The sequence below is a fragment of the Ascaphus truei genome, chromosome 14 (assembly GCF_040206685.1).
Source record: "Ascaphus truei isolate aAscTru1 chromosome 14, aAscTru1.hap1, whole genome shotgun sequence".
Classification (NCBI taxonomy): domain Eukaryota; kingdom Metazoa; phylum Chordata; class Amphibia; order Anura; family Ascaphidae; genus Ascaphus; species Ascaphus truei.
In genome coordinates this window covers 58553523-58625611 of record NC_134496.1, presented here as the reverse complement: position 1 = coordinate 58625611, position 72089 = coordinate 58553523, and the positions used below count along the sequence as shown (strand labels likewise).

The 72089-nt window shown below is 45.6% G+C and overlaps 1 protein-coding gene across 1 annotated transcript; it reads right to left on the bottom strand.

Moving 5' to 3' along the window:
* Positions 1-27705: 27705 nt before the first annotated feature.
* Positions 27706-68607, bottom strand: AHSG (alpha 2-HS glycoprotein). Its single transcript, XM_075571169.1, has 7 exons — positions 68330-68607; positions 67846-67956; positions 55325-55409; positions 49711-49874; positions 44214-44327; positions 31074-31160; positions 27706-29514 (listed from the first exon to the last, which is right to left on the bottom strand). Exons 1-7 carry the CDS (start codon positions 68543-68545, stop codon positions 29269-29271), a joined length of 1023 nt encoding a protein of 340 aa, XP_075427284.1. The 5' UTR covers positions 68546-68607; the 3' UTR covers positions 27706-29268.
* Between the last annotated feature and the right edge of the window lie 3482 nt (positions 68608-72089).

Here is a 72089-nt window from a genome sequence, read left to right as displayed (position 1 = left end):
GTCACAAACCACAGAGTATGGACACATGACACGTGACACACGTACGCAGTAAACAATACACTCTATAATAGGTTGGCCCGACTCCATGTTAGACCAGAGAGAGAGAGAGAACCGAACTTACGTGTGAAGTCACACAGATGAGACTGGGACTGGCTGACCTATCATAATATCTTTTGGTTTGTGAGTATTGACAATGCATATCTAGTTATAATCTCTGCATAGTTAGGAATGGATTGGTAACATACTGTAACTGCTAGCCATTAGCTTATAAGAAGCTTGTTCTGATATTTTTGATATTTCTGATATTTCTGAATATTGTTGTGATACAATAAATGATAAACCTTTTCTTATACAAACTCTGAGTACCCTTTCTTTATAAATAATAATCTCACGATACCCTCCATATCTTAATATGTGAGAGTGTGGCCGAGACTTTTTCAAGTGCAACATTTTGGTTTGTGTTCTCTGCTTAGTGCAGGATATAACTCACCATAAGGCAACACTTGATAAAGGAAGGTAGGATTGAACCCAGATTATGGCGCTCCAACGTGGTTAATTACTCATGAGTTGTATAATAAATCTTACGTTACCCATTTAATCTTGAAAGTACACGTGTATGCTATATTTCCTCTTTATAAAAGAGAAGGTACAATTTTCATTATATATATATATATAGTATATCATGGCTGTTACGGATTTTGCACGAGTTGCAGATCTGAATGTTTTAATGAGGAATCAGTATCAGAGAAATCTGATTGATGGTGAAACTCTGGCATTTGAAATTCAATTTGGCCCGTGGGGACCTGGGGCAAGATACTGCTATCTAACAATAGACACCACAACTGATCCAAACACATATCAGTACGTACAACAGGCATATGATCCGTTAATACACACGATCATTAATTTGACACATAATGCAGCGACTGTCATTTTGGGACAACAGCCTGTGATTGCTACAGGCGTGGACAGACATGGTCCTATTAATTCTGGTGCGAAATATGGGGAGAATCGCACACACTTATTTACACCAGTTACATTACCTGAGTTAACACCAGCAGCACGCGACGTTCTGACAGAGCGCGGAAATGCAACTGCAGAAATCACGCTGTTAAGAGAAATTGTTAATGCCCTCTTCGCAATAAGAGGAGCTGCTCCAGCGTTAATTGACGTACCAGCTCGGGTACAAGTTTGTATTCCCATGGCGAACATTAAGGCTACTATTGGAAAGTTGCCAACTAATCCAAAAGACATTGCATTGTGGCTTAATGAGAGAACGCATTGTTTAGATGGGGTGTATCCTACACCGACTGCAAATCAGAAACTTGCTTTGGTAAATTCCATGCTACCAGCGGGTTTGTCAATCACATTAGCTGAAGCACGAGACTGGGATTCAGTCATCAGCAATGTGTATGAGAAAACCCATGGAAAAGTTACTATCTCATCACTGGCAGATACGCTGGGACAGGTTAATAAGACTAGTGGGATTGTAGCAGCTTATATTCTGGGGTTACGCTTTACACAAGGCAACCATGAGATTGTGTGGGGTTGTCTGAAGGCTTTGATTAAGGGACAGGGTTTGCTGTTAGACCTTGAAAGACAAATTCAAGGTGTACCAGTGGAACAAAAACCAATTATGGTTCCTGAGATTCTGAAAAATACTTACACTCTTGTTGGCAAATCGCTCACTGGGGATCCGATTGGTTTAACTAAGCCACAAGCCAGTGACAGGAAGCCTGAGCGATCGAACGCAGACAAGAGGGGAAATTTTCTTGTCCAAGAGAGAAAGTGGAGACCTCCGTTCACCCAGTATCAGACTCCAGTTTATCCTAGAGACGAGCAGTGGGACAGAAGAGGTAATTTTCAAAGAGATAATAGAAGTTTTCAGACTCCTACACAGAGACAAAACACTCCTACACCACAGACTACACAACAAAATACACGCTTTGAACAGCAAGCTCGTAATGAGGGTGCAGTGTCCAGATATAATCTGAGACAATACATTAAAACTCCTGACAGATATGGGCAAGGCAAGGCTAGCGAAATTAAATTTCGTGACAAGCGTACAGGTTTTGCTACGCAGACTTCAGGACTAACGAACAGCCAACGTGAGGTGAAGCAGGCAGCAGCAGCGACACCGGCGAGCACAGAGAAATTTGTTGGGAAGATAACTCACTTCCCTGCAGACCTCCTCTTTGAAGAATGACAAACTTAACGTTACACATTCACTACAAGGGAAAAGATTATACTGGCCTATTAGATACACAAGCCGACATATCCCTTGTAAGAACTGATATTTTAATAGATGAAAATTATGTACACGACATCACGATACAAACAATTGAAGGAAATGGCACTTATCCTTCATATTATTTAGACTTAAAAATTAATGACAGAAAAGTTTCTATTGAATTAGTTGAACATGACAGATTAGGTTGTGACTTTCTTATAGCATACAAAGATGTGGCTTCCTTCTTTACAATAAAAGAGGAAGTTACAGAAAACCGCAAGCAGATGGAATTGACTGTGAAATTTGACTTGGAAAAAATTATCACAGATCAATGCAATGAAAGTGCTTTTAATGATAAAACAAAATTGTATAATTGGTTAATGACACACAAATATATTTTTCAGCAATGGGAAAATCAGGTCGGATTTAGAAAACAAATTGTACACAATATTAATACATGTTCTACACTTCCAAAGAAACAGGCACAATATAAAATTAATCATGCCGCCTTACCAAGCATACAAATTGTAATCAATGATTTGCTTAAACAAGGAGTACTGCTTGAACAGTATAGCCAAATGAATACTGCAGTATATCCAGTGCCTAAAAAAGATGGTTCATGGCGAATGCTGTTAGATTATAGGGAAGTGAACAGAGTCACACCTTCAGTGACAGCACAGAACACACATTCACCTTCAATCTTAAACGGATTACAGCGTAAACGCTTTAAAACTACGTTTGATTTAAGCAACGGGTATTTTTCCCATCCAATCACGCCTGAGAGTTATTGGCTAACTGCATTTACCTGGCAAGGTAAACAATTGGTTTTTACACGCTTACCACAAGGTTTTGTAAATAGTCCAGCTTTATTCACAGCAGACGTAGTCTCACTATTATCTAAATTTGACAATACAGAAACTTATGTTGATGACGTGTATCTATCACATGACACAGAAGAAGAGCATTTTAAAGCTATGACAGAAGTGTTAATTACATTGACAGAAGCAGGTTATCTTGTTTCCCTAAAGAAATCTCAGCTTGCAAGAGAAACTGTGACATTTTTAGGCTTTGAAATAGCTGAAAATGGCAGAGGCCTCTCTACTAATTAGAGAGAAAAAGTTTCCAACATCAGTGTTCCTAAATCACTTAAACAGTTAAGAAGCATTATTGGGTTACTGAATTTTTCAATGACGTTTATCCCAGATTTAATGTACTGATTGAACCATTACATCACGCAACATCACGCGAGATTAAGTCAGAGCAGACTAGACCGAAAACACCTTTTAAATGGTTAACAGTTGAGGATGAGGCATTGCGAAAGTTATTAGCAGCAGTTAATGATGCTTCCTACTTAGCGCAGCGCGACCCGACAAAACCATTGTCAGCTTATGTCAACATTTCACCTCTAGCTGCATACATTAGAATTTACAATGCTATGGAAACAGTACCAATTACATTGTTATCTTATGTATTTACAAACACAGAGAAGAGATATTTGCCGCTTGAAAAACTATTATCAGCGATTACACTCACAGTGCTGAAATCACGTGATTTGGCACAGGGACAGGATATCTATATATACACTTCAGTAGCTTCACTAGCAACATTGCAGAAACAGACCATTCCGGACAGGAAAGCGTTAAGAAGCCGCTGGTTAAAGTGGTATACCATCATAGAAGATCCGCAAATACACTTTGTGCATGATAAAACTTTAACTACATTAGATGACCTCCCATCCCCGTTTGAAGGAGTGACATGGGAAAATCAAACACACCCAAATGACTTTTATACATGCATTTTCTACACAGATGGTTCAGCTGTAGACTCCAGCAGAGAAGGAGTGAATAAATCTGCAGGTTCAGGAATTGCGAAATATGATGCACATATGAATTTAGTGCATAGTTGGCAATTACCTATAGGAGATCACTCTGCACAGTTTGCAGAGATTCATGCATTAGCTTTTGCTATGAAAGAAGCACTTACAGTTAAGGGACATGTACTTATAGTTACAGATTCCGCTTATTTAGCACGTTCAGCACTGCAGGACCTACCAATTTGGAGATCAAATGGATTTTTGAATGCCAAAAGGAAACCACTAACGCATATAGCTAAGTGGAAGGCCATTGCGGCCTATCTTGATCAAAAGCCTGATATTGAAATTGTACACGAGCCAGCGCACAGAACGCTTGGTTCATCGGTTCATACTATGGGTAACCAGTTTGCAGATAGTCTCGCGCAAACTGTAAGTCAGAAGTTTGCCGTTAACAAAGTGTTAACAAGGGCACAGTCAAAGTCAGCCAGTCTCGATGCAGAGTTGTATGCTTGTCTGGATGCCACCAGGCCTAATCCACCTGGGTATCCTAAGAAATACTCATTTAAACAAGTCAACAATAATTGCATGGTTGTAATTGATGCTAATGAATTCATTGTTCCCCCTGTAGCAAGCAGGATGCAGATCGCTACGCAAGCACACGACAGTGTGGGACACCCTCACCTAGGGAGAGAAAATGTTTTGTTGACACTGAAACACAAATACTGGTGGCCGAACATGAGGAAAACAGTTAAGACAGTTCTAAGCAACTGTAAACCATGTCGGTTGGTAAACAGTCCTAATCATCAGACCCCACCATTTATTATTAATGCAATACCGAACAAACCGTTTGATTTAATATATTTAGATCATATTGGACCTTTGCCAGCATCACATTCCTACAAACATGTTTTGGTTTGTGTTGATGCTTGTACAAGGTTTACGTGGTTATACCCCGTTCGTAGTACGACATCTAGCTCTACGCTTAAATGTCTCAACACCTTAGTAAGTGTGGCTAAGCCCAAGGCCTTTCATTCCGATGGTGGACCTGCTTTCACAGCAGCAGAAACCAAGGAGTGGGCCGCAACATTAGGTGTTGATTGGGCCTTCAGCTCACCGTGGCACCCGGAAAGCGCTGGGATCGCTGAACGTAGAAATTACGAGGTAAAACGACTTTTAACCAAAATGCTATCTAATCGTCCTACACAGTGGTATCCACTCTTAGTTACGGTTCAAATTGGCCTAAATAATATTCCTAACACAGTAACTGGTAAAACACCACATGAACTGTTATATGGTACTCCTATGAATACACAGTTTACTAATGATTCTATTTCTGTCCCAGGGAGACTTGAACAAATATTAATTTTACAGGAATTGAGGGATTCTTTTTCCCATACAGCCCACACACCACGTAATCCTGCAGCTTGGACGCCGCAGATTGGACATTCAGTCCAGGAGAGGGTTGCTAAAGTAAAGCCGTTGCGGCCTAAGTGGAAGAAACCTACCACGATACTGAAAAAGATAAATGAAAGAACCTTTATCATCCAAGATACTAAAGGAAAAGAAAGAAAAGTGAGTATCGATAATCTTAAGCCTACAGCACATTGCAGTAACGTCACTGTTCAAGATGGAGGAGACACCGTATCTGCGACAGACTTCGATGGAGCTGCAGCCTCTCGAAGCACAGATTGCAAGACAACAGGATGTGGAAAATAATCATGCAGGTGAGGTCCTACAAGCTGAAGCTGACTTCCCTGACAGTGACCAAAGACATATATATGTGTTACCTGCCATACCGGATCAACGCAATATTTACCGGAAGGCCTATCAAACAATGGCTAAGGTGATCACAAAGAAAAGACTGTTAAAGACTATTTTGTGTCTCTCAATCTGTTTTGCTTTTCTAGCAATATCGGCCAGTGTTATTTTCAGGTTACAATGGCATTTTGTGACTCAGCAAGAAGGAGAGATCATCGACTGGAAACGTACAGCAGCACACGGTATTACCACACCAGACTCCGGAATCGTGAAACGAGGACTACATTACGATTTGAAACCGGTGGACATACAGTCGGTGGGTATACCTCAAGGTGTGTATTGGAAGCCGTTTCCTAAACCTATCATCCAGAAACGAAAGACTTTGGGGATTTCACAGGTTGTGCTGTTTGATTCTACTGTGCTAGCTAAAGAAGCTGGTATAACTACGCCAGAAGGAAGGAAGCTGGTGACACAACATCTGAATGCACAGATGCAACAGCTGCAATCTACAAGCCTGAAATATGATTTACCCCTTCATGACCATTGGAAGCAGCAAAGCTACCGTGAACAACGTTGTCATGCTGAATTTGGACATTGCTATTTCATTGACTTTCAAGGAACACGTAAATGGCCAACGAAGGAGCTGAAAGCTGATCATTGCCCTCGGCCTGGTGTGACCATGGACAATATAAGGTATAAGCAATACCCTATTTTCTATCTGAATACAGGTCAAATCACACAGAATGGATTCGTTCCCAATGGACAGACTGATCCAAGAGTGGCATTCTGGGAAGGTGCTGAAGAAGAAGAGTACAGAATACCTGGAGGGGTAAGACCTTATACGTCTGCTGTTTTTTGTACTGACAGTATTTACTCAGAATGGTGGAACTCATCAATAACCGCTGAGGACCTGTTACACAAACTTCAAGATGTGATGGAAGATGCTAAAACTGGACAGCTAAAGACAGCAGCACTTCCGAAAAAATGGAATACAAAAGGTGATGGTATGGTGTTTCGTGAACCTACAGCATGGGACACTTGCACTCAACCACGCTTTGCTACATTTACCAATACTACATACTACAGCCATTCATGTAAAGGTTTCAAGAATGCGTGTGGTATCACATTGGAGAAATTGATTAATGAAGGAATCTGTGATAAGGACACTACAGTATTCAAATACGGTTGTAAACCGTGTTCCTTTTATTACAATCTCACGCAAGGCTATTTTAACTGGCAACCGAAAATGATTGATCAAGGATTTTTACATTTTTCTGGGTTACGAGGTTTTTGGTGTGTGGAGCGAATAGTGATTATGAAACCTAATTACAAAGTCTACTCCCTGTTCCAGAAATGTCTCAATGATAGTTTGCATAGGAATGTTGACACGGTAATCAAGGCGATGAGCGATTTGATGAATGTTCAAATAGCTCCAGATGATAAACCCTGTGATTATGACACGTGCACCACACGTAATATTGTTAACATGCCCTACTCAGAGGCAATGTGGGGTACGAATGCAACGATTAATGCCATAGTGTATTATGAAAATGACACAGAGTTCATGAATGAATGTAAAGTTTCAAGTAAAACATCTACAAGAAAATTGCTTACTAACGATGATGTTCTTATAACCACAGGACACCTGCTGAGTGATTCTGTTTCTGTTATAAGTCAAATCTCTGACTCAAATGATGAAGAATTAAGGAGAGGTATTTTGGTGTTAAGAGATCACATGATAAAATTTGCTTCCTACACAATTTCAGATATAACAGTGTTATCTGAAGAAATTAAAGCTTTGGTTATTCTTAATCACATTACTTCTATCAGGTTAACATTGCAAAGTAAAAAGGTTGACATATCACTTTTAAATCTCACTTTGATCACACAGACTCTCAATTTAAGTCCGAAAGAATCTGAAATCCTGGCATATGTTTCACAAACCACAGTTTATGACATACGAGAAAGAAACCACAGACGGGTTCATAACCCTGATGACTCATTATGGGAAGTTTTTATATACTATGAATTATTTATTCCAGGAGACGTGTATACAACAAATTGGGAACTGCTTAATTTTGGACACATACTGCACCGACACACTTTATTCGAGCAAATACCCGGTATGTACCTGGCAGATACCTGGAATGCGCCGCTCCTCACCTCTGACAAGCCCCGTTGCATTTGCCTTCCCAGCCTGGGTTCATGCCTGGCTGACGGGCGGCTGATCTGTTAAATGATAATGATTAGGATTTAATAGGCTGCAATGCTTCGCGTGTCTACCAGATGGCATAAATTCATGAATTGTAATGCAGTATATATATATGTACTGTGCAGTATTGCAGCCAGCGGGAATAAAATGCTTCAATCCCTGCCGGAAAATAACTCAATGCACTCGGGCAGAAAACAGTCACAAACCTCAATACACCCGGGTATACCCGAATTCGTGGGACTAGCCGAGCTCGAATAAAGTGTGTCGCCAGTGTAACACACACGGGTTCTTATTTCGCAAGGATGCAGGTTGCGCAACCATTTCAATACATGTCTGTGAAATGTGATCGTAAATTTTTCATCAGCACTATAAGATGTGTTGATAGAGGTTATTTGATTTGTGATGACATTATACAGCACATGCCTTGCAATGATCGAATGCAAGGTAGCAACTGCCCGATAACTGTAATGCCTATTCAAACCGCTTTTACATTAATTCACAGCCTAGATAATGGGAGTTACATAGTGTTATCTACAGAAAAGGATTGCGATATTCCTCCTTTTCAGGCATCACTTGTCATGGTTAATGGGAGTATACAGTGTTATGGTACTACACTTATTCCACCTCTGTTACATCAGAAATTCACATCTGGAGTACATTTCCAGGTACCAGCTATCACACTGATCCTTCCTCACATGACGGCCTATGTGGCACATTTAAAGAAAATGAAGGTTACTATAGGGTTCACACATGATATAGTACATACCCTTTTACAGAGAGTTCACAGTGAATTACTACGTGTTGATTTGCACCCAGGTGATTTTCCCCAGTGGTTAACTACACTAGGTGAATCATTGAAAACTTTTTGGCCAATGACAGGTAATTTTTTGACAAAGATAGGCACTAGCCTACAATTTACTGGTAAAAGTATTTTTAGTGGACTGGGAAATACGTTTGGAATCCTAGGTTATTTAAAACCACTATTGTTTTTTATTTTAGGGATAATAATCCTTGTTATTTTGTTTCGTATTTTCTCATTTCTTCCGAAGATGAAGATGAAGAGGCGTTCAGCTTAATCACATTTTGCTTTATAGCATATATTCTTATATTTTTACCTAGATACTAATATACTGTTTTAAGCACACAGGTCAAATCTAACCTGCTGCAGTATGCTTTGTTGCAAGGACACAGACGAAAAGAAAGATACTTCACAAATCTTGCGTCTACCACGTTCCTATCAAACCTCCATGAGGATGTACTTAGATGAACTGGTTTTGCCACATCGGAAACCCCGCAAAGTGCATGCAGTTCACGATACGATGAGAGACTTTATGTATCAGGACTCTCTTGCTTCCTCTGGACCGTTTTCTGTTTTGACACCTAATGGGACATTGCTACCGCGTAGCTTGCTAATGTTATGTAATTTTTGGCAAGTGAAATCTTTGCTATCTCTTGGTGATCAACCCAACTTCAAGTGTAGAGACATTCACCGTCAAATATTTCAAATGTCTTTTTATACAATTGAAGAAGGTCATATCAGCATTGTTAGCCACGGGTCATTTAATTGTACCACTTTGTTTGCATGTTCAGGTAATAAACATCAACATTGTTTTGGTGCCCGTTGGAATACTACGCTCTTGAGTATGTATGAAAGTCAACATCAACCCGCTTTACAATTGGGCGATTTTTACAAATTGTTACCTTCCCATCGTGGAATAACTTGTGCACATATGCGCAGTTGCGGGTGTTTTGGCGATCAATCACATACTCCTGTGAGTTCAAGCTCATCAACATCAGAGAGCTGTGACACTGTCTTCCAATAGTACACATAATGAATATTTTCTGCTTTGATGTTTTTCCTGCATTTGCAAAAATATGATAATTATGTGTAGGAGAGGGTGTTATGGATTACAGGTATTTTCTGGCATATAACGCATAATGAATACAGGTCACAGGTACATATATATACATAGTATCATTGTAAGGCCTAGTATAGCTTAGAGTATACTGTTAAATTCCTGGTTTTCTTGTCTTAGAAATAATAGCTTGTTTTGCTCAGAAGTGGCAGGATATTGGGACAGGTTACAAAGACATAGAAGGGGAACTTACGCCGGTAAACACGCCGTGGTTTGAACAGTAACTTATGAAACATCCTAGGTTACTAACTGTAAGTCTTTTGACTTGTAAACATCATACGTCACAAACCACAGAGTATGGACACATGACACGTGATACACGTACGCAGTAAACAATACACTCTATAATAGGTTGGCCCGACTCCATGTTAGACCAGAGAGAGAGAGAGAACCGAACTTACGTGTGAAGTCACACAGATGAGACTGGGACTGGCTGACCTGACGTAATATCTTTTGGTTTGTGAGTATTGACAATGCATATCTAGTTATAATCTCTGCATAGTTAGGAATGGATTGGTAACATACTGTAACTGTTAGCCATTAGCTTATAAGAAGCTTGTTCTGATATTTTTGATATTTCTGATATTTCTGAATATTGTTGTGATACAATAAATGATAAACCTTTTCTTATACAAACTCTGAGTACCCTTTCTTTATAAATAATAATCTCACGATACCCTCCATATCTTAATATGTGAGAGTGTGGCCGAGAATTTTTCAAGTGCAACATTTTGGTTTGTGTTCTCTGCTTAGTGCAGGATATAACTCACCATAAGGCGACACTTGATAAAGGAAGGTAGGATTGAACCCAGATTAGGTTGGTTAGCAAATGCGCTGATTTTTGCCAGTACTTGAGATTCACTAAGCCGCGCTGAGTGGATCATGCTTTAAAAATTCACCTGACAAAGCTAAAGGCAGGCGCAAAAGGAGCAGGACTTGTATTGTATTGTATTGTATGTCTTTATTTATATAGAGCCATTAGTGTACATAGCGCTTCACAGTAGTAATACATGTGGTAATCAAATAAATAACAGATAATATAAATAACAGATCATGGGAATAAGTGCTTTAGACATAAAAGTAACATTTCGGAAGAGGAGTCCCTGCCCCGAGGAGCTTACAGTCTAATTGGTAGGTAGGGAGAATGTACAGAGACAGTAGGAGGGAGTTCTGGTAAGTGCGTCTGCAGGGGGCCAAGCATTATGTATCGTGTTTAGAATATCCACAGTGCTATTCATATGCTTCTTTAAGCAAGTGTGTCTTAAGGTGGGTCTTAAAGGTGGATAGAGAGGGTGCTAGTCGGGTACTGAGGGGAAGGGCATTCCAGAGGTGTGGGGCAGTCAGTGAAAAAGGTTTAAGGCGGGAGAGGGCTTTAGATACAAAAGGGGTAGAAAGAAGACATCCTTGAGAAGAACGCAAGAGTCTGGATGGTGCATACCGAGAAATTAGGGATGAGATGTAAGGAGGGGCAGAAGAATGTAAAGCTTTAAAAGTGAGGAGAAGAATGGAGTGTGAGATGCGGGATTTGATCGGAAGCCAGGAGAGGGATTTCATGAGGGGAGATGCTGAGACAGATCTAGGAAAGAGTAGAGTGATTCTGGCAGCAGCATTTTGGATAGATTGTAGGGGAGACAGGTGAGAGGCAGGAAGGCCGGACAGCAGGAGGTTACAGTAATCAAGACGGGAGAGAATGAGGGCCTGAGTCAGAGTTTTAGCAGTCGAACAACAGAGGAAAGGGCGTATCTTAGTTATATTGCGGAGGAAAAAGCGACAAGTTTTAGAAATGTTTTGAATGTGAGGGGCGAATGTGAGAGAGGAGTCGAACGTGACCCCTAGGCAGCGTGCTTGGGCTACTGGGTGAATGATTGTAGTTCCAACAGTAATGTGGAAGGAGGTAGTAGGGCCAGGTTTGGGAGGAAGTATGAGGAGCTCTGTTTTAGCCATGTTGAGTTTAAGGCGTCGGAGGGCCATCCAGGATGATATAGCAGAGAGACATTCAGAAACTTTGGTTTGTACAGCAGGTGTAAGGTCAGGTGTTGAAAAGTATATTTGTGTGTCGTCAGCATAGAGGTGATATTTAAACCCAAAAGATGTTATTAGGTCACCTAGAGACAGTGTGTACAGAGAAAAGAGAAGAGGTCCCAGGACAGAGCCCTGGGGTACCCCCACAGAGAGATCAATAGAGGAGGAGGTGTTAGCAGAAGAGACACTAAAAGTACGATGGGAGAGGTAGGATGAGATCCAGGATAGAGCTTTGTTCCGAATACCTAGAGTATGGAGAATGTGGAGGAGAAGAGGGTGGTCCACGGTGTCAAATGCTGCAGAGAGGTCGAGTAATATGAGCAGAGTGTAATGACCTCTGTCTTTGGCAGCATGGAGGTCGTCAGTTATTTTGGTGAGGGCTGTTTCGGTGGAGTGAGCAGTGCGGAAGCCAGATTGTAGAGGGTCTAGGAGAGAATAGGTGTTGAGAAAATGGAGCAAGCGAGAGAATACAAGACGTTCAAGTAGTTTAGAGGCAAAAGGCAGGAGGGAGACAGGTCGATAGTTAGAAAGACAGGTAGGGTCAAGCTTGCTGTTTTTGAGTAATGGTATGACTGTTGCATGTTTGAAGGAGGATGGAAAGGTTCCAGAGCAGAGGGAGGAGTTAAAAATGTGTGTAAGCGTAGGGATTATAGTAGGAGCAAGAGGTTTTAGGAGATGGGAGGGAATGGGGTCAAGAGGGCAAGTGGTAGAGGGAGAAGAGGAGATCAACAGCGACACATCCTCCTCTGAGACAGTGGAAAAAGACTCAAGGAAGGCAGGAGGAGAGTTAGGAAGAGGTGTAGGATGGGGGGAAGAAACAGAGGGGATGTTCTGCCGTATGGATTCCACCTTTTCCTTAAAATAGTCAGAAAAGTCCTGAGCGGAGATGGAGGAAGGAGAGGCAGCTGAGGGTGGTTTGAGTAGAGTATCAAAGACAGAGAACAGTCGGCGTGGGTTAGACTTGTGCATGTTGATTAGTGCAGAAAAGTAGGCTTGTTTAGCTTGCGAGAGGGCAGAGTTGAAACAGGATAGCATAAATTTGTAGTGAAGGAAGTCTGCGAGAGTTTGAGACTTCCTCCAGAGGCGTTCAGAGGAATGAGTGGAGGAACGCAGCTTGCGCGTGTGGGAATTTAGCCAGGGTCTAGGGTTAGAAGGGCGAGGGCGGCAGAGAGAAAGCGGGGCATGTAGATCAAGAGACGAGGACAAGACAGAGTTGTACTTTCTGACCAGGTTGTCAGGGTCTGTAGCAGAGCTGAGAGAGGAGAGGGAGGAGTGTAAAGTGGACTCAAAGTCAGGTAAGTGAATAGAGCACAGGTTTCTGCAGAACCGGGGTGTAGATGGAGGTGGAGAAGGGGAGAAGCGAGATAAAGAGAATGAGATGAGATGATGGTCAGAAAGAGGAAAAGGGGAAATGGAGAAATCAGAGAGAGAGAAGTTTTTAGTGAAAACCAGGTCTAAGTAGTGGCCATCCTTGTGGGTGCTGGCTGCAGTCCACTGTTGAAGGCCAAAAGAAGAGGTAAGAGAAAGAAAGCGGGAAGCCCAAGAGAGAGAGGGGTCATCAATGTGGCAATTGAAGTCCCCAAGGAGAAGAACAGGGGAGTCTGAGGAGAGAAAGAAAGAGAGCCAGGATTCAAAGTGAGAGAGAAAGGCAGAAGGGGGATGAGTAGAGGTAGGTGGGCGATAGATGACCGCCACATGAACATGGAGAGGAGAGAAAATCTGGACAGTGTGAGCCTCAAAGGAGGGAAAAGCAAGAGAGGGGGGAATAGGAAGGGTTCGGTAACGGCAGACAGAGGAGAGCAGGAGCCCCACGCCTCCACCACTGCCATCAGGGCGCAGAGTGTGGGAGAAGGAAAGGCCACGATAGGAGAGGGCAGCTTCCAGAGCAGAGTCAGACTGAGTGAGCCAGGTCTCAGTTATAGCAAAGAGAAGCAGGGAGTGAGAGAGAAAGAAGTCATGTACAGAGAAGAACTTGTTAGAGAGGGAGCGAGCATTCCAAAGGGCACAGGAGAAAGGGAGAGAGGAGGGAGGGTGGCAGGGGATGGGTATGAGGTTGGAGGGGTTGACACCAGAAGGAGTAGAAGTTGCATGTGGGAGGCGAGGACGAGAGCAAGTTGAAATAAGACAGGGACCAGGATTGGGAGAGAGATCCCCAGAAGCAAGGAGGAGAAGCATGGAAAGAAAGAGGATGTGTGAGGAGGATTTGTAGGAGTGTTTTTTAGTGCAGGGGATATAGCTGTGTGGTGTCAGAGGACGCAGGTAAGAAAGGAGTTCATGTGAACTGAGAAGTGGTGAAGGAAGGAGAGATGGAGATATATGAATAGAGTTTGAGACATACTGAGGCTGGTAAAAAGAAGTGCATAATTTGAGAAGAAGTGAAGTCACAGCAAATATAAATGGTAAAGGCAGCATCACAGCAGTAATGATGCAGTCTGGTATTGATGATATCCTCCTTTCCAGCGTAGTTCAAATGCAGGAATCAGGGCCAGATGGGGTGTCCACTTCTTCCTCACTTCTTTTGAACTTCCTTTTAAACTTCAGTTGTTCAATAGTCATGCCACTTATAATGGGCTACTTTTAAACTTCAGTTGTTCAATAGTCATGCCACTTATAATGGGCTACTTTTAAACTTCAGTTGTTCAATAGTCATGCCACTTATAATGGGCTACTTGGATATAGGCTGCAAGCAGACTAGCTGTTCTGACTGGGTTTATATAGGCCTAAAAAGTCACCTGACAATGTTGTTCTGTCTGCTTAATTAGCACATCTGAGGCACATTCAAACAAATGGTTTTCTACACAGGGTGTTCCCTGCCTAGGTGGCAACACTTAATTTGATTAGGGGTAGACAGAAAACAGCATTCAAATATTGATTTTACCTAGCATTGGATCACTTGCATATACTATATAATACACACAGCAGAGGATTTAGAGATGGATTTTACCTAGCATTGGATCACTTGCATATACTATATAATACACACAGCAGAGGATTTAGAGATGGATTTTACCTAGCATTGGATCACTTGCATATACTATATAATACACACAGCAGAGGATTTAGAGATGGATTTTACCTAGCATTGGATCACTTGCATATACTATATAATACACACAGCAGAGGATTTAGAGATGGATTTTACCTAGCATTGGATCACTTGCATATACTATATAATACACACAGCAGAGGATTTAGAGATGGATTTTACCTGAGGAGAGAAGAAGGATAAGATCCATTAGGGTAAGAGTTCCTTCCTTTTAAACTTCAGTTGTTCAATAGTCATGCCACTTATAATGGGCTACTTGGATATGGGCTTAGAAATGGACATAGAAATGTTTTCTTTGTTTACATTTTTGCTGGCACTACATCCACACAACAGGCCCGCGGGTGTCTCCGGCTGACCCCGTGGGGTTCCCCGGGTGATCCCTGCGGGACTACGGGTGTCCCCCCGAGTGTCCGGGTGTCCCCATGGGCCTGCTGTACCAATGGTGCCCCACCAAAAAACAATTATTTAAAATAAATACACCCCATTCCCCCCTAAGATATACAGTGCAGTAATTGTCAAAATTACTATTATACACATATAGATAATAGTGCTGTAAGAGACGTGTTCAGAGGTACACAATGGAGACTGTTTTAAGGTGAAATTAAAATAAGGCTTTATTGCGCCTGTTGCTTTAAACACAGCAAACATGTAAATCAGCAAACAAAATCCGCTCCACTCTGGAGTTTATATACACTTGTGGTCCAGTTCTCTTTAACTGCGTGGTTAGCCCAGCGATTCACCAGCCCAAATCATAGAGACATTCATATATAGATAAACATAGATAATAGTCTTATTAGAAAAGTCTTATCTGTTATCTGGGTTGCAGTAGGGGAAGCTTCTCTGCTCTCTTGGATCCACACCCTTGTGTGCTTAGGCAATGTCTGGCTCCAACTTTAGAATCTTGTCCCCTTTGTCTTGTTGTCAGCTTGCCGCTCAAGACATCTGTCCTTCCTTGGTTCAGCCCAGTTGTGGACTAAGGAATCTCTCTTCCTGTCTCGAAGGCAGGCTTTTTCTAACACCTGTAATCAGCCAGGTGGTGTTAGTTCATTGCCTACCAGCAGTTAGCCACCACACTGCTGGATTAGAGTCACATTTGTGAACAGGGATAAGTCCTCTGTTACAAGTGCATTTGCACATTTTCAATACAACTATAAGCAACTTAAAAAAACTTTTGCAATCTTGCACTCACCCTTGCTAGGTTGCCACGATGAAGGCCCTCCTCATCCTTATCATCGTCCAAGTCCTCTGTTGTTCCAAACAATACATAAGAATAACAAAATACATTCTAATGTCCCATAACCTCTTAATCACATTATCGGTTAATAACTGCTATAGTACTTAATGGGTTAATCAACCCTCCCCCATTACCCACCTCCTCGGCCCAAAATTAAAACTTTCCTATTTTAATTTTAACAATACACAACCCACACAACCCCTGTGCCCCCACATAAATCAAATATGTATTTTTGTACACACAGGATTTTTATCACATGCTGACCGGGGGGGCACTGTGGTAACTACAGGTGTTCGCAGGCTTCACAGTGCATCCCGGGGGGTGCCCACAGGTGTCTGGAGGTCACAGGGTGTTGCTGTGAATATTTCAGCCTCCCCGGGGTACATGGAGATCATTCACATGAATTGAATCAAAGGAGAACCCGTTATTGAATCAAAAGGGATTATAATTGTACTGTATGACATCTATCTTCCTAACTTCAATGTGTAACCTTAAACGTTAGGAGAGGGTTAATTGTAAGGGCAATACTCAGTGATCACAAAACAACCTGACTTTGTAATCTTGTCTCGCATCATCGCTTTCATTCTTGAATAATTAATGGTGTTTATTTTAGGATGACATCATTTGTGACAATGTGATCAACATATCTTATTATAAATATAATGACTGCATGTATTATTAAAAAAAACCATGCTCTACATACTATACAACACGTATTCTCGTTAACACTAATGTGGTTGTTGATTGTGCCTATTTAAAGGATACATGTGAATCACTTCCCTTCGAGGGTGAAATGGAGGTCATTGGCAATTTGGTGGTGCTGGAGTTTGTAGTGACGAGGAGGCGCGAGATTCTGTTACAATGGAGGGCAAGGAGAGAGAGGAGGACAAGGAGGGAGATGGGGGAGAGGCAAATTTCAGTAAGGCGGACATTGGCGCAACGCAACTTCTGCACAAGATGCTCCCTGGAGGGGTTAAGTGAGGAGGATGTCATCCGTCACTATCGATTAAGCTCAGCGGCTATCTTGGAACTGTATGAAGTGTTTAGAGAAGATTTAGAGACAACAACAGACAGGAGTCATGCAGTGCCTGGCCTTGTTAAATTGCTGAGCTCATTACATTTTCTTGCTTCTGCGTCTTTTCAGACAACAGTGGGCAGAGCAGGCGGGGTCTCGCAACCAACATTCTCGCGGGTCCTTAGCCAGTTTCTATGTGCACTGACTAGACGTGCTAGGGATTATATACATTTTCCTAGTGAGCAGACAGAGTGGCAGGCACTGAAGACTGCATTTTATAATGTAGCAGGGCTACCCAATGTGATGGGTGCTATAGATTGCACACATGTTGCGTTTACCCCGCTACGTGAAGGTGAGAGGAGTTTCCGTAACAGGAAACATTACCACTCGCTGAATGTGCAAATTGTATGTGACGCAAACATGAAAATTATGAGTGTGGTAGCCCTATTCCCAGGTGCCTGCCACGATTCCCATATCCTGCAGAATTCTTTAGTGTTCCGTGCATTTGAAGCGGGGGAATTCGAGGACGGTTGGCTATTGGGTCAGTCAATGTAATACTATACTAATTGCACTAATATGTAAAGTTCATGGGCAGGTTCATATTTCAGTCTGTTTTGTAAATATGTAATGTAACAAGAAATCATTGTAAAAATGTTAAGTTCAATTTTGAATACACAAAATATAATCCATGCAACGCACTTTAACATTTTGTTCAATGCTTCATCACACAATAGTGAAGTTGTGTTAAAAACAGTAATTGCTTACATATTGCAGTCTTAATACTATAGCCACAAAGGTGTAATGTTTATAATGTTAAACGGATGTCCTATTGACAATGTCAAAGCATTTAGATTATGAATATTGGTTATGCTTGTTGCCCCTCTATCTTTTTTGGTCATATTTGGGGACCTGTGTACCCTTTCTCTCCTCAGCATTATCCCCTTTTGCTTACCTATCAGTTTAATAGTATAGTTAAGTTATGAATATAACTGTAAGCCTTTTGGTCATGTGTATTATTATATATATTGTCCATATAGTCCAAAATGTCTGTTTGGTATCCATTTCTATTTGAGAGCTATCGGCAATTGGCCAATTGATGAACAGCTGTGGTACGCCACACATTTATTACAACGTATTCAAAAGTATTAAGAGATGTACAATAATACTCACCTAATAACTAATTTTCTTTGATAGGACATAGAATTTATAAATTCACAATATTTATAGTATTGATAATAATCTATCTTGATCATGATGGATAATTATTGGTCTAATAATTTATGTAATTGGAATGACTTTATAAGCTTATATTCAACTTGAATAGGACACAAAATTAAAGCTTATCACTAATGTTAAAATATAAGCTTTAGTAATTATACAGCATCTAAGTAGTATAACTACATTACAATTGATGAATTTTGAATGATACTATTCCTCATGGATATATTCATGAGTTACACTAATCATGTACTATGTTATATGCATTGTGAAGTATTGAATGTTTACATTAATAGGTTCTTAACAATAACACTATCATTTATATATGTTATGCTATTGAATGCATTTTGGAAAGCAGATTAGATGTGTTAATGTATGTTCATTGTTTTGTTTTCTATGATCATGAAAGTAATTAATTATTACACCATCTAATGTTTAGATAGTTACATTATTGGAGATGAGTCCAACTAAAACTCGTAAATCATGGAACGATTGAACATATATTGACACAATTAAGTGTATAGTAAACTGCACAATTAGGGTAGAAATCACAATGTTTTCTATGTGGTTTAAATTCACAGGAATATCAAGGGTTAATTATAGGTACTTTAGAAGTTCAGCAAGTATAGGTGTTTTTAGATGAGCATTTATTAATTTTCAAGTGATATCACATGTTAAGCTTCTATGTGATTACTGATGGGACTATTTAAGCTTGAGCCGGATCTAACTCCCATTCAACATACCCCTGAAGAAGCGGAAGGATCCATGAAACGCGTAGGGTGGAGTTTGCCCCACACCCACGCGTGCGCAAACTGAGCAGCATTAACGTGCACTCTGTTCCATACGATCATCTGGGACCTCCCGAGACATGACGTCACATCCGGCTTGTGTCTGCGATTCCGTCGCTTCTCGCGAGAGAAGCAACCGGACATCCAGGATACTGGGAGACCCCAAACAAGCAGAAGGGAAACGAGCCATCGGATCGCCCAGCTAATGACACCGGAAGATCAACACGCCCTAGCGGGTCTGGAGAGCGTATTGTTGGGACTCTGGGAATAGTTGCTGTCAGCGATAAGCACTTGTTCCTGCAACATAATGACATTGTACTGTGCATGTCCTACTTGGGTCTAGTAAGTAGGATTCTATTTTTTGTTTGCCACCATGAGGAGAGGAGCTGATTTTAACTGTTTTTATTTTATTAAATGTACTTTTGTTCATCTCACTTTCTTGCTGAATTTCATTCTTTAGGGTACTTACCATTCCCTAACCCTTTGCCGCATTAGTGAATTAATCAAACAGTATTACACTATGTATTTTTGTTTTCCTTTCTCTTTTATGTGCTTAGTTCCATGAATTCATCTTCCACTGGATCTAAAGAATATTGGACATTGGGATTCATTTGTCATGGACACTTAATCAAGGACTTTTGAGTTTGGTACCAATTTGTATTTCACATTGATTGTTCACTTGTTTTTTAATTGTATGCACATGTATGGTCATTCACTTTGGCACCATTAGGTAACATTTTCTTGTGTTTCTGTATCTGGCTAGGGTAGTCAGAGTTACCTTAATTATATTAGCAGCCTCTTTATCTTGCACTTCACCAATTACTTTAGTAGTGAATTTCACACCAATCATAGTTAACAGTTATTTTGAATAGCGCAGCACTTCACTCTTTTTCTTTGTACATGAAATATGATATGCTACTTTTTCGCTAATGCGTTGCTTATACTAATAGGAGCTTTGAGAGGTAGTGGTTTTCAGGGATAGGTCATGGATTATTTTACCTGATCCCTTTGTTTATACCAATTTTAATACTTAATAAAAGGTTTTTATTCACCGTAATCATTTAATACAACAACACAGCGAGACCATTCAGTAGGGTACTTGTTCTCTTTTATTGTATCCGTTGTTTGCCCTACATTGCACCTCAGTGTATTTTTATTTACTTTCTTCTCTTAGGCAGATGCAGACTTTTTCCCACTTCCCCTATCCCTTAATTAAATTTGCTTTATATGCTCAGCCAGCCCTCTGGCAAACTGGCTGAGCATAAATCCTGTTTGCGTATGGTGTGCTTGTTATTTTATTTTAATTATAACTAGCTGAGAGACCCGGCGTTGCCCGTGAGTTAAATTTCCCGCTAGGGGAGGGGGGAAGGGGGGGGGGCAGTGGACAGAAGGAGGGGAGGGGGGGGACAGTGGACAGGAGGGGGGAACAGTGGACAGGAGGGTGAGGGGGCAATGGACAGGAGGGGGGGAGAAAGTGGACAGGAGGGGACGGGACAGTGGACAGGAGGGGACAGTGGACAGGAGGGGACGGGACAGTGGACAGGAGGGGACAGTGGACAGGAGGGGACGGGACAGTGGACAGGAGGGGACGGGACAGTGGACAGGAGGGGACGGGGACAGTGGACAGGAGGGGACAGTGGACAGGAGGGGACGGGGACAGGGGACAGTGGACAGGAGGGGACGGGGACAGGGGACAGGAGGGGACGGGGACAGGGGACAGGAGGGGGTGGGGACAGTGGACAGGAGGGGACGGGACAGTGGACAGGAGGGGACAGGACAGTGGACAGGAGGGGACGGGACAGTGGACAGGAGGGGGACGGGACAGTGGACAGGTGGGGGACGGGACAGTGGACAGGTGGGGGACGGGACAGTGGACTGGAGGGGGACGGGACAGTGGACAGGAGGGGGACGGGACAGTGGATAGGAGGGGGGACAGGGGACAGTGGATAGGAGGGGGGGACAGTGGACAGGAGGGGACGGGACAGTGGACGGGACGACAGTGGACAGGAGTGGATAGTGGACAGGAGGGGATGGGACGACAGTGGACAGGAGGGGAGGGGACGACACTGGACAGGAGGGGACGGGACGACAGTGGACAGGAGGGGAGGGGACGACACTGGACAGGGGGGGATGGGACGACAGTGGACAGGAGGGGAGGGGACGACACTGGACAGGAGGGGACGGGACGACAGTGGACAGGAGGGGACGGGACAAAACTGCACAGGAGGGGACAGAATGACAGTGGACAGGAGGGGACGGGACGACAGTGGACAGGAGGGGACGGGACGACAGTGGACAGAAGGGGGACGGGACAGTGGACAAGAGGGGGACAGTGGATAGGAGGGGGGGACAGTGGACAGGAAGAGGGGACAGGGGAAAGGAGGGGGGGCAGTGGACAGGAGGGGGGGTGACAGTGGACAGGAGGGGGGGGTGACAGTGGACAGGAGGGGGGGACAGTGGACAGGAGGGGGGGACAGTGGACAGGAGGGGGAGGGGACAGTGGACAGGAGGGGGGGTGAAAGTGGACAGGAGTGGATAGTGGACAGGAGGGGACTGGATGACAGTAGACAGGAGGGGAGGGGACGACACTGGACAGGAGGGGATGGAACGACACTGGACAGGAGGGGACGGAACGACAGTGGACAGGAGGGGACGGGACGACAGTGGACAGGAGGGGACAGGACGACAGTGGACAGGAGGGGACGGGACGACAGTGGACAGGAGGGGACGGGACGACAGTGGACAGGAGGGGACGGGACGACACTGGACAGGAGGGGACAGAATGACAGTGGACAGGAGGGGACGGGACGACAGTGGACAGGAGGGGACGGGACAACAGTGGACAGGAGGGGGACGGGACAGTGGACAGGAGGGGGACAGTGGATAGGAGGGGGGGACAGGGGACAGTGGACAGGAAGAGGGGACAGGGGACAGGAGGGGGGGCAGTGGACAGGAGGGGGGGTGACAGTGGACAGGAGGGGGGGTGACAGTGGACAGGAGGGGGGGACAGTGGACAGGAGGGGGAGTGGACAGTGGACAGGAGGGGGAGGTGACAGTGGACAGGAGGGGGGGTGAAAGTGGACAGGAGTGGATAGTGGACAGGAGGGGACTGGATGACAGTGGACAGGAGATGACGGAACGACAGTGGACAGGAGGGGACGGAACGACAGTGGACAGGAGGGGACGGAACAACAGTGGACAGGAGGGGACGGGACGACAGTGGACAGGAGGGGATGGAACGACAGTGGACAGGAGGGGACGGGACGACAGTGGACAGGAGGGGACGGGACAACAGTGGACAGGAGGGGGTGGTGACAGTGGACAGGGGGGGGGACAGTGGACAGGAGGGGGGGACAGGGGACAGTGGACAGGAAGGGGGGACAGGGGACAGGAGGGGGGCAGTGGACAGGAGGGGGGGTGACAGTGGACAGGAGGGGGGGTGACAGTGGACAGGAGGGGGGGACAGTGGACAGGAGGGGGAGTGGACAGTGGACAGGAGGGGGAGGGGACAGTGGACAGGAGGGGGGGTGACAGTGGACAGGAGGGGGGTGACAGTGGACAGGAGGGGGGGGACAGTGGACAGGAGGGAGGTACAGTCGACAGTAGGGGGAGCAGTGGACAGGAGGGGGGGTGGGTTGCTTAAAATTTCTGGGTCCCTCCTCTCCACTCCCCCTGTATGTTTCTCGGCTCCCCCCTCTCTCTACGCTCCTGACCCCCCCCGTAGCTCCGGTCCCCACCCTACAGTGCCTGACACACACACAGTGTCCCACACACACAGTGTCCCACACACACAGTGTCCCACACACACAGTGTCACACACACGCACAGTGTCACAAAACATACACACACACACACACACACACACACACACACACACACACACACACACACACACACACACACACACACACACACACACACACACACACACACTGTGTCCCACACACACACAGTGTCACAACACACACAGTGTCCCACACACACACAGTGTCACACACACACACATACACACACACAGTGTCACAGTGCCTGTTCCACCGCCGGGGAGGGGGGGAGGTGAGTGGAGCATCGGGGGGGAGGTGAGTGGAGCATTGGGGGAGGAGGTGAGTGGAGCATCGGGGGAGGTGAGTGGAGCATTGGGGGGGAGGTGAGTGGAGCATCGGGGGGGGAGGTGAGTGGAGCATCAGGGGGGAGGTGAGTGGAGCATCGGGGGGAGGTGAGTGGAGCATCGGGGGGAGGTGAGTGGAGCATCGGGGGGAGGTGAGTGGAGCATCGGGGGGGAGGTGAGTGGAGCATCGAGGGGAGGTGAGTGGAGCATCGGGGGGTGAGTAGAGCATCGGGGGGAAGTGAGTGGAGCATCGGGGGGAAGTGAGTGGAGCATCGGGGGGAAGTGAGTGGAGCATCGGGGGGAAGTGAGTGGAGCATCGGGGGGAGGTGAGTGGAGCATCGGGGGGTGAGTGGAGCATCGGGGGGGAGGTGAGTGAAGCATCGGGGGGAGGTGAGTGGAGCATCGGGGGTGAGTGGAGCATCGGGGGGAGGTGAGTGGAGCATTGGGGGGATGTGAGTGGAGCATCAGGGGGGAGGTGAGTGGAGCATCGGGGGGAGATGAGTGGAGCATCGGGGGGAGGTGAGTGGAGCATCGGGGGGAGGTGAGTGGAGCATCGGGGGAGGTGAGTGGAGCATCGGGGGGGAGGTGAGTGAAGCATCGGGGGGGAGGTGAGGTGAGTGGAGCATCAGGGAGGGAGGGGGGAAGGTGAGTGGAGCATCGGGGGGGGAGCTGAGTGGAGCATCGGGGGGGAGAGGTGGGTGGAGCATCGGGGGGGGTGAGTGGAGCATCGGTGGGGTTTGAGGTGAGTGGAGCATCGGGGAGGGAGGGGGGGGAAGGTGAGTGGAGCATCGGGGAGGGAGGGGGGGAAGTTGAGTTTAGCATCAGGGAGGGAGGGGGGGAAGGTTAGTGGAGCATCGGGGAGGGAGGGGGGGGAAGGTGAGTGGAGCATCGGGGAGGGGGGGAAGGTGAGTGGAGCATCGGGGAGGGAGGGGGGAAGGTGAGTGGAGCATCGGGGAGGGGGGGAAGGTGAGTGGAGCATCGGGGAGGGAGGGGGGAAGGTGAGTGGAGCATCGGGGAGGGAGGGGGGGAAGGTGAGTGGAGCATCGGGGAGGGGGGAAGGGTAGTGGAGCATCGGGGAGGGAGGGGGGGAAGGTGAGTGGAGCATCGGGGAGGGGGGAGGTGAGTGGAGCATGGGGGGGAGGTGAGTGGAGCATCGGGGAGGGAGGGGGGGGAAGGTGAGTGGAGCATCGGGGAGGGAGGGGGGGAATGTGAGTGGAGCATCAGGGAGGGGGGGGGAAGGTGAGTGGAGCATCGGGGAGGGAGGGGGGAGGTGAGTGGAGCATTGGGGAGGGGGGGAGGTGAGTGGAGCATGGGGGGAGGTGAGTGGAGCATCGGGGAGGGAGGGGGGGAAGGTGAGTGGAGCATCGGGGAGGGAGGGTGGGAGGTGAGTGGAGCATCGGGGAGGGAGGGGGGGGAAGGTGAGTGAAGCATCGGAGAGGGAGGGGGGAGGTGAGTGGAGCATCGGGGGGAGGTGAGTGGAGCATGGGGGGGAGGTGAGTGGAGCATCGGGGAGGGGGGGGAGGTGAGTGGAGCATCGGGGAGGGAGGGAGGGTGGAGGTGAGTGAGCATCGGGGAGGGAGGGGGGAGGTGAGTGGAGCATCAGGGAGGGGGAAGGTGAGTGGAGCATCGGGGAGGGGGGAGGTGAGTGGAGCATCGGGGAGGGAGGGGGGGAGGTGAGTGGAGCACCTATCCTTAACTCCGCCTCAGGCCAATGAGAGGTGTGCGGGGGCGGGCGGCCCAAAGGAGCAATCTCATTGGCCTGGCCCAAGGTCCAATGGGATTGCTGCTAGGGACACAGGGAGGGACACAGGGAGACACATACAGACAGGGACACATAGGACACTTTCAGAAATATATAGTAGATGTATAATTTATAAATTATTATTTTATTTATGTTATAATATTCTTAATAACCTCACTTAGTAGCTGAGCCCTATTCCTAATAACCTCACTTAGTATTTCAGCCCTATTCCTAATAACCTCACTTAGTATTCCAGCCCTATTCCTAATAATCTCACTTAGTATCTGAGCCCTATTCCTAATAACTAATAACTGAGCCCTATTCCTAATAACCTCACTTAGTATTCCAGTCATTTCCTAATAACCTCACTTAGTATTCCAGCCCTATTCCTAATAACCTCACTAAGAATTCCAGCCCTATTCCTAATAACCTCACTTAGTATCTGAGCCCTATTCCTATTAACCTAATATCTGAGCCCTATTCCTAATAACTTCACTTAGTATCTGAACCCTATCCCTAATAACCTCTCATATAATTTATAAATTATTATTTTATAATACATATAAAATAATAATTTGTAAATTATACCATATACTACAGGAATAGAACCCAGGATCTTTCATTTGCTAGACCAATTCTCTACCTCCAAGCCACAGGGTTGGTGTGATGCAGTCCACTGCCTTGTGCTGCAGAGGTTAAATATATTTATAGGGTCTGTTGCTGTGGTGTAGCAAGTAAGGAATTGGTCGAGCAAACAAAAGGTCCTGAGTTCGATTCCTGTATATGTATTATATAAAATATATTCATGTTCAACTCCCACATGGTGTGGGAGTGTGTGTGTGTATGTGTCCGTTAGCAATAAAATATCGAATGTTTAAAAAAAAAATGGAGATGTTTTTAAATTGAGCCAAGTTTAGACCGCATTATAAGCGGATCTGTGTTGTAGCAGATGGCCAGGTTTGAGCTGAATTTGCTATTACTTCCACATTGTTTGATATTACCAAATCCAGTATTGCCCCTCCACTGGTTGGTTCCTCAATAATTTGGGTCATATAACTGTCTTTAAGTACCCCGAAAAACCTGTTTCCTTTTGTTGTAACGCTAATCTCATTGCCCCAGTCTGTCTGGATAATTAAAATCACCCATTATGCAAACATGACCTAATTTTGATGCCTTCTCCATTTGCAAAAGTTTTTTGGCTACCTCAATCTCACAGATATTTGGTGGTTTATAGCATATCCCTACAAACATTTTCTTTATACCTATAAGGAAACCATGTTGAATGGTTTTGAAGCAAAAGGTGGCACTGTGTGCTCATTTGCATGTCATTTCCCAGAATCCCTTGCTCCAGTGGAAGTGCTGTGTGCTGGGTGATAATGGTGATAGGCGGGGTTGCAGACCTGTCTAAGACATGCAAATGAGCATACAGTAATATTTCCATTTGAGATATATATATATATATATATATATATATATATATATATATTTAAAAAAATAATATATATATTTGAATTGATCAGAACTTTTCTGGAGCAATGCTGAGAGATAGCGAAAGCATATCTATCATAAGCCTTAGGAATTTAATATTCCTTGTTGGGTTTAATATAGATTTTTCATGGTTTATAGTAAACCCCAAATTTCTAACGTAGATATGATGTCATTTCGTTGTTCTATCATTGTATCTAGATCCTGATGTACTTATAAGCATATTGTTTAGATAAATGAGACAAAGAAACATTTTCTGGCGAAGGTGAATCATTACGTATTACATGATCCTGGTAAAAGTGTAAGGTGCATTCGACAGGCCAAAAACCATCACTGTATTTTGATAAAGACACCCCTTCCACTTGAACCTAACGACTATCCTGTGGTTTTGGTACAGTAACCTAGCACAGCATCAAATGTGCCCTTTAAGTCTATTTTTATGGAAACTGACTTGGTTTGTACAATTGTAGCTATGTCAAATAGTCTCTCCATTCTGAATCTTTTCTATTTGAGAAATGTGTTTACATTTTTTACATTTAACAGTACTGAACCATCTGGCTTTGTAATTTGTTCCACTTACACTTTTTATTAATGTTTGCTGTGAAGAAAGAGGGATTCCTTGGTGAAAACATCAAAGAATCCGTTGCAGTAAATGAAGCTGTGATCTCCAACATTTGTGCGCACCCCCTGGTCACCTGATCGGCAAAATTTGCTGAGCAGATTATTCTTTGGGAGGCTAACCATCTCACCAACTCTTGCTACTGTATGTAGGTTGCATTCTCCTGAAGAACAAATACTAACAAATAATTCAAGGGTTTCTTGATCTGCCTTTATTGAATAATTATCATCTCTGTTCTACACTATGTATTGAGTGGACAATCACTTTACCCTTTATTTTCATCATGCTATTGAGTGTGATTTAAGAAGAGCCCTTTCTCTTGTATGTTCTTGTTAACTATTTACTCTTCTCTGTACCCTTCCAACATAAATTAAGCTGAATCTAGGGTTTTCTGTTTTTGTTTTTCCTCTGTGGCTTATGAATTTAAGTTTTCCAACTGCTGATCATATATATCATATACATCATATATGAAAGTCAATCAGTAACAAAGCAAAAACAAGTATATCAATACCATCTTTAATTAGAGGCAGCATTCCATTAAAGGCTTATCACTGTACCTATATAGTATTTTTTTTTTTCAAAATGCAAATACAAAGCAACACTCCTTAATCATTGCTTCTAGCACCACCATGGCAGCATCCCCTAATGGATCTCTTTTACTACTCAAATCTATTTAAGCAAACACTGTGACAAATATTTTTGGGGAAAAAAAGTTTTAAGAAATTAAGACTTTTGCACTTTTTTTAATCGGTTAGGATGAGTTGAACTTGGCCAAGATGCAAGATGGATCTGGTTATTAAATAATAAGGCTGCTACCCTCACTGTGACATTTCAGAGTTCAAGGCTAATTCTTAGTCAGTATATTTGGGCAGAAGCATAATGCAATTTATGTGAAGCTGAAAATGCAGTACCCACTCCTAGTTGTTTTTTAAACCCTCTCCTCCCACATTTTGTTTGACATAGATCAGAAGCAGGGCCCCTGGAGCTGAACCGCATTCATTTCAGCTGCTGTAACTTCCTGGTTTCCAAGATACTAACTGGGAAAGGCACCGCCAGTAGCATTCCCTTCAGGTGAAACAAAATTTAATTTTAAATCTCCCACATTACGGAGGTCAATAGAAAGTTGCAATGTCATCCATCATGGCTTCCTATTTGCCCGCATGAACTGGAGGCGGGGGGAGGTGAAAAGTACCCGTGGCACCTCTCCAGGTAGGTATCTCAGGAATCAGGGTTATTACTGGTTAAAAACAATTGTGAATTGTGAGCTTAGGAGGGAACTCTGTGGAGACTTTAAAACAACTGTCATACACTACAACCATGTAGCAATTTATTTGCTATATTCACTAACGACCTTTCCTAGTGTGAGTGCAATTCGGGTAAACTTTGATTGCTTGCACAAAGTGCTTGTGCCAGTTTGTGAAATAAAATGTATGTGTCCATCCAAACCATCATTGTTTAACCCTTATTATTTTAAGTGATATAAAAACGTTATTGTAGCCACCGCAGATGTCTAATCTGTCCCTCTTCTGGCAACAAAATAGGAAGGAGAGATATTAAGTCCACTCTGCAGGCTTCCTACAGATTTCTTGAGGCTATATTTATGATCCCTTAGGGGGCTAGAAAGCAAAGGTATAATGCCAAAGGGCACCATAGTGTTAGGTACTGCTTAATGAGTCAGGTCATATTGCATCTCCTTTTGTAAATATACTGTATTTGAGTGTTTGCTTAAGCTTTGCAGCAGTGAGTGATTTGAAGAGAGAATATAAGAGCAGTTTAGGAATGATTTCTCTGCGCTATATGATAAAGGGATGTAAATATGTATCTGCAGCTCTTTATTCTTTGCATCACTAAAATGTGCCAGGTGACTGCCAATATCAATAAACTTTGCGCCCAAGAGATCAGCCTCAGATGTAAACAAGTTTCATACATCTGGACCCAGTGCAAAACCTGATGCAATTTCCATTTCTTGCACTTAAAAAGCAAATTGCACCAAGGTAATGATAAGGCAGGACGATCTAAACTTTGCTGACTAAAGGGGCACTGATTTTTCAAAGAAAGGAAGTTTAGAAAAATATTTTTTTCCCAGGACAAGACTGTCTCTTTGTCACACTGGGCGCGACGGGTTCTCCAGTTATTGATCTCTTGACTGCGTGGTTTACGTGAGTCGCAGAGAGATGCTCTTCAGCTGAGCTGGATTCAGATGAGTGGTGGCCCAGGCTGGAATGGCGAAGGTTGTGGTGGAAATGTGCATGAGGCACTATAAATCCCAAAGAATCGTTGTGTGTCACAGGATGATAATCTTGTCCAGGCTAAAAAAAATGTTACCAATATTCACTTGATTCTTTCAACAGTGTCACAAAAAAAAGAAAGATACATAAAGATCCTAAGGGAGACTGCAACATCGATCACACCAAAATAAAACTTTATCAATTACATTGCAAGACAAGTGTGCTGGAGCCTGGCTCGATGTTCACTATATACAGATTTCTCCTGTGCACCAGATAGGCAAATTATTCATCAACATTTGCTGTGACTGGTGTATTCACATCCATGGATATTCATGACTTGGTTGTAAAAAGAGAGAGAGAGACCTCCCTTCAAACAACATGTAGAGAGACCTGTACACAAAAAGGAGCACACCTGAGATACCTGGGAAATATGCAAACTATATTTAAATGACTCCATGTAGCATATTTCCCAGGAAATCTCAGGTGTGGTCCTTTTTTTCCCCCTTTTTGCACAGGTGTCTCATCATGTGTTGTTTGAAGGGAGGTTTCAGGTAAAGGATATGTAGTACTTGGGATTCTACTAAAACAGGCCTGTCTCGAATATCTAGACATAAATGGGTGGATGTTATCATATTCACAACAGAAAGAGAGGGTGAAGCAAATATGGTGATGATTTTAGGAGCATTTGCCCACATTTTTATTGTCAAATCCACATGGGAAAATTCGGTCGCAAATACAATATGGCTGCAGACTACACTAAAAATTTGCAAGTTCAATTTTGACACATTTATCCATTTTTACTCTGGACCTCTCATTCAACCAACTTTTGAGTGCCGACCTACGGGTGTGTGTGTGTGTGTGTGTGTGTGTGTGTGTGTGCGTGCGTGCGTGCGTGCGTGCGTGCGTGTGTGTGTGTGTGTGTGTGTGTGTGTGCTGAAGTTATGGTGGGTAAAAAAGTGACAAAAAACCTCTAAGCAAAGCATATAGCAAATGGAAATATTACTGCTTGCTCATTTGCATGTCAGACAGGTCTGCAACCCCGCCATTCACCATTATCACCCAGCACACAGCACTTCCACTGCAGCAAGGGATTCTGGGAAATGACATGGTGAAAGGCGGGGTTACAGACCTGTCTAAGACATGCAAATGAGCATACAGTAATATTTGCATTTGAAATATATATATATATATATATATATATATATATATATATATATATATATTCAAAAACAAAGCTTGTACAAATGAAAGCATTTTGTTAGCCACAGAATGGTATCGACTATTTGTTTTAATTATTAAGCTTGTCTAACATGGTACAGCATGCATGCATACATACACCCACATATAAATATAAATGTATATGCTCATTATTTAATTGTAAAAAAAATTAAGTAATTGCGGTTAAATAATGGGTTTCCCTAAAAAGTTATGAAACATCACTACTTTCTATGTTATCCTCTGGGCTTTAAAAAAAATATTCTCAAAAGCCACTTTAGCCATGGAATAAGTTGCATGTGATACATTATTTAGCTAGTATATGGCAGCATTCTTTTACAATTTTTTTTTTTGTGGAAGCACTGTAGGACTACACTTTTAATAGATTATACTGGTCGAGTATAGACCTGTAATGAGTCTAATACCTGTGGTTCGTAGACTGTACATTGGACGGTGATTTCATCACGTTCGTCTTGGTGTTTAAAAAGTGTCCCAGCACAGGCACCATAATGCTGCGAAAACATTTAAAAAAATACATGTTTTACTCTTCGGGAACCCAAACTTCCCACCAGGGTGCTCCCCAAGACAATTTGACCAATTTCAGGGTCATAACATTAAGCTGGTTGCTGATCTGCTGCAGAAAGGGGAGATCTTGACTTATCAAGAGCTTAAAAACAAATACCAATTCCATGACCTCCACTTATTCAAGTTCCTGCCACTTCCTACAAGCACTATCCCCAGCAGCAATATTCCCCCCACTCACCAGGTTTGAATCTATATAATGAATTTTTTTATGCCATTCAGAAACCCACCCAGCCGCGCCCGGAAGTGACGCGACGGGACAAAGCGGAAGTGACGCACCGGCGGTGAAAGAGGCGGATCATCCACCCGAGAGGCAGCTCCAGGCGCAGTGCTGATGTGCAGCAACTGAGGGGGGAGTCTGATAGCCCACGGGAGGATACAGCCTGGGACGCACGGTCCACCTCCGGAGACGCAGAGTCGCAGAGAGAGGCTGATTGCACCGGGTCACATCGGAAGAGGCGGGTGAGCCTGGAGTACACACACTCTTCTCTCCCTGATCACAAAGATTGTGAAAAATGCTTAATATAATCTTTTTTATTGTAAGTGTTCAATTTTAAATATATAAAGTTTAGTTTTAACAGTGTATTGGTCTGCACTATGGTATCATTTCTCTTCACATACACCTGGTTGCTGAGCTGACAATTGGAGACCGCTTCATAGAGTGGAGAACAACATCCTTAGCAGAGACCATTGTGTGTCTAAATCGCTTGAATACAACTTACATCTTGTAAGTAGCCACAACATACGAGCCAAGACAAGATATTTAACTTTACATTTTAAAAAACTGTCTACACTTAGATTGTTTTTTTGTATTTTTTGTTCTATTTCCCTCCATGCTCCCCCTGGAATACAACGAAAGTGACGATTTGCGGGACTAGCGAAACCAGTCCCTACCAGCTGGGTTTGAGCAGGGGGTTTGAACCTTTTTTTTTTATTATTTGCTCGTTATTTGAGCACATCTTTATTATTGGAAAATCAATTGATTTTGTTAAAATCACTCACTGTATAGTTTTAAGTGAACACTAATAGAGTTAGCGCCATTCTTTCACCTTCACATAGCAGTTTTAAATGTACAGGCAGGGAAAACTTTTTCTGTCAGCCCCGGAATTAATTCTTTGATGTAGCCATCTGCTACAAATGCATGAACTGAGGGTATTTTCCTCACTGTACTTCAAAGAGCCCCTGCTAAGTGGGAGCCTCTGAGTCTAGTGAAGTCCAGAGTTGAAAAGCCTCAGAGATCCAAAGTGTGAAAGTGGCCGGGATGTTGCTGAGTGCCAGATACCAGTACTCAGCATAGGCCATTCACACTTTGTGACCATATCCCAGACTGAGCGTCGCCAGGTAAGGGGTGGACAACAGTATGGTAAACTGCCTAGGTGTCAGGCTGACACATGCGCTTTGCAAACCGGAAAGCCCTTTTGGCCAGTTCTGCAAACTCCGGGAAAGTCGGGGGTAGGTGGGTTAAATGTTCCCATGGAGGTGATTGGGCACGCATGTTAGGGATGGGACTGTAAACCCTATAAACCTGCCTGCCGAGCTATCCCCAGTATGATTCATGATTTATCCAAGCGTTGTTCAAGATTTAGTCTTTAGGATTTAGTGCAGCGGCAGCGGATCCGGAACGCAAGGGGTTAAAATATCATAACCAAGGATTTACCCCTACTTCAGGTGTTCGTTAGCGCTGGGGATCCCCGAACAAATCCCAACAAACCAGAATAAACTCTCTCCCTTTGGCTGAAATACCGGGCAGTCAAGTTGCGCCCTAGCCAAAAGGATTGTAAGCCAGAGACTCCCTTTCTTCATCTTTTGTTCTATGGACAATTTATTTTGTTTCCACATCCCAGTAAGTGATTATTAAGTGTATTATGAAGTTGTCATGTATTTGTCTGAAAATAAATAAATGACAATTTATTTTGCCCACCTTGTCGTGCTCAATCGAGAATCCCAAAAATATAAAATTGTTCATACGTACTAATCAAGCGTGACAGTGAGTTTGTCGGAGAAAGTCTTTACAGAATGTGGCTATGTTTTGGGGTTCCGAAGTTATGGGATACCCCAAAAGTGTATCCAGGAATTGAGTGAGATTCTCTGATACAGCCAAGCACATTACTGCGCCAAACTCTGACTCTGAAAACGTTCTCATGACTCACCACCAGGATTCCTGCTGCAGCATCATCCAGGCAAGGTAAATGGGTATGAAGGGGTTAAACGATACCTGCAGCTATACACGTCCCTAGAGTAACAGAGGTTCCCCAGTGTAGGAGAGGTACCCAGGTACATACCCAGGTACCCTGAACCTGTTATAAGGGGTTCAGGGGGTACTCCAGCTAGGTGATAAAGCTGAGCATGATTGCAGTGTCTAAAAGTTTTTAAAGTTATTTTTCTAAAGTGTGCCAAGAATGAGGCTAGTTACTGTAGGTGAATTATGCACTCACTCCATCCCTGACACCAGAATAGGAACTTACATCTTTTAGCACACAGAAGACAGGACACAGTATATTTAATTAAATGGTTATATTTAATAGGTATATATATTGATAACCTGTAAATGAACTGTGGGATTTCCAAGTAATGGAATCCGAGAAGACTAGATGGCTACCCAGCTTGGTGCCTCTGAGTTTGTGCGGAGTCCGTACTTGAAAGCCTCAGGAATGCCAAGGTGTTAGAACAGGAGGGGTAGTGCAGTTCTGCGTGAGTACCCACATCCTGGGCTAACGCAAGGCTATCCAGCAACCATTTGCCAGAACCCAGACTCTGTGGAGCCTGGGCAGTGGGTGGGCTCGGTATGCAAAGAGGCAGAGGTGCCAGGTTGGCACATGCCACTTTACAGTCAGAAAAAAGGTGCCCACCCGGCTTTACAACCCGGCAAATCGGTGATTGGCTGGCCGGGAAATTCCCACGCTCTGATAGGTTGGTGAATGAGAACCTGAAACCATTAAGAGGGCTTGCAGCCAATCAGGAGCACAGATTGCAAGTGCCAAACTATCAGCGGGAAATTCAAAGATGCTGAATAGACGCGAGCCGGCTTCAAGGATTTTGAACTCAGAAAAGTTTCTAAGTCCTGCTTTTGAGAAAGTAGCGGTCGCGGTTGCCATTGCGCCGAAATCAGTTCCATGACTTTTGTGAGTACCTCCCAGTCAAGGAAAAGGGCTCCTACAGAGGTCATTTTTGTGAATTTAATTTTAAGGATAGATTTATTCATTAGCCCCGTACCCAGTAAGTGTGTTAACCCTGTAAATTATGTTACATTGTGTGTATGTCTTTTCCTGAAATAAATTACAATTTATTTTACCTCCTTGCTTTGCACAATCAATGATCCTGGTATAAAAAAATGTGTTGATAAACCTGGTCTCCAATGACATACACTATGTTTTGTTTCTCTCTCTACCATGTGCTTTAGGTTTGTTCTTTTCATGAATGGGCACCCTTTTATGGATCTGGGCCAGGGGGCAGATTAAGGTAGAGATAGTAGAGACTGTAGGAGGAATGTCCTCCAAACCACATCATCATATCAAAGTGTGAGATCTGATAGTCATAAGTGAATAGGCAAGCTTAAGCGGACCCTGGGATAGGGAAGTAAGCACAAACAACTAGGAGGGTCTTGATTGCAGAGCTCATTAATAGGTTACCTGCTGCCAATGGTATAACAAAAATCTAATCTGAACTAACCGGTGTATATGAACATCAGTGTGAACAGCAGGTCTCTATCTGGCAGCAACATTAGAGCAAGATGTAAATATCCAGTGATATAATTATGTAGTTCTTACTCACATGGGTGTTGTTTGTATGCCGTCCCAGAGGCGTGCATCCAGCTGGTATACAATGCAGACAGGAATCCTTGTGGAAAAAGTGAAGCACAGCCAGTCCAAGAAGAAAACAATCCGGGGCTAAGTGAATGAATTAAAAATATTCTTTATTGGGGGTGCACAGCATGGTGGCGCAGGGGATATGCCTCTGACATGTTTCGCGCTGAGATAGCGCTTCCTCAAAGAGTAGCCTATCAAAGGTAATGGTGTTATGCTTTAAATACCTTGCAACAACCGGATACATAATTGTGTAGATGGCATTGTGCTCTATGGTACAAACAAAGCCTTCCAGTCAGTAGTGAACCCTAGTGGATGCCAAAAATGTGTATATACATGTAAACAAATAAACTGCAAAAAAACATTGTTTAGACAAACATAATAGTTACATAGTTACATAGTAGATGAGGTTGAAAAAAGACATAGGTCCATCAAGTTCAACCTATGCTAAATTTAGACAACATATACTTTATCCTATATCAATACTTATTGATCCAGAGGAAGGCAAACAAAAAACCCCATTAAGGGGAAAAATTAATTCCTTCCTGACTCCAAGAATTGGCAATCGGATTTATCCCTGGATCAACATCCTTCCCATGTATACTTATTTGGTATATCCCTGTATACCTTTCCCATCTAAAAAGATGTCCAACCTTTTTATGAACAAATCTATTGTATCTGCCATCACAGTCTCCATGGGTAATGAATTCCACATTTTAACTGCCCTTACTATAAAGAACCATTTCCTTTGTTGCTGGTGAACTTTCCTTTACTCCAACCTTAAGGGATGGCCCGAGTCCTTTGTACTGCCCATGGGATGAATAGTTTTTTTGAAAGCTCCTTGTATTGTCCCTGAATATATTTGTATATAGTTATCATATCCCCTCTTAGACGCCTCTTTTCTAATGTAAATACATCTAATTTAGCTAGCCTCTCCTCATAAGTTAGAATGTCCATTCCCTTTATTAATTTGGTGGCTCTTCTCTGCACTCTCTCTAGTTCCATAATGTCTTTTCTTAGGATTGGTGCCCAAAATTGTACTCCATATTCAAGGTGTGGTCTCACTAATGCTTTGTAAAGGGGCATAATTATGTTTACTTCCCTTCCATCCATTGCCCGTTTGATGCAAGATAAGATCTTGTTTGCCTTTGCAGCTACTGCATGACATTGGGCCCTATTGCTAAGCCTGCTATCTACAAGCACTCCTAAATCCTTCTCCATCAAGGATTCCCCCAATATATCTCCATTTAATTTGTTAGTCGCCTTTTTATTCTTGTATCCCAAATGCATAACCTTACATTTATCTGTATTAAACCTCATCTGCCATTTATCTGCCCAAGTTTCCAGTCTCTCCAAGTCCTTCTGAAGAGAAATTACATCCTGCTCTGATTCTATTACCTTACACAATTTAGTATCATCAGCAAAGATGGAGACTTTGCTCTCGATCCCAACCTCAAGGTCATTAATAAACAAGTTAAAAAGCAGGGGTCCCAGTACCGATCCCTGAGGTACTCCACTCACGACTTTAGCCCAACCTGAAAAAAATCCATTTATGACAACCCTCTGTTGTCTGTCCTTTAACCAGTTTTCAATCCAGGTGCATATATTATTACTGAGTCCAACTTTCTTTATTTTGTACACCAACCTCTTGTGTGAAACTGTATCAAAAGCCTTTGAAAATTCTAAGTAGACCACATCAACTGCATTACCCTGGTCTAAATTCCTACTTACCTCCTCATAGAAACAAATAAGGTTAGTTTGGCAAGATCTATCCTTCATAAATCCATGCTGACTATCTTAATATATAAATTCGAAAGGTAAGTGCTAGATGCGGTGAATCTGATTGGTCCTCTGTCTCTGGCCAATCAGATTGGTGGTTTTATGATGTCGCCCAACTGCCACTCTCTTCCCCCTCGGCCACACACACACACACACAAACACACACACACACACACACACAAACACACACACACACACACACACACACACACACACACACACACACACACACACACTCTCTCTCTCTCTCTCTCTCTCTCTCTAACTCTCTCTCTCCTCTCCTCTCCCCCCCCATCACCCCCCCAATCACACTGACCCTCACGTGCGCTGCCCGGCTCCCGGACGGAGGGGAAGCGCGGCGCGGCCCTCCTGCCCAAGCCGCCAACGCTCACTTCTCTCCCTCTCCGGCGCTCACTTCTCTCCCTCCTCGGCGTTCACTTCCCTCCCCGGCGCTCACTTCCCTCCCTCCCCGGCGCTCACTTCCCTCTCTCCCTGGCGCTCACTTCCCTCCCTCCCCGCCGCTCACTTCCCTCCCTCCCCGCCACTCACTTCTCTCCCTCCCCGCCGCTCACTTCCCTCCCTCCGCGCCGCTCACTTCCCTCCCTCCGCGTCGCTCACTTCCCTCCCTCTGTGCCGCTCACTTCTCTCCCTCCCCAGCGGGGGGACAGGCAGTGGGCAGGCAGCCTCCAGAAGGACCCCCTTCCTCCTGCAGCTGCCTCCGGTAAGATGGCGGCGCCGAGTGGTTAAGATGGCGGCGCACAGCGGACAGGCGGGGGGTGGTAGTATTCAGTCAGGAGAGAGGGGGGGAGTCAGTCAGGAGAGGGGGGGGTCAGTCAGGAGAGAGGGGGGGAGTCAGTCAGGAGAGAGGGGGCGGAGAGAGGGAGTCAGGAGAGAGGGGGGGAGAGAGGGAGTCAGGAGAGAGGGGGGAGGGAGTCAGCAGAGAGGGGGGAGAGAGGGAGTCAGGAGAGTGGGGGGGAGAGAGGGAGTCAGGAGAGGGGGGGAGAGAGGTAGTCGGGAGAGAGGGAGTCAGGAGAGAGGGGGGGAGGGAGTCAGGAGAGAGGGGGGAGGAGGGAGTCAGGAGAGAGGGGGGAGAGGGAGCCAGGAGAGAAGGGGGGAAGCCTGAACAGCTGTGAAGAGGGGGGGAAGGGAGTTGAGAGAGAGGATGGGGGAGCCAGAACATTACATCACGGGCAACGCCGGGTATATCAGCTATATCAATAATTTGGGTCATATAATTGTCTTTAAGCACCCCCAAAAACCTGTTTCCTTTTGTTGAAATGCTAATCTCATTGCCCCAGTCTATGTCTGGAAAATTAAAATCCCCCATTATGCAAACATGACCCAGTTTTGATGCCTTCTCCATTTGCAAAAGTATTTTAGCTTCCTCAATCTCACAGATATTTGGTGGTTTATAGCATATTCCCACAAACATTTTCTTTATACTTTTACCTCCACTGCTAATTTCTATCCACAAAGTCTCTACATTTTCATCATTCCCTTCATAGACATCATCCCTTATAATAGGTTTTAGATCCTGTTTAACATATAAACATACACCACCTACCTTCTATTTGTTCGATCCTTCCGAAAAAGAGAATAACCCTGGTAAAAGCCCCCCCCCCCTAGCACCAATCCAAGAAAATGTCTTACCTGATCCAGCTAAGTATATGCAATGCATATCTCTCCTGCCCCAAAGGACTCAGTATACCTGGGCGTCCCTAGACTTGCTGACCAATTGAATTGGGACATAGGAGCTTTCGGTCAAACCTACATATGCTGCTGTTAATGCTGTCTGCTCCCCCTTAACCCCCCCTCCCCCCGTAAAGGCAATGTGGCCCACTCAGGATCCTGCGGGTTTGTAAGAACACGCTTCAGGAGCACTGATTAAGACACTATATAAGCCCATGACACTGCCCTCTAGCCCTGTTCCCCCCTCCTCCCCCCCCCTCTCCAACAGTGAAGCTAAGAAAAGGTTTAATTGGTCTATGTATATCCATGCAATGCCGTCCGCTCAGGACCTAGAACACCCAGAATGCCTATGTAACACTGGACCAGCTGGTCAGTTGAACTATGCTTTAGGAGTGATGTTTGGACACTGTATATGCCTTTGACCTTGCCTTTTGACATGGTACCCTCCCCCTTCCCTTCTTCTCCCTCCCTCCCCCTCCTACCCCCCTCCCCCCCTCCGCAAGGTTCCAAGGAAAAGGTTTACCTGATCTATGCATACCCATGCAATGGTGTCAACTCAGGACCAAGAGCTCCCAGAATTCTTTGGTGTCCCCAGACCTGCTGGTCAGTTGAAATATGATATTAGAGCACTGTTTAGACACTGTATATGCCTGTGACTTATCCTCTGCCACGGTATCCCCTCCTCCCTCCCTCCCCCCCCCCCCACAATGTTCCAAGGAAAAGGCTTATCTGAGCTAGGTGTATCCATGTAATGATGTCCACTCAGGAGCAAGAGCTGCCAGAACGCCTATGTGTCCCTTGACCTGCTGATCAGTTGAAATATGCGGTAAGAGCACTGCATAGACACTGTACTTGCCTGTGACTCAGTCTGCTGCCATAATATCCCCCCCTCCCTCCCCCCACTCTCTCCCCCCACCCTCCCCCCACCCTTCCTCTCCTTCCCTCCCCCCCCCCTCACTGAGCCTAAGGAAGGAAAAGGTCTACCTGACTCATGCCGGTACAGGCAAAGTTTATCTCCCGTGACTTAAAATGTCCAAAACGCATATATACCAAAAGACCTGCTGGCTAATTTGGAAAATGCTTTAGGAGCCCCGCATAACCCTATATCTGCCTTGGACATAGCCGTCCGCTCCCATTAATCCCCCCCCCCCCGTCTCAAACGACAAGGGTGTTCGACCTCTTCCCTGGTCTCGCCCCATCTTTGGCGACCCGGAAAGTTCTCCAGGGGTCTTTGCCCCCTTCCCTTGTCACCACGGTGTCAAACGGAAACTCTTTTGGGCTCCCGGACAGCCCACTTTCTTTCTCGCCCCCATGTGTCCACCTCCCCCCCTCTCCCCCCCATTCCCTCACCCTGACCACTGTCAGAGGCCCCTCCAGGGACAGCACGATGGTCCCCCGTCCCCTTGCTCTAAGGACCCATCCAACCCCGACATGGGAATCACTCGGGGCCCGGGGTTTGTCCCCAGGAACCATTGCCTTATCTAATGGCGTCAATTAAAATCATCTCTCTAAATGTTAAGGGCCTCAACTCTGTTAGAAAACGCAAACTGGCTCTCCAAGAGCTAAAAAAAACCAAAGGCGATATAATTTATATCCAGGAAACCCACTTCAATACCCCAGATCCACAACATATTCAAACACACTTTCCCCCAAGGATACTTTGCATCATCCCCAAGCAAGAAACAAGGTGTAGCCATACTGATCAAGAATAGCATTCCCTTCACCCCAACAAAGGTAACCAAAGACCCTGAGGGTCGCTATCTGCTACTCCAAGGTACACTGTCTAGGTCCCCCATTTCCATACTGAACATATATGCCCCTAATGACAATCAAATCCAATTCCTTCAGAACCTACTTGGTTCATTGGACCAATCGGTACTCTCCTCGCTACTGCTAGTTGGAGATGCCAACATGGTCCTTTGCCCAGACCAAGACAAATCCACCCTGCCCATGACACCACACACTGCCCAGACACAGAAAAAGGCCAAAAAGTTCAGTGAAATTCTGAGAAACTACTCATTGTCAGATATTGCCCAGCACGTAGGCCAGAGGGACTACACGTTCTTCTCAGCTCCTCATCAGTCTTACTCGCGGATTGACTACTTTCTGGGTACCAATAATGTTCTCCAGGCATCCTCCCACTCCAACATAGGCCCAATTACCTGGTCAGACCACGCCCCTGTCGAACTCACCCTCTCTCTGCCTTTCATCAAAAGCTCTGCGTACAAGTGGAAACTGAATGACTCACTCCTTAACGACCCCCAGGTGATCAAAACAATCAAACAAAAACTAAACACTTTTTTCCAAATAAATAGTGGCTCGGTCTCAGCAGCAGCAATGCTCTGGGAAGCGCACAAAGCTACCATCAGGGGAGACCTTATTTCATTAGCCTCTCATAAGAAGAAAATAAAACTCAAAGAGCAAAAAGAGGTCACTGAGAGGATCCTGGCACTAGAACTCTAACATAAGCAGACCCCATCAAAAAAAGTGTTCAGAACCCTAGATAAAGCAAGAACAGAACTGTAAGGGACAGATGAGACGACTACAGACCCATTGCATGCTGAGATCCATCCGAGGGTGTCGCACAGTGTCATCTCCTGGTGTGGTAAACCTATATACCAACTGCTTGTTTATTCTCACTTGATGTACGCAGAACTATTTACTTTTAACCATAAAGTCACATTTTATACTTTAATACACTATGTGCGTTGTGCGCCTTGTTCTTTTGTTTTTCCTTCAGTAATATGTATTTTTTTATTTATTACTAGCTGATATACCCTGCGTTGCCCGTGATGTAATGTTCTGGCTCCCCCATCCTTCCTCTCAACTCCCTTCCCCCCCTCTTCACAGCTGTTCAGGCTTCCCCCCCTTCTCTCCTGACTCCCTCCCCCCCTCTCCTGACTGCCCCCCCTCTCCTGACTCCCTCCCCCCCTCTCTCCTGACTCCCTCCCCCCCACCTCTCTCCTGACTCCCTCTCTCCCCCCCTCTCTCCAGACTCTCCCCCACCCTCTCTCCTGACTCCCTCCCCCCCTCTCTCCTGACTCCCTACCCCCCTCTCTCCTGACTGACTCCCCCCCTCTCTCCTGACTGACTCCCCCCCCTCTTTCCTGACTGAATACCACCCCCCGCCTGTCCGCTGTGCACCGCCATCTTACCCACTCGGCGCCGCCATCTTATCGGAGGCAGCTGCAGGAAGAAGGGGGTCCTTCCGGAGGCTGCCTTCCCACTGCCTGTCCCCCCGCCAGGTAGGGAGGGAAGTGAGCTGCGCGGAGGGAGGGAAGTGAGCGCCGGGGAGGGAGAGAAGTGAGCGGCGGGGAGGGAGGGAAGTGAGCGGCGGGGAGGGAGGGAAGTGAGTGGCGGGGAGGGAAGTGAGCAGCGGGGAGGGAGGGAAGTGAGCGGTGTGGAGGGAGGGAAGTGAGCGCCGGGGAGGGAGGGAAGTGAGCGGCGGGGAGGGAGGGAAGTGAGTGCCGGAGAGGGAGAGAAGTGAACGCTGGCGGCTGGGGCAGGAGGGCCGCTCCGCGCTTCCCCTCCGTCCGGGAGCCAGGCGACGCACGTGAGGGTGAGTGTGTTGGGGGGGGGAGAGGAGAGAGAGAGAGAGAGTGTGTGGGTGTGTGTGTGGCCGAGGGGGAAGAGAGTGGCAGTTGGGTGACGTCATAGAGCCACCAATCTGATTGGCCAGAGGCTGAAGACCAATCAGATTCACCGCATCTAGCACTAACCTTTCGAATTTATATATTAAAGATGTTTGTCTAAACAATGTTTTTTGCAGTTTATTTGTTTACATGTATATGCACATTTTTGACCATCCACTAGGGGTCACTACTGACTCTACCTCCTTTGTGGAGGACTGGAAGGCTTTGTTTGTACCATAGAGCACAATGCCATCTACACAATTATGTGTAGCCCCCTGTAAACAGCCCAGGCTATACCTATCTTCCTTCTACTGAGGTAAGTCCTGTTAAGATCAGGCACCAGTAATCATCATGGGTTTTCCCCCCTTGATAGCCCTGCCCTGAGTGGTAGATGCAGGCCTGGACTTTGCTGCAGGCGTGAGCAAGAGGGGAGGTTCTGCTGACATCACGAGAGGTGGGGCTAGCCCTATATTTAGCAGCCAGCTCCTGTAAGTGAAGGTTCTGTTCCGGTCCGAGGAGTTGGAGGAGGCAGTGTCTGGCGGTTGGAGGCGACCGTGGTCCCACCTGCGTAGCCGGGCAGGAGCGGAGAGAGGAGTGGAGAGACTCAGCCACTTTGAGTAGAGCTGATAGCATTATAGACCTGGTGGACCAATGCCCCTCCCCCCCATGCCTGGGGTGATGGGAAGAATCCAAGCCCCACCGCGAGGATAACCTCGGGGGTGGGCCACGGGGTATTGAAGCCCCAGCCCGGACCATCCTGTCGGAGGAGAGACTTGGAGGGAAGAAGAGGAGGAAATATCTGTGGGGGAGGAGAACGGAGTAACTAGCAAGGCTTCGCTGTTGTTGTTGCGGCTGCTGTACACCACTACATTTGGGAGTCGCTGATCTGCCAATAAAGAGACTATCCTTTGTACCAAAGACTGTGTGTGAGTTGGAAGTTATCACCCTGGGACCGAAGGGGTTCTTCTATACAGGTCCTGTCCCATATTCCTGGGAGTATAGAAGATGGAGGCGCTGCAACATTAAGAGATCATGGAGGCTACCACCCCAGAAGCCGAGCCCTGGCTCCCCAATAACATCGCGGGAAGCTCAGGCCCTCCTGTTCCTCACAGGTACGCACCACCACAACGCATGTAATCTGCCCTCATGCACCCTAGACACCACCGTAGAGTCTGGGGGGGGGGGAAGCAGGGTTACATATGTATCCGGTTGTTGCAAGGTATTTAAAGCATAACACCATTACCTTTGATAGGATACTCTTTGAGGAAGCGCTATCTCAGCGCGAAATATGTCAGAGGCATATCCCCTGCGCCACCATGCTGTGCACCCCCAATAAAGAATATTTTAAATTCATTTGCTTAGCCCCGGATTGTTTTCTTCTTGAACCGGCTGTGCTTCACTTTTTCCACAAGGATTCCTGTCTAAGGTAGAGATAGAGAGGAAGTGGGAGAGAGAAAGATAAATGGCCCATGTACTTATATACCTCATAACAGAGTCATACAGCCTAAACAGCCTAATGGAGCTTTGTGAATTCAAGCTTTAATGCTTGGTGAATTTTGATCCAGCAGCCAGATGGGCACATTGCACCTGGTTCACAAAGTACAGAGCACTCCCTAACTGTAATCCACTTCCTTAGAAAAATTACATACCTTATTTGCTGTCTGTGTAAAAAAATGCTAAGTTTATTTTCTCTTGTTCTTTTTAATTCATTATGTGGTAATTATTGTTCATTTTCCTTAATGTCTTAGTTAGTTAGGGTAGCATATTTAGTTTCAAATTAATAACACAGGGAAATTAATCCGCTTACATAGTACGCTAAAAAAAAGATTATGGAAATATTTTTATTTTTTTTCAAACTCCAAATCATTTGGTTGATACACTAACATTAAAGGTTACACATATGTTTACTTCCATGATTATATTTAAAGAGAATTTCAATCACCTATAATAAAGCCATTCGACACAACACTGCCTCTAGCTCATTTTGGCCTTAAGAGACACTGGCCCTTTAACTTACTGTAAAAACATTTATTGGCAGTTTAATTACAAATTCTGATTGATCAATAAACAGTTTACTTACAGCATTATCCCCGGAAAGGGTGTCACAGGCTCTCAGACCAAGATGCGCATCTGCTAGGGAGCAATTTGTTGCAGCAACAACAAATTCAACATTTACCTTATTGCTGGGCACAGACTGCAAACAAAAGAGGATAAAAGTAAATATGACAGAACAAAAATACTATAAACAGCACTCACAAAGCAATAGTAGTTAGTATATATGCAGTGCAGGGTGTCAAGGATAGAAGAGGACCCAATTTCTCTAATAATATACAATAATCCAAGCTATCCAGCATTCACTGTCTATAGAAATCATAGGTCAAAGATGGAATGATACCAAAAAACATATAAGTTAATGTATACACAAGAGAACTGAAAAACCAAAACCACATACAGTACCACAGCCACTGAAAAATAAATAAATAAATAAACATAGGCAAACTGCCTATGTTTACTTATTTATTTTTTAGTGGCTGTGGTATGTGGTTTTGGTTTTTCAGTTCTCTTGTGTATACATTAACTTATATGTTTTTTGGTATCATTCCATCTTTGACCTATGATTTCTATAGACAGTGAGTAGGGGCTGACCACCTCTGCCCACTGAGTAGGGGCTGACCACCTCACAGCACACTGAGAAGGGCTGACCACCTCACACCCCAGTGAGTAGAGGCTAACCACCTCACAGCACAGTGAGTAGGGGCTTACCACCTCACACCCCAGTGAGTTGGGGCAAACAACCTCACAGCACATTGAGTAGGAGCAGACCACCTAACACCCCAATGAGTAGGGGCTAACCACCTCACAGCGCACTGAGTAGGGGCTGGCCACCTCACAGCGCACTGAGTAGGGGCTGACCACCTCATAGCGCACTGAGTAGGGGCTGACCACCTCACAGCACAGTGAGTGGGGGCTTACCACCTCACAGCGCACTGAGTACGGGCTGACCACCTCACAGCACAGTGAGTAGGGGATGACCACCTCACAGCACAGTGAGTGGGGGCTGACCACCTCACAGCCCAATGAGTAGGGACTAACCACCTCACAGCACAGTGAGTAGGGGCTGACCACCTCACAGCGCACTGAGTAGGGGCTAACCACCTCATAGCGCACTGAGTAGGGGCTGACCACCTCACAGCACACTGAGTAGGGGCTGATCACCTCACAGCACAGTGAGTGGGGGCTGACCACCTCACAGCCCAATGAGTAGGGGCTAACCACCTCACAGCACAGTGAGTAGGGGCTGACCACCTCACACCCCAGTGAGTAGGGCAACCTCACAGCACATTGAGTAGGAGCTGACCACCTCACAGCGCACTGAGTAGCGGCTGACCACCTCACAGCACAGTGAGTGGGGGCTTACCACCTCACAGCGCACTGAGTAGGGGCTAACCACCTCATAGCGCACTGAGTAGGGGCTGACCACCTCACAGCACACTGAGTAGGGGCTGACCACCTCACAGCACAGTGAGTGGGGGCTGACCACCTCACAGCGCACTGAGTAGGGGCTGACCACCTCATAGCGCACTGAGTAGGGGCTGACCACCTCATAGCGCACTGAGTAGGTGCTGACCACCTCACAGCGCACTGAGTAGGGGCTAACCACCTCATAGCGCACTGAGTAGGGACTGACCACCTCACAGCACACTGAGTAGGGGCTTACCACCTTACAGCACAGTGAGTTGGCGCTGACCACCTCACAGCCCAATGAGTAGGGGCTAACTACCTCACAGCGCACTGAGTAGGGGCTGACCACCTTACAGCGCACTGAGTAGGGGCTGACCACCTCACAGCACAGTGAGTGGGGGCTTACCACCTCACAGCGCACTGAGTAGGGGCTAACCACCTCATAGCGCACTGAGTAGGGGCTGACCACCTCACAGCGCACTGAGTAGGGGCTGACCACCTCACAGCACAGTGAGTAGGGGCTGACCACCTCACAGCACACTGAGTAGGGGCTGACCACCTCACAGCACAGTGAGTGGGGGCTGACCACCTCACAGTGCACTGAGTAGGGGCTAACCACCTCATAGCGCACTGAGTAGGGGCTGACCACCTCACAGCACACTGAGTAGGGGCTTACCACCTTACAGCACAGTGAGTTGGCGCTGACCACCTCACAGCCCAATGAGTAGGGGCTAACCACCTCACAGCACAGTGAGTAGGGGCTGACCACCTCACAGCGCACTGAGTAGGGGCTGACCACCTCACAGCACACTGAGTAGGGGCTGAAGATATTAGTTTGCCTTGGTTTTGCTATCAGGAAGGAGCCAGAATTAAAACTGTGAGAAAAATCAACTGTTCACAAAAGCAGGGAAACATAACCCCTTCAATGCCAGCGATTCCAGAAACTAATTTGTTTTATGCGCCTCAGGAAGCAAAGAGGTGGAAAGAGCAGTGTAAGTTAACTGTGCAGACATATAACCAGTGCTATAGTAAATACTGTTTTTCTTACTACACAGTTGGCACTATAGTCCCTGTATTTGTACGCTATATTTTAGTGTCATTATGTGAAATGGTGACTAGGTTTAAACAAATGGATCTTATTTTTTTAGAAATACACTTTAATAATGCTATGTGTCCAAATAATTCTGAAGTGTATAGCCAGATTTCTTTTTTGTATGTTGATAAGATAAGAACACTGTGATAAGGAAAATGAACTATTTAGGTAGATGTCAGTTGAAAGCCAGTCACCTTGCACAAAACCAAACAAAACACAAAACCTTATAGCCTGGCCTCTGTGTTTTTGTATTGATGTTAATTGATAGGGCATACAATAAAGACAAGCACAAAAGTCACTTGGACAAGAGGAGAAATGGAAGATCGCTATAACTAGTAAGTGAATAAATATACAAAGTGAATATACAACGTGCACTACACACACTACAAATGTAAAATGGTAAAAAGTGACAAAGTGTATTTCTTTTAATGAATAAAATCAAATAGATGCAGCCCTTAGAATAGATGCTGCTTGGTCAAAACAAGGTGTTTCCAAACATCTAATTTATACAAAACATCAACTCCAAAGTGCAAAAATTCCTGGGCAACACTGAACTGAGGGAAACAAAGAAATGACAGCGCAAAAAAACCATAGTGTAGTAAATTTAAAAAACTATTTATAAGGTGGGGGTGAGTATTGCACGTACATCAATAAAAAGGGTTAACAGCATGACATGTTAGGGACATGTTACCACTCGGCGGGGACAGCAGGACACGGGCAGAAGTATCTTGGACGTCCTCCCTCTAGCTGCTGGTATCCAGAAGCGGTGTATGCAGCTCCACTTTGGGGAACCTTCCCGTGTGCTGAAGGTACTCCAGCCGGTGGTTCAGAAGGGGTGATCTCCCAGTCGCTTCCGGGTTAGTCCACGCTTACGTCTGACGTCATCTGGCGGCGTCTCTCAGCCGGTCGCGTCTTTAGTGCGTCTCTCCTCAACGATAGCTTATCGAGTGGTTGGATAAGTCCCGAACAAGTCCCACATAGAACAAGTGCCAAATATAAAGCCACAATGGGAGTAGATAAAGAAAATGAAGGAACGCGTTCGGCAGAGAGACGCCGCCAGATGACGTCAGACGTAAGCGTGGACTAACCCGGAAGCGACTAGGAGATCACCCCTTCTGAACCACCGGCTGGAGTACCTTCAGCACACGGGAAGGTTCCCCAAAGTGGAGCTGCATACACCGCTTCTGGATACCAGCAGCTAGAGGGAGGACGTCCAAGATACTTCTGCCCGTGTCCTGCTGTCCCCGCCGAGTGGTAACATGTCCCTAACATGTCATGCTGTTAACCCTTTTTATTGATGTACGTGCAATACTCACCCCCACCCTATAAATAGTTTTTTAAATTTACTACACTATGGTTTTTTTGCGCTGTCATTTCTTTGTTTCCATGTAGCCTGGTGTTTGAGCCATTCCATTGACCAGCAGCACAAAACCCTTATCAGGTTGTATTTTATACCTTTCTAAATCACTATCACCCATCACTGATCACTTATGAGCGCAGGTTTTTTTGTTTCACTGAACTGAGGGACCTGAGTATGTGGAGAGTAGACCTTCCAGTCATTCGGAAGCTTTAAAGAAATCCCTCCCGCCCCAGCCATGACATCTCAATCCGGAAGGGAGGTTGCCTGTGAGTGCTGAGAAAGAGGAGTGTCGGCGTCCGAGCAGAGTCCAAGTGTTCTGTTATGTTTATCCCATCTCACAATTTGAAAGCGCTGTTACAGTATATTGTGTCATTTCTTTAGTGTATTTTCACCTCCTATGACATTTTATAATATACTAACTGATATACCCAGCATTGCCCAGGATGTAATGTTCCCGCTCCCCTTCCCTCCCCCTCTCCTCACCCCCCTCCCTCTCACCCCCCTCCCCTCCATCCCTCCCTTACCCCCCTCCCTGTCCCCTCCCCCTCCGTGTGTGTGCGCGTCAGTCAGTGTGTATGTCAGCCAGTGTGTGTGCGCCAGTCAGTGTGTGTGTGCGTGCGCCTGTCAGTGTGTGTGTGTGCGTGTGCCAGTGTGTGTGTGCGTGCGTCAGTCAGTGTGTGCGTCAGTCAGTGTGTGTGTGCGTCAGTCAGTGTGTGTGCGCGTCAGTCAGTGTGTGCGGGCGTCAGTCAGTGTGTGCGGGCGTCAGTCAGTGTGTGTGCGTCAGTCAGTGTGTGTGCGTGCCAGTCAGTGTGTGTGTGCGGCGGTAATACGAGGCCCACGGTGTGAGGAGGAGAAGAGCCGAGTGGGCGGGCGCCAGTGAGTGTGTGTGTGTGTGTGTGTGTGTGTGTGCATGTGTGGCGGTTAGTCAGTGTGTGTGTATGGCAGTCAGTCAGGCAGTTCGTGTGTGTCAGTCAGTCTGGTGTTGCCCCCGCCCCCCCCTCTCTCTTGACTGTTTCCCTCCCTGCCCGTGGAGGGGGGAGGGCTGTGTGCGTTCTGACTCTTCCCCCGTCACTCCCCCCATGCCCAGCTGCTGATGGGGGGAGGGGTACCCGCTCGCAGGACCCCAGCCTGGCCTCACCGCTGTCGTCTCCCCCCTCCCCCCCCCCGCACTCCCTGCGGTAATACGGGGCCCGTGGTGTGAGGAGGAGAAGAGCCGAGTGGGCGGGCGGAAGGTGGCGGCGTTAGTGTGAGAGGCGGTTGGCTTATTACCTGTTGTTGCCATTGAATAAATCAACTATTCTTACATTCAACATCTGAGTGTGTGTTTAAGAGGTTTAATAATGGCATGTTCTTATATAGCGCTGCTAGTTTTACATAGCGCTTTCCAGAGACATTTTGCAGGCACAGGGCCCTACCCCATGGAGTTACAATTTATGTTTTTTGTGCCTGAGGCACAGGGAGATAAAGTGACTTGGCCAAGGTCACAAGGAGCCGACACAAGGAATTGAACCAGGTCACTGAGCCACTCCTTCTCCCATGTCTCCCAGGTTTGATCTAATCATCTACAACAGTCTACAGTATTCATACAATGTTGGGTATGTAGTAGTCTACATACAGTTCTGTAAAATGACAAATTATCAAAATAACATAAGTGAACAATACCTGAATCTGTGCTCGACCAATCTCATGGAGCTTATAAAATACAGTGTTATTTTCTTTGTTGAACTTAAGAAGAAACAGATCAACAGCATGGACCACCTTTGTGTCACTGAGAGGAGCCAGCAAAGAACAGTTGGGGCACATTCTTAAAATGGTTTCAGCTGAATCTAAAAAAAAGAGCATGTATGTATGTCTTTCATTATATAGCGCCATTAATGTACATAGCGCTTCACATTAGTAATATACATGACAATCATATAAATAACAAATAATATAAATAACAGATCATGGGAATAAGTGCTTTAGACATAAAAGTAACATTTCAGAAGAGGAGTCCCTGCTCCGAGGAGCTTACAATCTAATTGGTAGGTAGGAAGAACGTACAGAGACAGTAGGAGGGCATTCTGGTAAATGCGTCTGCAGGAGGACAAGCTTTATGTATCATGTGTCTAGTATTATCCACAGTGCTATTCATATGCTTCTTTAACAAGTGTGTCTTAAGGTGGGTCTTAAAATTAGATAGAGATGGTTCTAGTCAGGTACTGAGGGGAAGGGCATTCCAGAGGTGTGGAGCAGTCAGTGAGAAAGGTTTAAGGTGGGAGAGGGCTTTACATACAAAGGGGGTAGAAAGATTAGTATTACATGAGTTAGTTAATTTTCACAAAACTCTTGACGTTATCAAGAGATCTACATCTTTTTGGAACATGTTGGGGATTGATCTAGTTTATTATCTGAATCCTGGTTAGAGTGTTACCAAAAGATCATATGAAGTTATCTAGTTCCTACCCAGTTTTGAAACTAAGTACGTTCTATGTATTTCCCAAGGGCTAGAAAATGATATCAATAAATGGCTTAATGGAGGGCCTGAGCAGTTGTTTTGTGAAAATTGACTAACTCATGTCATGCTAATTTAGAGTATGCCATTATGATGGATACAGATGAAGGATTTCTTAGTGGTTTATTAGACCTATTTTTCTAATATGTATACATCCTTTCTTGTACAAGTTGTGCGGCCATCCAGGTCATCCATTTTCTGTACACTTGTCTAATTGTGATCCTTTCAGCCCCTGATTTTTATACTGCATGTTACATGGTATTAACATTTTTGTTTGTGTGGGGGTGGGGAGGTAAATTGTGTATTGGAAGCTTCTCTTTTATAAAACTGCCATGTTTACATAACTAAATGTGTTGTCTGGTGCTGCCAATGTGTATATCTATTTTATGAGAAATATCAATTTATGATATCTTGGAGAGTGATCTAGTGCATGAATTGAGCTCCAGACATATGTTTATTAGGCACTAGGTGGAGTATTCTACCCCTTTGGACTCAAGTACAATCTTCTGGGTTCCCAATACATCACCCAATACTACAATATATTAAATTGGTTTTAATATTAGTTATAGCTTTGCAGTACACTGTGTTTTTTAATAATGTGATTATTGTGTCAATTATGTTATGTTTAATGTGTAATGTTTATGTATGTATGTATCTTTATTTATATAGCGCCATTAATGTACATAGCGCTTCACAGTAGTAATACACGTGGTAATCAAATAAATAACAGATAATATAAATTACAGATCATGGGAATAAGTGCTTCAGACATAAAAGTAACATTAAGGAAGAGGAGTCCCTGCCCCGAGGAGCTTACAGTCTAATTGGTAGGTAGGAAAACGTACAGAGACAGTGGGAGGGCATTCTGGTAAGTGCGTCTGCAGGGGGCCAAGGTTTATGTGTCATGTGTTCAGAATATCCACAGTGCTATTCATATGCTTCTTTAAGCAAGTGTGTCTTAAGGTGGGTCTTAAAGGTGGATAGAGTGGGTGCTAGTCGGGTATTGAGGGGAAGGGCATTCCAGAGGTGTGGGGCAGTCAGTGAAAAAGGTTTAAGGTGGGAGAGGGCTTCAGATACAAAGGGGATAGAGAGAAGACATCCTTGAGAAGAAAACAAGAGTCTGGATGGTGCATAACGAGAAATTAGGGCTGAGATGTAAGGAGGGGCAGAAGAGTGTAAAGCTTTAAAAGTGAGGAGAAGAATGGAGTGTGAGATGTGGGATTTGATCGGAAGCCAGGAGAGGGATATCATGAGGGGAGATGCTGAGACAGATCTAGGAAAGAGTAGAGTGATTCTGGCAGCAGCGTTTAGGATAGATTGTAGGGGAGACAGGTGAGAGGCAGGAAGGCCGGACAGCAGGAGGTTACAGTAATCAAGACGGGAGAGAATGAGGGCCTGAGTCAGAGTTTTATCAGTCGAGCAACAGAGGAAAGGGCGTATCTTTGTTATATTGCGGAGGAAAAAGCGACAGGTTTTAGAAATGTTTTGAATGTGAGGGGCGAATGTGAGAGGAGTCGAGTGTGACCCCTAGGCAGCGTGCTTGGGCTACTGGGTGAATGATCGTAGTTCCAACAGTAATGTGGAAGGAGGTAGTAGGGCCAGGTTTTGGAGGAAGTATGAGGAGCTCTGTTTTAGCCATGTTGAGTTTAAGGCGGCAGAGAGGGGCATCCAGGATGATATAGCAGAGAGACATTCAGAAATTTTGGTTTGTACAGCAGGTGTAAGGTCAGGTGTTGAAAAGTATATTTGTGTGTCGTCGGCATAGAGGTGATAATTAAACCCAAAAGATGTTATTAGGTCACCTAGAGAGAGTGTTTACAGAGAAAAGAGAAGAGGTCCCAGGACAGAGCCCTGGGGTACCCCTACAGCGAGATCAATAGAGGAGGAGGAGGTGTTAGCAGAAGAGACACTGAAAGTACGATGGGAGAGGTAGGATGAGATCATGAATAGAGCTTTGTTCCGAATACCAAGATGTCAAATGCTGCAGTATGTCGCCCTGAAGAGTCTAAATGTCTCTATTTTGAGCAAACCAATAGGGAAGTTTTGGTTCATATTTATAGGACCACAACTAGAATAATAGACCCTTCCTCTGATGAAGCATTGACAAACTCGAGACGCATTGAGGCGACAGATCTACACACGACATCATGCAGAATGCTTTGACATCAGACGCTTAGCGTTTTCTCCCCGAGCCCACGAGGAAGTTGCTTAGAGCTCTGCATCTTTCTCTTCCTGTCAATTTGGACTTGAGTTTGTTCCCGCTATTGTTTTATGGCATTTGGCACGGTGTTCATCTACCAAAGGGACCTCACGGGACCATCTTGTCCAGCGACTGGGAGGGACTGTATAATTTTCTGCCAATACTTGTGAATTTTAAGTTTTGAAATTGTTTATATTTTTTATAAAGTGGTTTTATTGTTGAATTGATATTGTCTTTCCCTGTGCTCCATTTTCTTTTGTTTGTATGTTGCTTTGCAGTATGCCTGTTCGATCGTGGGAGAGAGTTCTGAGCTGCAGGATTGATTTTCTTGGGGATTTCTGGAGGTCCTATGATCAGTGCAAACCCAATTCTTTGTCTTTTTTTCATTTACTTTAGAAAGTTCAACCAAGGGTCGCAGATTCTATGGAACTTTGATATATTTTAGTTAAGGAGGGCCAAAAGTTTTTACATCAACATTAGAATGTTCAGTTTGTGTGTGAGCTGGGAAATTAATGGAGCTTTTATCCCAAGAGCCAGCAACAGAACAGCGAGCTGAGGCGAGGATATGTTAGATTAAAGTTTGAGTTGAATGGTTTACGTTATTTAAGGGTTTAGCTAGAATTTATACAACTAGGTTACTGGTTTCCATAACCAAATCTACTAGAGTGAACACTTTTGTCCAAAAGGGCTGGATGACTGGACAAGATCACCATATATAAGGTAGAGTACCGGCCAAGCTACAGCCACTCCAGCAAATACCTGAAGAACCTGGATAAATAACACTCAGCCTCAAAGGATATACCATTTAAGAAGAATTTTGAAAATAATTTCCTTAATAACTGTACTTATGGAAGTTTAAGAAGCTCTCTCCCAAATATCTTCCCACTCACATTTGAGATTTCAGTTTGAAAATCAGCCTCCGGTTGGGTCATTTATCTAGTTACTGTATGCTTGGAGGGTTACTCTATTGAAACCAATTCTCGATACAGGGTTGAAATTCGCCCCTTTTATGTAGACTTTGGAACTATAAGTATTTTCAAATGCTGTGTATCGTGGACAAATCTGTGTAGGAAATAAAGCTATTATGAAATGCATTAATTTGAGAAACTGCAAATGAGATAAGGAATATTTGTCACATACATTTTAACTCTATCAATTTTTCTTGTATAGTAAGTATCTTATGTAAGAATCCCACTTCTCCTTCTATGAACTAAAAGCTGACAGGGACATACAGTACCAGGGAAGAAATATGGATCGCCAAAGATAGGAGTCAGTTTTGAAGGAAACAAAGACAAATTTAGTCTAAATTTAGCATAGGTAGAACTTGATGGATACATGTCTTTTTTCAACTTCATCTACAATGTATCTATGTAACTATGTAGTTTAAACCCACTAATAGAAAGTTTCCAGATTTTAAGATGACGTTTATGATCGGGAAGGGGTACGTATAAACTGGGATTTTTTCACACCTACGCCATACCAGGAAAGCGTGTGTCGGCCGCTGCGATCGGCCGCAGGTGAGAAGCTGGCCCGTATCTCCACAGAACTCAAATAGCTAGACCTCCCCCTTTCTTTGGAGATAGCAGTAGTAACCTAGCTATGCAAGATCTTTTGTCTTTCCATTTTTGCATATCTTTAAACATTTTTGATGGAATAATAATTGTAAGGATTTGATAAAAGTATAGAAGTTGAGGGAGGATATTCATTTTTATCATACAACTACGACCCAACAAGGAGATGTGGTAATTATTCCAACATCATAAATCTGGACAAGTCTTAATTATTCCAAGATCATAAATCTTTTTTTCATTTTAGTGAAAAGTTCAGGAAAGTTATATTTACACAATGTTTGGTAACTCTTGGTTAGGTGGAACCCAGATTCTTCAAACTGGATTCTTATCATTTATATTTAAAATGTAATTGAACCAATTTAACCTTGTTTATAGGCAAATAAATATTTAGGGCATCCGACTTATTCGTGTTAATTTTGTATCTCACAATAGAACAAAACTATGAAAATGTTAAAGAAGTTTGTCACCTCTGTTCCTACCCTCTACTCTACATCTAATGCTTAACAAAAACTTTTGCAAAAACCATGAGTTCAGTTCCTTCCACTGACATTGCACATACAAATTACAACTATGTTTTTGCTTTAGTAGTTATAATTCCAGATCCTTCCAATTATACTCTAAAAAGCATATGATATGATCTGAGGTGCCATGTGTACATTTATGGTTTACAGTGCCATTGATGGCATACTCTGGATCAGTACAGTTCTGAACTGTGGAAATGAATTGTTAACAATGTCTCTTAAAAGCTGAACCTATACTGAACCCTTATATTAACACATTGGTTACAATTATTAAGCATATACAATATTGTTTAATGCCTGTACAGGCTTGTTATTGCGCTCATGTGTTATTTTCTAGAAATAAAATGTATCACACTACTTTTTTTCAGACAAACATGGACATATAACATGAAACGGACACAGTTTCCTTAGGAAATTAGGTCTTGCTTTCCTGGTTCAAATGTTGCTGTGAGTGCGCAATGAAAGTGGTATTGCTTTACGAAGGAATTACCTAATTCGGATTTGCAGTTCACACCACGAACAGTAAAGTTGCCACCCAGTTTCTGGAGTCTGACGTCACAGTCACCTTCTACAGCCTACAATGGCAGATCCCAAAGGAGAAATGTTAATTAAACGTAACATTGCTTTGCAATGTGCTGCTGCTGGCCCCTCTGACACTAAACATGTTATTCATATACTTTTGGATGTTAAAGAAACTCTTTCTAAGCCTTAGTTTCACAGAGAGAGTCATAATACGATATTTCAGAAGTGCTGAAGGAAGAAAAGGAGAATGGCTACAGTTAGTTCATTGCTAGAGCTGCTGTCCTGAATAGCAGAAGTTGTGGGTTCAATCCTGTTGGGTCTGGCACTGGTCCCCTCTTCATCACATGGGTCTTTAAAGTGATTGGTTTTAAGAATATATTTTAAGATGTGTGACTCATTTAAATATACTTTGTATAGACATTAGCATATCTCCCATGGTCACCTATATCTGATTTTTCCTTTTTTATATATCTCATTGTACCTCAGGCATGTTAATTTTTCTGCATGTCTCCCTAATTAATTTGGAGGGGACTGTGGCAGGACAGCCTGTAAGCGAGGTCAGACAATAGTCCACATGTGTAGTTTCAGGTTAAAGCAAATGTTGAGTGGTTTAATTTCTTCACAGCACAACCAAACATTTGGGCACCCTGTCCCTTTAAGGCAAAACAAAACTTATAAAAATAACACCTACTCCTCATAGGGAGAACATGCTAACATTCCAAGCCCTATCTATCGGGCTGGCTGGCTATGTCCAGTTCCCAACCCCTAAACATACATGTAGCCAGGTCCCCCTCTGCACAGCGGACCCTCTCCCCTCTCCAGATACTCACCGCGGCGGTAGGGAGTAGGGCGGCCGGTCGCGGGTGCGGGCGCGTGCATGACACGCATCTTCACTAAGCAGGGGGGAGACACTGGGCAGTAGCGGAGCGGCGTTAAGGAGTATCGGTGGCTCCATTAGAGGCGCCGCCATCTTAGCTGTGCGCACGCATGCGCAGGATGACGGAGGCCCTCGGCTAGCTCACGCATGCACAGTGATAGCACGCGAATCCCCACTAATGAGGAGAAGGCTCTCAGCAGGGACTTCAAGTCGCATGAGCCTTAGGACACCCCACGTGATTCCAGGGACCCAATAGGGTGTGAGGATCCTCATAGGCAGGATAGAGAAGCTGTCACAGAGCCCACGCTAGCCAGTCAGCGCCAGTAGAGGCTAGGGGAAGGAGGCGAGGGTGCAGGGGTCAGTGACCCACTGCACTAGGCCAGCAGCCCCCTAGACCCCAGTTAGCCCTGAGCCACTCATGCTTCAGGGACAAGCCCTAAGTTAGGGACCCTGCCCCATTAGCATATACTGTGTCAGTTAGGGACACAGCGGACGCTGCGCTTCCCACCAAGAGGCTTGGGATCAAGCCTACTCCGCAGAGAGAGCGGAACTGTCCCCAGGGTGGACTGCTCTGACCGATCACCAAGCAGAAGGAACTGGACGTCGCCAGGAGGTCGTCGGATCCTTTTTGAAGATCCTTTGAACGCCCAGGTGCCGTCGCACTGGGCAGGTATTGTTACACACGTGTACCACCTACAGAGTTCTCACACATAGTTGCAGCGCTGACCATGGGACAAGGGTTATACTGTGGACACGGTGTGGGGGTATATGGTGGTGGGCAAGGGGTATACACTCATAAGTGGGAGTGAAGGACACTGGGACTTAGAGAGTACTAGCTGATATACCCGGCGTTGCCCGTGATGTAATGTTCTGGCTCCCCCATCCTCCCTCTCAACTCCCTTCCCCCCCTCTTCACAGCTGTTCAGGCTTCCTTCCCTTCTCTCCTGACTCCCTCTCTCCCGACTACCTCTCTCCCCCCCCCCCCCCTCTCCCGACTCCCTCTCTCCCCACCCCTCTCTCCTGACTCCCTCTCTCCCCCCCTCTATCCTGACTCCCTCTCTCCCCCCTCTCTCCTGACTCTCTCTCCCACCCTCTCTCCTGACTCCCTCTCTCCCCCCCTCTCTCCTGACTCCCTCCCCCATCTCTCCTGACTCCCCCCCCTCTCCTGACTCCCCCCCTCTCTCCTGACTGACTCCCCCCTCTCTCCTGACTGACCCCCCCCATCTCTCCTGACTGACTCCCCCACCTCTCTCCTGACTTACTCCCCCTCCTCTCTCCTGACTGACTCCCCCCTCTCTCCTGACTGAATACCACCCCGCCTGTCCGCTGTGCGCCGCCATCTTACCGGAGGCAGCTGCAGGAGGAAGGGGGTCCTTCCGGAGGCTGCCTGCCCACTGCCTGTCCCCCCGCTGGGGAGGAAGGGAAATGAGCGGCGGGGAGGGAGGGAAGTGAGCGGCGGGGAGGGAGGGAAGTGAGCGCCGGGGAGGGAAAGAAGTGAGCGGTGCAGGGTGGCGCACGTGAGGGTGAGTGTGTGTGTGGTCGAGGGGGAAGAGAGTGGCAGTTGGGTGACATCATAGAGCCACCAATCTGATTGGCCAGAGGCTGAGGACCAATCAGATTCACCGCATCTAGCACTAACCTTTCGAATTTATATATTAAGATAAGAATATATGCATGTTCAGTAAAGGTTACTTTTGTTTATTCATACCAAGTGTGTGTCATTGGTTTGAGTCCTGTGAGGGGCCCCTCCCGCCCGGGCAGGATCCCTCCCAGGTGGAGGCGTTGCACCACGAGAAAGAGATATATTTGTACCCCAGGCTCCCCGAGCGGAGGCTTAGGCTCCTGAGGGCCACACAGGTAATATACAGCATCAGTAGCATCTGTGTGCACAGGGAACACCCGTTGCATTTGGAGGCGCTGCTGAGATCAGCCCTGGGGTGCCCTATTCAGTAGTTCACGTAGTATCGTATCAGTCAGCATGCCTACGCTCACGCCGCAACAAGTGGGCGAATGGGCCGAGAAACTAGGAGAACTCCTGCGACACATGGTCACCGTAGGAGGGGTGCCCACCCATGTACCCATGTTCACTGTCTGCAGTGCAGTAAGGACATTACCTGTCTGGCGGGAGCCCGCCTCATCAGTAAGCACTACCACCTTGACCAGCAAGAGAACACCCTACTACTGGCCACAGAACAAGCTCTACACCCTGATAGAGGCCCCCAAGTAGTGTATCTACCAGAAACCTTACCGCAAGGGTGCCCTCTCATTTACCCTGGAACAGTCTCTAGTTATGCAACTTCCCCTACCAGACATGCGGGTTGGGAAGGCAAAGATATGGCCGCCAGTACTCCCATCAGATCGGACGTATCCCTACCACGAGTGACTTTCCTTTTTGATGCCAGGCAAGGGGCCACCAGCTGGGCCGGTAGCCCACCAACATCACCGGCCCCTGACAGATTAACGAGCAGCTTCACACCAACCCCTAACATGGGAGCGGGGATCAGCTAGTGGCGGCTCAATGCTGGGAGTGACATTCCCGCAGCTTGTGGAAGCTATAACTACGTCAGCACAAGCTCAGAATTATCGGAAGCTGAAGGCGTTTACAGGAACAGTTCCTTTCCCCGCAGGTGAAGAAGGCATCGAGTCTTGGAAGGAACACACCTTCAAGGTGATCGATGAACGGCCCTGCTCTGAAGCGGTAAAACAGCAGAGAATCCTGGAAAGCCTCAGACCCCTGACATCCACCATGGTCAGTGAACAGCGCGATCAAGACCCTGATCTCTCTGCTCATCAGATGGTAGAGTTGTTAATCCAGATCTATGGCAAAGATGACGATGAAAGTGAGCTGTGGTTCAAATATATAGTCTCAGACAGAAAGAGAAAGAAGATCTGTCAGATTTCCTTCAACGAATTCAACTGGTACTTTGGAAATTGCGAACTTGCGACCTCATTTCGCCTCAGCTATGGATGAATACCGGCGCAAGCAGTTCCTCCGAGGGGCCATTCCCACTCATCACATAGTGATCATGATTAGGTGCTCCCTATTACAGGGGTCTCCCCCTACATTCATGGACATTTTGGGGCTAGTGAAGGGGCATGAAGCCTATACAAAGCTAGATACGTCCACCAAGGTCAAAGAACAGCTTATGAGTGACATTCAGGGAGCCTCCGCTCACCGGGTCAAGAAACCTGTCAAAGAAGAAGAGGAGCCACCCAAGTCGCCCTCAATGAAAGGCCGAACTTCTGGGAAATCATCCCCCACTTACCCAAGACGGTTTGATCCCAAGGATATTGTCTGCTATGGCTGTGGGCCATTTCTCCAGAGAGTGCCCAGAAGGAGGCAACCAAGAAAATAAAACTGCAAGTAAAGGAAGCTCTGCTAAGTCCATGATCTGCCGGATACAGACCACAGAAGCCAAGATATCCGAGGCCATCCCTGAGCCTCCCGAAACTCCTACTGACCCAAGCACTGACGATGGAACTCCCCCAGGGGATGCTTACAGTCAGGTAGGCCCATCTGCGTGTGGTACTAGAAGGGATCTATGCATCTGCCCTACTGGACACCGGATCCCAAGTTACCATAATATACAGACAATTCTATGACCAGCACCTCAAACACTGTCCCCTGCGGTCGGCGGAACATATGAAGGTGAGGGGGTTAAGTAACGAAGTTTACCCCATCGATGAGATTGTAAGGGTTCAACTGGAGATACTCCAACTGAACACCGGCAAGAAACATCCCATGGATGTGGAAGCAATATTATGTCCCGAGCCTCAAGAACAGTGTCAATACCCGATCATCTTGGGAACGAATACTGATATAGTGCGAGCTGTAATCAGAGCATACTTGAAAGAGACCAACGAATTACCAATGGCCAATCCACTCCTTGACCCTGTACTATGGGAGGAGTGCAACCGGGTTTATGCCTAAAAGCGTCACGGGGACCTCTACAATCGTCAACGAGGACTGACGACAATTTTACCAGGGGGACTGCAACGTATGGCCGTCTGGTGCTGTTATCCCGATCGAGATAAGACCAACCATCTTTTCTCTCTGGAGAGTACCTCTGAGGAAGAGGTTCAGAGAGGGTATAGGGTAATACCCGAAGTGAGAGAGTGGACGACTAAAATTCCTCTACGAACCTACGTATATGTTCAGAAAATCTCCCCATTCCCGAAGGACCTTGATGCAGGACGAAGTTTGGGCCGCATATATCCGGTCAGCCCTGTGGAAACAGTGCCACAGGTGAATGCCGCTGCAGTGGATGAGCAGTTAGTCAATCTGGATTTCAATTTCGGAGATTCGACGCTGCCAACTGAGTGGAAGGGTCGACTGAAAGCCAAGTTGAATGAACGAAGGACGGTGTTTTCCACAAGTGAGATGGATGTGGGTTGCTGTCAAAGCACCAAACACACCATTAGATTGAGTGACGCCACTCCATTCCGTGAACGCACTAGTCGCATCGCCCCCAGGGATGTGGACAATGTAAGGAACGTCCTGAAAGAAATGGAGGCCGCTGGGATTTTAACGGAGTCTCTGAGTCCTTACGCCTCACCCATAGTGATGGTGAGGAAGGAGAACGGATCCGTAAGACTGTGTGTCGATTATCGAACCCTGAACAATCGTACGGTACTTGACCAATATAACCTTCCTCGCATTGAAGAGATTCTGAATGCTCTAATCGGGAGCCAATGGTTCAGTGTTCTCGACTTACGATCTGGGTACTACCAGGTACCTATGAGTGCAGAGGACCAGGAAAATAGCCTTCGTCTGCCCCCTGGGTTTCTACCAATTTACGCGTATGCCCCAGGGTATATGTGAGGACCCTGCTACCTTCCAGCGACTATTGGAGACATGAACCCTCGGGAGTGTCTAGTCTACCTGGATGACATCATGGTCTTCGGGAAGACCCTGGAGGAGCACGAAGAGAGGCTGCTTAAGGTGATAGACCATCTTGGGAAAGAAGGATTGAAGTTGTCGTTCGACAAGTGTCAGTCCTGTCACACCTCGGTGACTTACGTGGGACACATCGTGTCTGCTCAAGGAATTGCCACCGATCCGGCCAAAGTAGAAGCGGTAGTGAACTGGCCTCGTCCCGAGAATGTCACGGAACTGCGATCATTACTGGGCTTCTGTGGGTATTACCGTCGCTTCGTGGAAGTGTACTCCAGTCGAGCTAAACCCCTGAACCATCTTTTGAAGATATATACCGAAGATACAGGAAGGAAGGCCACTTCGGCCGTCAACCATTTGGCAATAAGTGGACGTCCGAGTGTGAACAGGCCATACTGAATTTGAAGAAAAGCCTGAGTGAAGCACAGGTGCTTGCATACGCTGATCCAGAACAACCCTACGTTCTGCACGTGGATGCGAGTCTCAATGGACTGGGCGCAGTCTTACATTAGAAGCACCCCGAGGGTCTTCGGCCTATAGCCTACGTCAGCCGCAGTCAGACACCCAGTGAACAAAAATACCCTGTACACAAGTTAGAGTTTCTGGCTCTCAAATGGGCGATCACGGAAAAACTCCATGATTATCTTTACGGTGTTACGTTTGAGGTAAGGACAGACAACAATCCCCTCATGTACATTAATACCTCCCCCAAATTGGATGCATCAGAGCACCGATGGCTGGCAGCCCTATGCAATTACAAATTCTCTCTGAAATATAAGCCGGGGCCTTTGAACATCGAAGCTGATGCTCTATCCCGACGACCAGGACTAAGTGCTACTCCCGATGATGAGGAGTGGAAAGAAATCCCGGGTCCAGGGATGTGAGCAATGTGTAGCATAGCTGCCATCATCAATGATCAAGTGGCCTTCTCAGACCTATGGGTTGCAGATTCCTTAGGGTGCCAGTCGCAGGCTATCCCAGCTGCCTACTGTGATCCAAAGGGGATGAATATAACTCATGACATGGTAATATGATGGAAAGACCTGGTGGACTACAAAGTGAGAGACCCGGTAATCAGCATCATTCGGCAAGCTGTTCAAAGAAAGAATCCAGCCCTACTGAAACGTGCTCCCAGAGACCTGATCGCGTTGCTAATGCGTGAGGTGGACAAGTTTGAAATTGACAATTGCTTACTCTATTGGGTAGTAAAATATCACAACCACCCTGATAGGCGACAATTGGTTCTACCCCAGAATTTAAGATATATGGTATTGAAGACTCTACATGATGAACATGGACATCTCGGTGTAGAGAAGACCTTTGGGTTGGTCAGAGACCAATTCTTCTGGCCCAAAATGCGAGAAGTGGTAGAACAACACTGTCGCCGTTATTCTCGGTGTATACAACGCAAGACCCTGCCTACAAGAGCAGCACTCATAGGCCATCTGAAGAGTTCTGGCCCAATGGACCTAGTGTGTATGAACTTTCTGTGCATTGAGCCCGATACCCGAGGAATATGCAACGTGCTGGTCATCATGGACCATTACACCCGGTATGCTCAGGCCTTCCCCACTGAAGACCAGAAAGCCATCATGGTGGCAAAAATACTATGGGAGAAGTACTTTGTTCACTACAGTCTTCCAAACCGGCTTCACTCAGACAAAGGTCGAGATTTTGAGAGCACTCTGATCCTGGAATTGCTCAAAATGCTGAATATTGCTAAATCGCGGACAACGCCATACCATCCCGAAGGAGACGCTTTGCCAGAACGATTTAATAGGACCTTGTTGGACATGCTCGGAACCCTGAAGGGTGCGCAGAAAACTGAATGGAGTCGACACGTGGAGGCCTTGGTACACACGTACAACTGTACCAGCCATGAGTCAACTGGATTCTCTCCATACTTCCTTATGTTTGAGAGGCGAGACTGCCAGTAGATGTACGTCTTCGAGTGTTAACGGATGGGATACACAATGCTACCCATTTCAAATATGTGCAAAGACTTAAGGATAGTTTGCAACAAGCTTACCAACAGGCTGAGAAGTCTGCAGCTAAACTGAATGCCGGCAACAAAAGACGATACGACCATAAATTCAAATATCGGGAGCTACGTCCTGGGGACGCTGTGCTGCTTCGTAATCTGGGAGTCCCAGGAAAACATCAATTGGCGGACCGATGGAGAGATGGTGTATATGAGGTGGAGTCACAGATGCATGGCCTCCCGGTCTATCGCATCAAAGACACTGAAGGCCGGGTAAAGGTTTGGCATCGTAATCATCTTCTCCGCATTCCACAAGTGGGAGACGAGGAAGCAGAAATACTGGCCACACCGCTGAATGGTGAGTCCGATTCCTCAGAGGTTGGTCAAGAGACAGTAAGTAATTATACCAACTCTGAAACTCCTGAAGATCCTATGGAAGGACCCTCTCAAAGGGACTATTCCACTGAAGGGGCATCTCCCGGAGGAGCTACGGGTAAAGGGCCCTGTAGGCCAACGCCTACTAAGGCGGCTCCAACCGGCCAGCCTTTGGATCCACAGATCACATGCTTTGTGCCAAACAGAGACTGTTCAGAGACATTTCTCCCCTCAATGGAAGAGGCTGAGCCTCAGGACTGTACCTATTACTCCCCAGAGGGAGTTGCTGAAGAACAGCTCCGTAGGAGCCAAAGAGTAAGGTACCCTCCAAACTGGGTAACCTATGACAAAATTGGGGCACCCCATTATGAGGCTCAGCAGTGGGCTCGCAACAAAGTGCAGTCCGTCATTGTGATGTTCAATGAAATGTACAATCTGATATAGAGCTGACAAGTGTAAGATTGTATTTGATTGCTGCATTTTTATTATATAATGATGTCGTGCCATTTTCATTATATAACTGCTGTATATAGTTACATAAGTCATGTGTCCCAAGCGAGGTCGTTGGGGTTTTTGCCAGGGGGTGGATGTAGCCAGGTCCCCCTCTGCACAGTGCCCCCCCCCCCCTCTCCAGGTACTCACCACGGCGGATGGGAGTAGGGCGGCCGGTCGCGGGTGCGGGCGCGGGCAAGTGTGTGCGCACGACACGCATCTTCACTAAGCAGGGGGGAGACACTGGGCAGTAGCGGAGCGGCGTTAAAGAATACCGGTGGCTCCCTCAGAGGGCGCCGCCATCTTAGCTGGTACGCACACATGTGCAGGATCATGGAGGCCCTCGGCTAGCTCGCACATGCACAGTGGTACCGCGCGAATTCCCACCAATGAGGAGAAGGCTCTCAGCAGGAACTTCAAGTCCCATGAGCCTTAGGACACCCCACGTGATGCCAGGGAACCAATAGGGTGTGAGGATCCTCATAGGCAGGATAGAGGAAGCTGTCACAGAGCCCACGCTAGCCAGTTGGCGCCAGTAGAGGCTAGGGGAAGGAATGAGGGTGCAGGGGTCAGTGACCCACTGCACTAAGCCAGCAGCCCCCTGGGCCCCAGTTAGCTCTAAGCCACTCAGTCAGTTTGTGGTGCTTCAGGGACAGGCCCTAAGTTAAGGACCCAGCCGCATTAGCAGTGTCAGTTAGGGACACAGAGGACGCTGCGCTTCCCACCAAGAGGATTGGGATCAAGCCTACTCCGCAGAGAGAGCGGAACTGTACCCAGGGTGGACTGCTCTGACCGATCACCAAGCAGAAGGAACCGGACGTCGCCAGGAGGTCGTCGGATCCTTTTTGAAGATCCTTTGAACGCCCAGGTGCCGTCGCACTGGGCAGGTATTGTTACACACGTGCACCACCTATAGAGTACTCACACATAGTGGCAGCACTGACCATGGGACAAGGGTTATACTGTGGACACGGTGTGGGGGTACACAATGGTGGGCAAGGGGTATACACTCATAAGTGGGAATGAAGGACACTGGGACTTATAGAGTATAAGAATATATGCATGTTCAGTAAAGGTTACTTTTGTTTATTCATACCTAGGGCCTCATGCAGTAAGCTACTGTACAAATTCATGGGTGAAGGGTGGGTATCGGGCCAGTGTGGCTTAACCCCTTAATTACCTCTGCGGTTATTATCCGATAAGGTGTTTAAGGGGTTAATTGATATCTGAATGCAATTACAATGTATTGGCTTTGTTTTGGCTATGTATTTTGTGGGCAAGACAAGGATGTTGCTGGCGACGGAGACTTCTTATTGATGAGGTCAGTAGTGCTTTATTTATTTGAATATGCTAGTTAATGTTTTTAATAATGGGCAAATAATCTATTATCCATATCTGGATAATAGTTATTTTGCACATTATTGTACTGTAGGTGTTGGGGGGGGGGGTGTATGTATTGAATGTATAGGCCAGGTTTATTTTTTTTACATTCAGGGTTTGTTCCATGGTTCTGCGTGGGACCTCTGGCCTGTGGGTCACCTCGTGTATCCCATGGGTATCAGGCTGGTGGTTCCATGGGTGACACATGCGGGGATGAAACGGTGGCCTCACATCTGTGGGGGCACCGCGGACCCGTAGTCTGCGGGGATGAAGCTGTGTGGTCCCACTTCTTTGGGGGCACCGCCGACCCGTAGGTGCGGGGATGAAGATGTGCGGTCCCACTTCTGTGGGGGCACCGCGGACCCGTAGTGAGCACCCATGAGTTCCCCAGACCCCTGTGGGAACCACCCGAGGCCCCGCAGACACCTGTGGGTCTGACCCGGGGCTCCCAGACATCCTTGGGCCTACCGTGGGGACCCAATTGTGGCCCACGGTGACCCAAGGAGACCACCTGGGGGCCATGGTGCTGGCGGGACCCACCAGCAGGCCTCCAGAACCTGTTTGAAAAGGGCTGCTGGTACCCTTTAGGTCTGTCAGGTGCCCTGTCAGCCCACCGGGGACTCGCGTAGGGCTGCGTTATGAACCCTGTATGTAAAAGGATAAATCTTGTATTTATGGGGGGGCACAGGGGGTGGGTAATGTATTTAATAAATATAATGATGTTTATTATGTATCACTGTATTGTTTTTAATGTGGGTACTGGGGGTGGGGGGGGGTTCCCCAACGGTATGTGGGTAGGCCTCCCTTGTGGGTATTGGGTGAGGGTGGTTAGGCCTCACGGGGTGGGGGGTTAGTGTGGGAGGGTATGTAGGCCTCCCGAGTGGTGGGTGAGGGTGGGTTAACCCCTTAATGACTTTAGCGGTTAATAACCGCTATGGTGATTAAGGGGTTAGGGGACATTACGTTGGATGTTTTCATTATTGTGTCTGTTTTGCAGCAGCGGAGGGGGCCATGGGCAGGATGAAGAGGAGGATGGCCTTCATCGTGGCAGCCGGACATGGGTGGTGAGTACTATATGTATTTAATGTATTTATTGTTGTTTATGTATTTTAAATACACAGGGTGTGTATGTTGTTTATTGCAATGTTTATTGGGGTATGATACTCTTTGATAAAGGGCGTTTGCCTGAAACTCGGCAGAGTGTTTTACCTGATGTTCCCCATGCATATGCCATGATTAAAATATAATTTTTTAACCTCATTTTTGCTTGTGTTTAGCCCCAATTCTTTTACAGCTGTGCTCCGTTCTAATCCTTGGATTGTTCTTCTCTGCTACTGACTGGTGTGATGCACGCAACAGGATAAACTGCTATTCATGTGAGTACTACATTTTCTCCATTATTCAGTTGGGGAGAAGCTGACCACTATAAGTGCTACTCAAGAGGAATATTTTCCAGTGGTGTACATCTACTGGATTATTATATATCTACACAGTAATTTATCACCACTATGTGGATGGTTATTGCATTTAACCCCTCATATGAGATGCTTATGCACTGGGTCTATGAGTCTCACCAGGCTTTATCAGAGTTTATCCAACATACAATAATATTCATTATTCAGGACTTTATCTGAACGACTTGTTTCCTTTACATACTGAGCACCGATATTTGGAACTTGTTTCTATATATATACGACCAATATTTATAAGAAGAAGAAATATAGGGGAAAAAATCCTGTCTCTATGGCCCTGCACAATATGCTTGAAGTTGTCTTCCCCTTGGTTGGGAAACTATAAGCCCCATTCATTTGATTGTGGCTGCATTTTTCCTGAGCAAAATATTTGCTCAACACTTTTATAATTGAATTACCACAATTAACTGAAACTAATGGCGAATTGTACATATGGATGTTATATATAAAACACAACACACACCAATTTTATCTTGTTACAGTGCAAACAAAATCATTGTTGTATATTATTGGAATAGTAAACACCTCCAGGAGAAACATTGGGAGAGGTAGAAAGAGTAAATAAATTATACAATTCAAAATGTTTACCCATAATTCTAGCTACACAATGTGTGTACAGTACATGATCTTTGCAACCCTAATACATGCCTACTTACGATACAATGTTGGGGCCTCTGCCATTGTGAGCTGACATTGGCTTTTAATCTGTGTTTGGCAAACCCACTGTCATTTTCTTCTGGTAAGACCATCTTCAAGTCCCAAGAGAAAACATTGCCACACACTACTGTATGGATGAGGGATAATGGCATTGCGGCTGGGGTGAGTATCATGCCTGGCTTTAGAAGACTACAAGATCCTTCTTTCTAATAAAGTGAAGTTCCTACAGCAGTTCTATCAGATGTTTTATTAACCACAGATAAGTACTGTCATTTTTCTTTTCTTTTTCTCTATTTTTCTTTTTTGGGAGACAAACCTGCTTCATAATTTTCTTCTCTATTTAAAGTAATTGAAAACATACCTGTTCTATAATTGTCCTTACAGTGCAGTTTTGTACAGGCGTGGGGCTCACTGCAGGGCATTTAGTCTCCAAAAGGTCCAACTCCAGCAGGAATATTTCTCCAGAGGGTGTCTGAAAACACAAAGATCAGAAAACTTCAGATTGTTCCTTATTTTTGTATAAGGCAATAAAGTTGCATGCAGACATTGGTCCGCTGCTCTCTGCTCATACATAGAGATGAATGACAAATGTGATTCTTTCAATATAATTTTGCATTCCTGTTATTTCATTCGACAGCTTTTTATGTCTTATACGCTAAAATGAGCAACTAACTAGCAATGACTAAAGTTTTGTGTAAGAATATGTACATAATAATAATCCTTTACTCGTTTTATAGCCCTTTTGCATTGCAGCCCCCTCTGGAGGGAAAGGGGATATGCATGGGTTAGAATTCCATTTTTTTCAATGAAAGTGTGTCTTCCATTGTTGCATGTTTCTTACTCACCCCAGACAGTACTTTCACATTTTCAACCCGATTCACAACATACTTGTATCCATGATGATGCCCGGCATTAATGTGGTGCAGAGCGACCGCAGCTGCTTCATGTGTCTCAGGATCATCGCAGTCAAGAACTCTACCAATAGGTCTGGTAGATAATGGGAAAGCTAAGCAAATGAGCAACTGAGACAAAAGCAATGACACCAGCAGCAACCTCATCATATCTGCAGTGTTGCCCTGTAGTCGTCTGAGGTGTATGTCTAGAAATTATGACTGGAAGTACAACGTATGGCACTGTCCTTATATACAGTATACATATGAAACTATTTAAATAATGCCAGGAAAAATATTTGTTCTGGCTCCTGGAATCTGTACACATGAAACAGAAAAATAAACATTTAGGAAATCAATGTGTCTGGTTAATCTTTCCCTAATGAATTTTTTTTTTCAACTCGATTTTTATTAGCAATTTTTTGGGGGAGGGGGTACAGAAAAATAAAAGGTTATTGGAGGGGAAGGGATGGTTTGGGAATACATTTGTGATCCATGTTTTTGCAATTAGTAGGGCACTAGGATTTCTGAGGTGACCTTCATTATTGTATTGTAGTTTCCTATTCTTGTGAATTCTCTTTTATTCCCACCATGATCAATTCTTTGCTATCACTCCTAGTTTGAAAGCCGGATTTTCAGATAAATATGTCATATTTGTTTTTCTTGTAGTCAGCTTATATTAAAATGTGCCACAATCTAAGAGAGGGTTTTTTTTTAATAATTTGTGGCCTTTCTTCAGGGAGTACCCAAAGCATTGATTTCATGGTCTGGGGTTTTATTTCTTTGTCATCTATTTCGACCCATCTAGTTTTCTTTTCTGATATGTGTGATAAGGTGAGTTATCAGAAGGAGAGGCTCCTGCTCAGCTAGAGTATGGAATAAAATAAAACATCAAGGTGTACGCAGGTACAATAGCAATTAGAAGCCTAAGAGAGCAAGGTACAATAGCAATTAGAAGCCTAAGAGAGCAAGCACTGAAAATTGCACTCAAGATCAGGTTAATATTATCACGAGAGACTAATACTTTTAACACTGGGATCAACATAACAAGACGGGACAAAAAAGTTTAATAAACTGAGTTTACTCTGGCAAGGCAGTAGACATACAAAATATACAATTACAGCATACACTCACCAACTGGGGGCCTGGGGAAAGACTCTACCCTCTACTAGGTGCAGGGGCCTGCTTCCTGTAGGCTTACCCTGTCCGCTTCTTGACCTGGTTCCTCAAAGGGCTAATCGCTCAATAGCAACTTTGAATATCCCGCCAGATGATTTACAGTCAAACTCAAAACTCTGTTTGGTTCTCTGATTGAGGAAAAAAAATCAAAAAAGCGGAGCACTGTAAGTAGCAGCAGTGAGGAAGCTGGACAACTAAATCCGGTAAAAAAAGATAATTTATTGAAAATACCACATCCCTGCAGTCACTGTGGCGCATTTCGTACCGGTCGGTACTTTGTCAAAGAGTGACTGAAGGTAGATCTAGGAGCCCTTTTGTATCTGCTTCTGGGACAAATCTATGATTGCATTAAACAACTCCAGGTGAAAAATATACCTGAGCAGACTTACAATTGGCTGGAATTTGTGTAGGAAGCATCTATACGGGGAATCCTTGAACAGAAAACAAATATTAAAATAACACAAAAAATGGAGCCGCTGGCGGCCCAGATCCGGGATAGCAAAGATATCTCAGGTATTGCCATCGGAAACCAGACGCATAAAGTGGCACTCTATGCGGATGACGTGTTCCTGACAGTATCCAGACCCCTCACCTGCCTGCCGAACCTGCTCGATCTATTGGGACGTTTCAATAGGGTCTCCGGGTTCAAAATTAATCAGAGCAAATCGGAGGCTATTAACATAAACCTCCCTAAACACGTGGAAAAACTAATTGCCCTAAACATCAATTTCCGCTGGCAAAAGCAACAAATCAAATACCTGGGGGTCAATATCACGCGGACATATAACACAATCTACCAAGCTAACTTCCCGCGACTGATGCGGACCCTGAGGGAGGATCTTCATAGGTGGGCTAAAAATAAAATTTCATGGATTGGCAAAATCCACTGCGTAAAAATGAACTTGCTCCCTCGCCTATTGTATCTTTTTCAAACGCTCCCAGTGCCGTTAAGTTTGAAGGACACTCTCTCCCTCCAGACTGAGATAGATAAGTTTATCTGGGGAGGCAAAAAGGCGAGGGTGAGCAAACGGATAATGCGCACACAAACGGGGGCGGGAGGGCTAGCGGTACCTTGTTTGTTGTCATACTACCGAGCGGCCCAATTATGTCAAATTGTGCAATGGCACACTAACCCCGACTCTAAAAGATGGGTCGCGTTAGAGCGAGAGGCATGCTCCCCATTGGAACTAGAGCACCTGATTTGGTACCCTAAGAAGGTGCGCAATAGCACCAAATTGCCGCTATCCTTAATGACAACTCGCCATCGATCTGGGCAGGCACAAGGCTCAAATGCGGCCTGACTAGCAGGGCATCGGGCATGACACCAATTTGGAATAACCCCCTCTTTGCTCCGGGCCAGTCCAGCACAGATTCAGATTTCTCTATCTGGAAACAAAACAACATAAAGCGATTAGTAGATCTGGAGGGGAGACAAGGCATAAAATTTTTCGAAATAGTCAAATCAGACCACCACATCCCCAATGCCGAGATCTTTAGGTACCTCCAGATCAGGGCGTTCTATCAAAAAGTTCAGCCAAAGTCCCCCATGACGAATTTCGAAAAGCTCTGTCGATCAGGGACATCCACGGTGAGACTTACATTGCAGATGTACAAAGAAGTGACCGGTTCTAGCATGACAGTAAAAGACAAAATCAGATACATGACTCAATGGGAGACAGACCTGGGCGAGGAGTTGGAGGTAGAGGACTGGACAAAGATAGTGACGGCGACCTCCAAGAGCTCTATATGCACAACCTTAAGGGAGAACGCATATAAGGTAATGATGAGATGGTACCATACTCCCACAAAACTAGCTAAATTCCTGCCCAGTTACTCCCCATTGTGTCCAAGACAATGCGGACAGCAGGCAGACCTGTTACACATGCTGTGGTCCTGCCCCAAAATCGTCCCAGTCTGGGACTCAATTAAAGACTGGTTGAATAAAATTACAGGTAAACCCATCCCATTAGACCCATGGCTGTTCCTCCTGAATAGACCAGCAACCGGGTTCACCAAAGGAGAAAACAAATTGATAGCTCACTTTGCTATGGCGATGAGGGGGGAGACTGCAGCACGCTGGAAACAAAACATAATTCCCTCAATTACAAACATGAGACATAGAATTTGGTCGGTATGCCAGATGGAAATGTTGACAAGCTTGGTCAACGACACTGGCGAAAATTTTGAAAAAGTCTGGGCACCATGGTTAGCCCAGAAAGATATCCAGGGAGTAGGGAGGACCTCAAATTGGCTTTAATATTGGCAAATGCGTTCTCCCATGAGAGAGAGCTTAGCGACGGGACCCACGACACACATAGATACCCCCCGCTCCACTCGCCCTCCACTTGAAAACCCCGCTTACCTCGGAAGGGACTTATAAGAAAACGAGAGAGACAAACCAGTTGAGAGTCGGCTGTCCTACGGGGTACGCACAAATTCCTCAGACGCAGAGAACCAGCATGAGGGAGGCAGAGGCAGAATCATGGAAGGAGACCCCCAACTCCCACCTCCCCCCACCCCCTCCTTTCTCTCTTTT

Coding starts and splice junctions, on each gene's coding strand:
- AHSG (XM_075571169.1), bottom strand. CDS start 68,545: ATGATGAGGTTGCTGCTGGTGTCATTGCTTTTGTCTCAGTTGCTCATT. Junction 67,957..68,329: donor ATGTGAAAGTACTGTCTGGG/GTGAGTAAGAAA, acceptor TTGTGTTTTCAG/ACACCCTCTGGAGAAATATT. Junction 29,515..31,073: donor GTACAGTCTACGAACCACAG/GTATTAGACTCA, acceptor CATTTTTTTTAG/CCTGGACAAGATTATCATCC.